At 49.3% G+C, this 69,676-nt stretch overlaps 3 protein-coding genes across 7 annotated transcripts in view; 2 read left to right on the top strand and 1 right to left on the bottom strand.

Moving 5' to 3' along the window:
- The first annotated feature begins 7,229 nt into the window (after window positions 1-7,229).
- On the top strand, window positions 7,230-44,938 carry Chid1 (chitinase domain containing 1). Of its 2 annotated transcripts, none has more exons than XM_027408927.2 (13): window positions 7,230-7,373; window positions 13,853-14,006; window positions 16,157-16,306; window positions 17,100-17,232; window positions 18,379-18,423; window positions 19,233-19,339; window positions 21,265-21,326; window positions 25,430-25,522; window positions 30,902-31,003; window positions 32,372-32,527; window positions 44,066-44,146; window positions 44,329-44,371; window positions 44,614-44,938. In XM_027408927.2, exons 2-13 carry the CDS (start codon window positions 13,896-13,898, stop codon window positions 44,710-44,712), a joined length of 1,182 nt encoding a protein of 393 aa, XP_027264728.1. In that variant the 5' UTR covers window positions 7,230-7,373; window positions 13,853-13,895; the 3' UTR covers window positions 44,713-44,938. The 2 variants fall into 2 exon arrangements, with proteins under 2 accessions (XP_027264728.1, XP_027264729.1); XM_027408928.2 differs by lacking the exon at window positions 7,230-7,373 and adding an exon at window positions 7,389-7,518.
- A 2,295-nt stretch (window positions 44,939-47,233) lies between these two features.
- Window positions 47,234-68,843, bottom strand: Tspan4 (tetraspanin 4). 4 transcript variants are annotated; one of them, XM_027408934.2, is made up of 8 exons: window positions 68,618-68,843; window positions 58,271-58,350; window positions 50,792-50,983; window positions 49,618-49,692; window positions 48,794-48,895; window positions 48,562-48,693; window positions 48,405-48,488; window positions 47,234-47,773 (listed from the first exon to the last, which is right to left on the bottom strand). In XM_027408934.2, exons 2-8 carry the CDS (start codon window positions 58,331-58,333, stop codon window positions 47,705-47,707), a joined length of 717 nt encoding a protein of 238 aa, XP_027264735.1. In that variant the 5' UTR covers window positions 58,334-58,350; window positions 68,618-68,843; the 3' UTR covers window positions 47,234-47,704. The 4 variants fall into 4 exon arrangements, with proteins under 4 accessions (XP_027264735.1, XP_027264734.1, XP_035297990.1 ...); XM_027408933.2 differs by lacking the exon at window positions 68,618-68,843 and adding an exon at window positions 67,683-67,837; XM_035442099.1 differs by lacking the exon at window positions 68,618-68,843 and having other exon boundaries at window positions 58,271-58,633.
- Window positions 68,844-68,929: 86 nt separating this feature from the next.
- The window catches only part of Polr2l (RNA polymerase II, I and III subunit L), a 2,792-nt gene continuing 2,045 nt past the window's right edge, over window positions 68,930-69,676 (top strand). The window contains exon 1 of the mRNA XM_027408935.2: window positions 68,930-69,087. Coding sequence (XP_027264736.1) covers window positions 68,993-69,087 — 95 coding nt within the window. The 5' untranslated portion in view covers window positions 68,930-68,992. The remainder of the gene's footprint in view (window positions 69,088-69,676) is intronic.

The raw sequence follows: 69,676 nt of genomic DNA on the forward strand, positions 1-69,676 counted from the left end.
CTGCAAACTGCATGAGGCTTTATTGTTGTTTAACGAGCTAACCCCATGTTAGCTAGCAAAGACAGCTCAAAGGGGCTACATAGAGATCTTGTAGGGCAGCGTAAGGGGAGTGTCTAGGGGTACACACAGGCTCAGGATTGGTGTGCCTCCAGGCTTGGAGGGTTTGCCCTGTGTTGATTGGCCAATTGGTTGTTATGGCCCATAGGCCCTCCCAGGGTGGTTGCTATGCTCTGCGCGTCATTGCTGTTCACTTGTCTGTAAAGCACACCCAGAGCCGTAAAGCATAGTGCCGCCAGCTAACTTCTGATTGGTTCCTTGCCACGAGGCAGGCATCTGACTTCTAGTGACTAGGACAAGGTCATGGTAAGCACATGTTACTGTCATGGCTGCCGAAATGGGGAGCTGGTCCCTTCACTGAGTGCTGTGTAAACTGTGGAGGACCAGCTGGAGAGGTTTCAGACAAGAGACATTCTTTTTTTTTTTTTTAGACCAGGCTGGTCTCGAACTCACAGAGATCCACCTCCCTCTGCTTCCCGAGTGCTGGGATTAAATTCATGCACCACCAACGCCCGGCTGCAAGAGACATTCATGTCATATTTTGGCCAAAAATGTGGCTGCCTTTTTGCATTGTTCTAATAACTTGCCTGAATCTAAATTAAAAGGCAATGGACTAATTTCTTTGGAGGGAATTTCAAGAGAGTCTAGTATTGACTCTGTTGCATGATTACTAGTAATCCCTCCTATGCAATTCTACCATGAAAAGAGTAAGTGGGGTAAAAAGAAATACAAAATGTATAATTGGAAGAGAAAAAATTAGCTCCAGGAAGTGTAATATTGAAACCAGAGATAAAGAGATCAAAGAGCAGCCTGACCCATATTGGAATAGAGAGTGGTGTTCTCAGGGCAAGACCCCACCCAGATAATTCTGTAGCTTGTGAAAGGAAAAGGACCTAAGGAAATTTATGTTCCTAAAGATCAACAACAAATCAAAGCTGTTGCAAATGTGATTTAAAGGGTGCAGAGTTCACTCCAGGTTGGTCATCAAACTTGGCAGTGTCTTCTAAGTGGTTTAGAGTCATGAAGGATACATGAGTAAAGGGGTTGTGGGATCCTCCTTTGTGGTTAAGGAGAGCCACTGAGGCCAGGCAGATGGCAGGGGAGTGAGTCCTACATGGAGGCCCTGAAAGGCCACTGTGTGAATCTGAGAAAGTGAAGCTTAAATTATGTTGTAAATCCCACTTGGGATATCTGCCAAGTAGAGACACACAGGGAATAGAACCAGCTAGATAGAGGGGGGTATCTTTCAGAGAGCAAAGCTAGAAAGGTGGAGCCATCTAGCCTTTGACATTGAGCATGGAGCTACAGCTATGGTAATAGAATTTGCCTTGCTAGGTTTGGTCTCAGGCCCAGGATTTTCTCATTAGATCTCAATTCCTCCCTTTTGGAATGGTAATGTATATTCTGTGCCACTGTTAGTTGGAAGTACATAGTTTGCATTTTGGCTTTATATATTTCCTTCAAAGTCAAAAGAGACTTGGACTTTGGACATTAAAATGGTGTTGAGACTGTGGAAGACTATGGAGACAGGGTGTGGACTGTGATAGTTTGAAGGAGAGCACTCCCCTTAGGCATATACATTTGCATACTTGGTCCCCAGTTTTTGGACACTGTAAAGATATGTCTCTGCCTAAGGCACCTTCTGATTGATTTACTAAAGAGCTGAATGGCCAATAACTAGGCAGGAGAGAATAGGCAAGACTTCTGGAGATAGAGAGGATTCTGGGAAAAAGAAAGGTGGAGATGCCAGTAAGATATGGAGTTGGAGCTGGGAGTTGGTGGCCCACGCCTTTAATCCCAGCACTCGGGAGGCAGAGGCAAGTGGATCTCTGTGAGTTTGAGGCCAGCCTGGTTTCCAGAGAAGAGTGCCAGGATAGGCTCCAAAACTACACAGAGAACCCTTTCTCGAAAAACCAAAAAAAAAAAAAAAAAAAAAAAGACATGGAGTTGGACATTCAGACTTAAGGAGAGGTACAAAGCCACATAACAGAATGTAGAAGTTATTGTTAGACCCCGAAAACTCAAGTATTCGGGGTCTCAGGCCAGGTTCGCGGTCACCCCAATCACCAGGCGGATTCGAGAGCTTGCTGCAAACTGCACGAGGCTTTATTGTAATTTAACGAGCTAACCCTATGTTAGCTCAGGTCTTTCACCCACCTGCCATGGCGGACGGCTAGAAAAGACGGCTCCTAGGGTCTCCCAAAAGATCTTATAGGGCAGCGTAAGGGGAGTGTCTAGGGGTACCACAGGCTCACGATTGGTGTGCCTCCAGGCTTGGAGGGCTTGCCCTGTGTTGATTGGTCAACTGGTTGTTATGGCCCATAGGCCCTCCCAGGGTGGTTGCTATGCTCTCTACGTCATTGCTGTGCGCTTGTCCGTAAAGCACACCCAGGGTCGTAAAGCATAGCGCCACCAGCTAGCCTGATTGGCTCCTTGTCACGAGACAGGCATCTGACTTTAGTGACTAGGTCAAGGTCATAGAAGCACATGTTCGTCCATTATGGCTGCCAAAAGGGAAGCCGGTTCCTTCAGTTATAAGAGCTAGTGGGACAGCCTAAGCTAAAGGCCAAGCTTTCATAATTAATAATAAGTCTCAGTATTGTTATTTGTGAGCTGGCAGCCCAAAGGAAACTCCGACTACATGAACTGTTTGGAAAGGATTAGGTGTGGTCTTGTGGGAGGAGGTATGTCACTGGAGGAAGGCTTTGAGGTTTCAGAAACCTTATATGAGTCCCAGTGCTCAATCTTTCTCTGCCTTGTGGTTGTGGACCAAGATGTAAGCTCTCAGCTGCTCCTTCACTCTGCTGTTATGGACTCCACACGCTGAAACTGTAATACACATTAAACTCTTTTTGTGTTATCAAATTAAACACTTTATAATTTGTCTTGGTCATAATGTTTTATCACAGCAATAAAAATGTAACTAAGATAAGATGCTTACAAAAAAACAGTTTATTTCTTCACAGTTCTGGAGGCCAGACATCCAAAATGAAGCTAGCATCCTGGTGGGGTTCTTCAAGAGGCCTTGAGGCAGCTGCAGGTGGCTGCTGGATGTTCCTAGCTTTGGAGCTGTGTTACTACCTTCTGTCCTCACCCTCACCCTCACACTCTTTCCTACCTGAGTCTGTCGCAAATCTCTCTCTCATCCTCTTATAAGGACACCCTCTCCTCACATCACTGGATTTAGGGTCTACCCTAATCCTTAATCCAAGAGTCTTAATTTAATTATATGGGCATAATTCTTGTTGACAAATAAGGTCACATTGAGAAGTAGTAGAAGAGCCAGGCGTTGGTGGTGCACGCCTTTAATCCCAGCACTTGGGAGGCAGAGGCAGGTGGATCTCTGTGAGTTCGAGACCAGCCTGGTCTACAAGAGCTAGTTACAGGACAGCCTCCAAAGCCACAGAGAAACCCTGTCTCAAAAAAAAAAAAAAGTAGTAGAAGTTAAGACTTGCACAGTGTTTCGAGGAGGGGGCACCATTCAACACAATCATCCAATAAGAAGTAGTGCCTCTTTGCCTATCATTGCCACCTACCCAGCCACTTCCCTTTAGTTTTGGGTTTTAGGTTAGTTTCAGAATACTAAGAAGTATACAAAAAAAAATTCCCTGCAGATGCCTTGAGGCACCAGCTCTTTGCAAAGTCCAAATGCTGTAGGTATAGGGCCACATGCCATCACAGATGGCTGCCCAGCTGCTGACCAGAAACCTATACACAGCCATCATCATGGCCAAGGTCAGCCAGGCCAGACTTGTGGGACACAAACAATTTGCTGTGCTGGCCTTGGAACTCTTTCCAGAAGCTTCCTCCTTCCTTCTTTCCTGGAATTGCTTATTCCAGCACTGGAAGAGGATGTCTCTATGCACAATGGGGGAGGGATCTGCAGCAGGGACTACTGGGAAGCCTCCATCCTTCTAGACTTCTACCCTTCACACTGGGGTGACTCTAATCCAGGAGTGGCATGAAACAGACAGCTCCAGATGACCCAGGCCAAAGCTTTGGTTAAAACAGAGTAGGGTTTTATTGTCAGTCACAGCCTTGTTGGTGCTGACTTGGCAAATGAAGCCTGGCACAGAGCCACCTTCAAGACTAGGACTGTACCTTCACCCCACCTCGGGGCACTGTTGAGGTGACAATGGCATGCTAGACTTCCTGTAGTAGTAATTCAGAGACAACTCTTAGGTTGTTCCCATGAAATAGCATGAGGGTGGTGTGTTCCCAGAACAAAAGCAGGGATCCCACTGGCAGCTGAAAGGCCACTGGATAACAGCAACTGCCCCTGGTCTTGTCTGCTTTCCAGTGCCAACTGCAAACAGATGGTGGTACAAGCCAAACAGCCTCAGAACACCAGCCAGGGGCCCATAGCTCAGAGTCAGAACTTGAACCTTGGCCGGGACATTCCAACATTGCTGTGGTAGCAAAGGCTGAGAAACTGCTTGAGGTCTAGTTTAGTGCTCTATCCAAGGGAGTTATATTTACATTAAAGTTAAAGAATTAAGATTTAGTTTTTTAAATTATTATTAATAGACAGGGTCTCATTTAACCCAGACTGGCTTTGAACTCATTGCATATCAGATTTCAGTTATGAGCCACTGTGCCTGCCTTTTTATAGTCACTGTTTAGATGCCTTTGCATAATATTTTGTTCCAGTTAAATATAAATAAACATTTTCACCAGACGGTGATGTTGCACACCTTTAATCCTATCACTCTGGAGGCAGAGGCAGGTGGATCTGTGAATTCGAAGGCCATCCTGGTCTACAGAGTGAGTCCCAGGACAGCCAAGGCTACACAGAGAAACCTTGCCTCGAAAAACACAAATAAATAAATAGCTAAATAAATATAAAAATAAATAAACAAGCATTTTCAACATTTTAAAATGAAAATGAACATTTTGTGTGTACACATTATGTGTATACATAACCCAGGCTTGCTTTGTACTTGTAACTATCCTCCTATATCTGCCTCCTAAGTGCTGATATTACAGAGGCATGTACCACCACATCTGGCCTAAATTTTGAAAATAAACATTCTTTTTTTTTTCTGTACTTTGTTTAAATGAGCAATAAGATCTCAGGAATTTCAAGAACTTGAATTTTAAAAAAAAAAAGTCAATTCCTTTGGCCAAGGAGCTGGTTTAAGTGGGTAAAGGCACTTGATTAAAAACCTGACAACCTTAGCTTGATCCCCAGAAACCACATGGGGGAAGGAGAAAGTCGATTCTCAAAAGTCCTTTGATGTCCTCATACCTCCTGCTGTTGCATACTGCACACACACATACACACACACACACACACACACACACACACACACACACACACCAGGGATCTTGCACCTTGGTCCAGCTGTGTATGTGGGGAGATAGGGAGACAGATTTTTTTGTGTGTGTGCTGGCATCTCAACAGGCTCCTGAGCATTTATCCAATGGAGCCCTGCAGAGGGGATGGTCTTGGGCTCTTTGCTTTCTGTTCTTAGCAAAACAGACTAGGAACAGAGAACAGAATTCTTTTTTTTTTTTTTTTTTTTTTTTGTTTTTTGAGACAGGGTTTCTCTGTGGCTTTGGAGACTGTCCTGGAACTAGCTCTTGTAGACCAGGCTGGTCTCGAACTCACAGAGATCCGCCTGCCTCTGCCTCCCCAGTGCTGGGTTTAAAGGCATGCACCACCAATGCCAGGCTCAGGAACAGAATTCTTAGTGGATTTTGTAAGTTTATAGCTCAGAGACCTCTGACCTCAATGGATCCTCCAGTGGCCAAATGCCTTTGCTGGCTTAACACAAAGTTGGTCTCAGCTGGGCAGTATTGCCTTTAAACCTAGCACTCCGAAAGCAGATGCAGGCAGATCTCTGTGAATTTGAGGCCAGTCTGGTGTGAGTTCCAGGACAGCCAGGGCTACACAGAGAAACCCTGTCTCTTGAAAAGCAAACAAACAAATAAAAAAGAACGTTGGGGGTCTCATTAGCATTGTTAGAACCGCACAATTCTCAGGGCATCCAATGTAGCTTATTGGAACCGTCTCCAGAGCTTTGCCCCACTTGGGAGTCACCATTCTGGGCATTTTTTCGCAGTAGGGTGCTGAGCTGGATGCCAGGAAAGCAGATGGTGATGCACAGCATGCCTTAGCACACACACCCAGCCCCACTTCTGTAGAAAGACTTGGGGGACAGCTGGCAGAAAATATGGGGAAGAGAAAGGAGGAAACGTGATTAGGAAGGAAGAACACAAAGCTCAATTCAGTGAGAAAACTCTACAGCAGCAGGAATAGAGAAGCAGCCGCACTGCGAATTCTGGAACAGGCCTTAGTGGAGTGGGGCGGAGGGTTTAACTGGGTGTGTACAGGCCAAATGTGGTTTTCTGCAGGAAACTGCTGGGAACAGCAAGGGATGGGGGTGGGGACCAGTCAGCTTGTTGAAAAAATAAAAATGCTGGTCACGTGTGCATTCAACCCACTCAAAGAAGTGTCTGGGCTCCTCTTGCTAAGCCTGAGATGGGAGTGGGAGAGTGTTGTCTGCCTCTGTGGGTTCTAGCTCCTACAATTTGCAAGACCAAAACGAAGCTCTAGGATTTGGACAGGTAGAATGTTTGCTGTTCAAGGGCATCGGAAAAGGATGTTAGGTCGCCTGACGCACAGTGTCTCTGCTGGAGATCGTGTAGTGGGCACTGCAGATTTGTGGATGGTTACAGAAATGTGGCATCAGAGGTAATGCAAAAAGAGAAAGGTCCAAGGAAAGTCTGGTGCACAGAGTGCATGGAATAGGGTCGGTCCTGACACACCTGGGAGGCTATGGAACTGACCATGCACGTAGTCACCCGCGCTACCCAGACTTGGCAGGGATGGGTTCCCAAGACCCTCAGGCTGGACGCCACAGTGGTCGCATATGTGGACGTGATGTAGACTTCAGTGCGGGCACTAAGCCAGCCAGCCAGTAAGCCCGGAGCAGGCGACGCTCAGCAACACCACCAGGAGCCTTCGAGGATCTGACTCCACGATCCTGCAGCAGGCCAGACCCTGAGCAATCAGGAGACTGGCTGCACGAGCGGAAACAGACCCACGGCCACGCAGTACCGGGTCCGCGATCCCAGCACTGTCCCTACCCGCTCTCCTCCCTTCGCCACCTAGCCCACATCTACGAGGCTCCACCTCTAACCCCGCCCCCAACCATCTTGGTCCCGCCTCATCCCAGCATGCCGTGCGCATGGCATATAGGAAGCTGGCGTGGCGCAGCGATAGCTTGTAGCGGCCTGTGGGCGGGACTTCCGGCCCGATGGATCGTTTTCCGGCCGTGCTTGATGGGTCTGGCCGGTCTTCTGACATGAAGGTGAGCCCGGCGGCGACGCGTGCTACTTGGACTGCTTCTGCTTCCGCGTCATGATGCGGGAACGGCGGGCAGCGAGGCTGTCCCCGGACAGAGCGGGCAGAGTGTGAGCGGGAAGGACAGTGCGTGGATGAGCGCGGATGTGAGGGTGAGGGAGTAGGAGAAGAAGCGGGTTTGAGGGTGAGAACGATGTGTCAGTGTGAGAGTAAGCGAGTATGTGAGGAAGTGAGCCGATGGCGAGAACGAGAGGTAGTGTGAGGGCCGGAATGTGTGTGTCTGAGGGTATGTGTGAGGTGAGAACAGGTGTGAAGATGAATGAACTTACTAGGGTGAGAAAGAGTGTGAGGATAGGAGCGACTGTGTTCGTGTGAGCAAGGGTGAAGGAGTAAGTGCTAGGATGAGAGAAAGCGTGGCAGAGAATGCGACAATTGTTCTTGTGTAGAAGAAGGGTGAGGGCAAGTGCGTTAACGTGAGGGAACTGCAGAGCAAATAGTAATTTGAGAATATAAGACAGCACCAGTCATTGTACAGGAGCGAGAGCCAGAGGTGACGGTACATGACTCTAATCCTAGCACTTGGGAGGCAAAGGCAGACCGATGGATTTGTGAGTTCTAAGCCAGCCTGGTCTGCATAGTGAGTTTCATGACAACAGGGATACATAATGAAATCTTGTCTCAAAAAAGGGGGGTGGGAGGAGAACCAGCAGGAAGTGTGAGTGTAAATGTATGTGCCAGTGTGGCTGGGTATAGAGAAGCATGATGGATTAGTGATGTATAAAGGAGTGTAAACAAGAGCCAGTAAGTAAGGCAACGAAGTCAGAGATTTTAAGACATGTGAGTTAACGTGCATAACTTGTGGAGTAAGTAGTGGAAGATGATACGAGTGTGCAAACAAGTTAGTGTGGCCATAGTGGAGGCATGAGCTCAGTATGGTAGAATGGTAGCTGGTAGGCCCAGCCTGGGTTAGGAGGTTGTGTGGGTTCCTTCAAGTTTGCTGGGTGCATGAGATGCCTTACCCTCAGCACAGCCTCAAGTGTTAAATACACTGTGCTGGAAAATTTCCAAAAGACTTTCCACAGGTCACTAGACTGGAGCCCAGGGAGGCCAAGAGACAGTGTGCTTGTGACAGAGCTAAAACTGGAGACATCTTATAGCAGTCATGCTTGCATTGCCTTGTGCAGTTGGTCATGGTTTGGTAGCCACATGCCCCAAGTCTTGGTGGGCTGCCCCCTGCGTTGTTCTCTTCATCTGTGAATGGGAATAACATTGATGTCTGGGTCCTGAGCTGTGGAGAGAACTTGTGGGAAACTCACCAGGTTTGGCATGTAACATATGGTCAATAAATGTCACCTGGGGTTGTGATCATCTTGCTTCTTATGTCACCTTCATTTCCAATCATACACTCACCTACCTCCTCATATGAACAGTTTGCTCCAAAACTTTTCTTAGAAGTACAAATCTAGGATAACCATCGTACTTGTTGTAGAGCAGTGAATCTATTAAGAGTACTCAGAGGGCTGAAATGTGTTTGCTTAGTATTTGTGGAGCCCTGGGTTCAAACCTGGTACTAAGAAACTAATAATAGGTGGTGGCAGTAGCAGATACTCGGGGCACATCAGTCAGCATCCCCTAAGTCCCTCAGTACCAAAGCAGATCAATCTGAGGACCAAGGCCATTTTTTTGTTGTTATTGTTGTTTTGAGATAGGGTCTCATTGGCCAACCTGGCCTTGAACTCAGCTACATAGATACAACTCACCTTGTATTGTTTTGGTTTGGTTTTTGAGACCTTATTTCTGCTTCTATCTTCCGAATGCTGGCATCGCAGATGTAACCCACTCTGCCCAGTCTAAAGCTAATTCTTTCCTTATTTATTTATTTATTTATTGGTTTTCGAGACAGGATTTGGAGGCTATCCTGAAACTAGCTCTTGTAGACCAGGCTGTTCTCGAACTCACAGAGATCCGCCTGCCTCTGACTGCCTCTGCCTCCCGAGTACTGGGATTAAAGGCATGCACCACCAACGCCCTGCCCTTTTTTATTTTAAAAAATACTTCATTTTAATTTTATGTGTATTAGTGTTTTGCTGGTATATATATCTGTGTGAGGGTGTCAGATCCCCTGGAACTGGAGTTACAGTTATATGAACTGCCACGTGGGTGCTGGGAATTGAATTTTTTTTTTTTTTTTTTTTTTTTTGCTGCTTCTTAAAAGAGAACTGAAGTTGACAATGTATCACAAAGTAGGGTTGACTCTGATTAGCTTCTTTAACTCTGCACACCCACAACAGATATATACACACGCTATGCATATGTTAATGCATTTTTTTTTTTTTTGTAGGAAGCATCTAACACTTCTTGCTTTGAATCTACTTAAGGAAGATTTGAAAGCCTCTTTGTCAGCCTCACTGAGACAGTCCTTCCAGTGAAATTTGTAGCCCCACAGTTTCAGGCAGAAACAGGTGGATCTCTGTGAGTTCGAGACCAGCCTGGTCTACAAGAGCTAGTTCCAGGACAGTCTCTAAAGCCACAGAGAAACCCTTTCTTGAAACTTCTCCCCCAAAAAAAGTTTGGTTTTTTTTTTTGTTTTGTTTTTTGTTTTTCTTTAGTACACATAGATGCTTGTGTCTGTGTGTGAGCCTGTGAGTGCAGGTGTTTGTAGAAATCATAATGGGGTGTCAGATCCCCTGGAGTTGGGATTATAGATGGTTGTACACACCCAGTGTGGATGCTGGGAACACAGTATGTGCTTTGCGTTGCTGAGCCATCTCCTCAGCACATCCCATCTCCCTTATTTTTGGCAATGGGTATTTGGGGTTGAATGCAGGGCCTCTTGCTTCCTCAGAAAGTGCTGAATTACTGAACTACATTCCCAGACGTTTTTTTCCTCCTCTTTTTATTTTGAGAAAGAGTCTTGATAAATAATCTAGGCTGGCTTAGAAGTCTATATATAGTACAGACAGACCTTAAACTTCAGATTCTTGAACTTTAAGTCCCAAGTAGTGGGGTTATAGGCCTGGCCCAGCAGGCTAGGTTCATTTCACCCTTTCTTCCTATAGCTATAAAGTCACAGGTCAGAGGATGAAGTGGTAGGCAGAGGAGCTTTTGACTGGGTGAACAGTGGTCCAACTGTAAGTCTAGGCAATAGGTGTTAGTAGAGACAAGATCACAGGGAACCTGCAACATACTCTCAGTCCTGGACTACTTTCCTCCGGCTTCTTCTTTCTTTCTGTGACCCAGTTCTTCACCCAAGGGAGAAGCCTTGCTTATGTAGGTTCAGAGGCTAAACACATCTCTGAGAACTAGGGTAGTCACAGCCTCAAACTGGCCAAGCAAGCTGTGGGTTTTTCTGGGCCACTGGTCCCAAGCCTATACTGTAGTCAGGATTTTCCATTCCCTAGAGCTATGGACCACAGCAATTAAGCTTCACAGTTGTGAAGTCAGGGTGGTGAGTTGGGGGAAAGTGAGACATAGAAAATTATCTCCTCCTAATTATTTTGTCATGGAGGAGAAACTGGTAGGAAGGGAGACCAAGGTGAGATTCATGGATCTTATCCCTCTAAACAGCCAGTTTTTAGAGCAGTCAGTGCCTTTGCTGGAGGTGTCAAGCAACCAGCATTATTTTATATACTCTACAGTTTTCTCCTAAGTCTTCAGAGCCTTGGGTCTAGGTTTTCTTGTGTTCTGCCAGTCTTCGAGTTATGGAATCTTCCTGTTTGCCTTACTCAAAGACCACATGTTAATCATAGTTGGTTGGTGTCCTGGGGGTGCCAAAGCTTGGAGGCTTTACTGCCACAATCCTAACTCTCTTCATGTCACACCAGGAGCAGTCTCAGGTAAGTGACAGCAGAGGGAAGCAGAAGGGAAACAAGCAGCCAGCCTAGGAGGTCCTAGGGATAGGTGGGCAGGTACTGGCATGGGCCTGACTCTAAGATGTTGTTATTGGCTTGAACCTTGCCTGGCTGCCTTTCCTAGAGCCTTTCAGCCTAGGTTCTGGCATGCTTAGGTGCTCTTGACCACAGGGGAAAACTGTATGCTCACCTGTTGGGCAGTGGGCTGGGTCAGTCTCCATAGAACCCTCCCTTTCTCTTGGTCTAGTAGACTGTGTGTTGTCAGAGACATGCAACTAGATGGGTACCCTTCTGCACACATTGCCTTGAAGTCCACGAGGGACTGACAGCCCACATGGGTCATGTTTAGCCAGAATTTCCTAGGACCTAAAAGTGAATTGTACCACTGATGAAAATTCAGTGCAGAAAATAAAGGTGAAAGGAAATGGCCAGCAGTTCCCTATCAGCTCCTGGTTTTGCTCCCCACATGCTTTCTTATGTGAGCACATGCACATAAAAACAAGACTGTTGGGCTAGGATGATGGTATATGCCTGTAGTCCTGTCACTTGGGAGGCTGAAGCAGGATGATCTTGAGTTGGAGACCAGCTGGGATGTTCCTACTACAAGATCCTGTCTCAAGCAAATGACGACAGACTGTGCTGCATAGATGCCTTTTTGTGGTGTTTTTGCAGTGATCACCATCATAGGCACCTCCATGTTTGTTTGTGTTCCTGTATCAGAAGTGCTGGGTCCCTAAGCTTGGTTCCTGAGTGTGGTACATCCTTGGAGTGGAACTTGTAAAAGGAAGGAAGTGTATGGTGGACAGTGTAGTATTTATGGCCACATTGTCATTCCAAGGGCTTTCCCAGCTGAAATTCCCACTTAACCCAAGAATTAGTTGTTTTCCCAGGAAGCATTCTTTGTAACCATTCTTTGTAACTGAGTGGAGACACCATCTTATGTTTTATCTGTGTTTGTTTCTTTCATTTTCTGGGGTTCTGGGTATCTCTATATTTGAAACCTGTATTTATAATGGGGCATTGGAATAATGGAATGTCTTTTGGAGTTATTTGTTTGCTTGCTTATTTTATCTATCTATCTATCTATCTATCTATCTATTTATTTTTGGTTTTTCGAGACAGGGTTTCTCTGTATAGCTTTGGAGCCTATCCTGGCACTCGCTCTGGAGACCAGGCTGGCCTCAAACTCAGAGAGGTCCGCCTGCCTCTGCCTCCCGAGTGCTGGGATTAAAGGCATGCGCCACCAACGCCCAGCCTGCTTGTTTATTTTGAGACAGAGTTTCATTTAGCAAACTGGCTTCCACATCCATCCCTGGCCTTGGAACTCCTAATCCTCCTGCCTCTACCCTCCAAGTTCTGGGTTACAGACATGTGCCACCGCACCTGGCTTTTTTGTTTGTAATATTTCTTTGATTGGTGGTAGTGGTGAATGCCTTTGATCCCAACACTCAGGAGGCAGAGGCAGGTGGATCTCTAATTCAAAGCCAGCCTGGTCTACAGAGTGAGTTCCAGGCCAGCCATGGCTATACAAAGAAACCCTGGCTAGTAAAACCAAAAAAAATTTTTTTCTTTGATTATTATGGATAGTTATGGGTAGAATTTGTCAAATGTGTCCCAAATAAGTTTTTTTTTCCTGACTAACTTGTCTTTAAATTTGCTTTTTATTTTCTAAATGCAAGTTTTACTTTGTTAAAATTTTGAGGCAGGGGCTTGCTATGTTGCCCAAGCTAGCCATAAACTCGTTGGGCTCGAGCAAGCTTTTTATTTCAGCCTCCCCAGTAGCTAAAACTGTAATAGACATCTAACATGGTGCCCTGCTTGGAAAGTTACACATTTTTAAAACTTTATTTTTATTTCATGTGCATTGGTGTTTTCGCCTGCATGTACATCTGTGTAAGGCTGTCAGATCCCCTGAAACTAGAGTTATAGACAATTGTGAGCTGCCATATAGGAGCTAGGAATTGAACCTGGGTCCTCTAGATAAGAAGTCAGAGCTAGCCAGGTAGAGGTGATGCACACCTTTAATCCCAGCACTCAGGAGGCAGAGGCAGGTGGATCTCTGAGTTGGAGGCCAACCTGGTCTACAGAGCAAGTTCCAGGACAGCCAGGGTTATACAGAGAAACCCTGTCTTGAAAAACAAACAAACAAATAAGAAAAGAAGTCAGGGCCCTTAACTGCTGAGTCATCTCTCCAGTCCTGAAAGTTACACATTTTAAAATATTAAACTCAGATGATATTTTCTCTTGCATTCTTTCTCCTTATTGGTGTACTTGGAAAAGGCTTCTCTACCCTGGGATTACATAAGTAGTTGTCCATAGTTTGTTCTAGCACCTTCTATGGCTTCATTATTTCACACTGAGGTTTCTTTGCTGCTGAGGTTTCTTTAGATTTGAGGGGAATGTGGGAGTCAGTTTTCCTAGTTGGTTGTTTGTGGTTGGGAAGACATCTTTTGAACAGCTTGAGGTTGTCCAATGGGACCTGGTGATCCAGGCAGGGAAATCTAGAAGTTCTAGAGATCAGGGCTGGCCTAATGGCCCTGAGGACATAAGCCCTATTAGAATAACTTTAGTTGTCTAGTTCATGCCATATCGCTGTGCTGGTCATCTGCCTTCATGTACTCCTTTCTTTCTGCAGCCCCCTGGACCTAGAGGTTGGTGCCTGCTGTGACACGCCCACCATGTGGCCACTTCTTCATGTCCTCTGGCTTGCTCTGGCCTGTGGCTCTGTTCACACCACCCTGTCAAAGTCAGATGCCAAAAAAGCTGCCTCAAAGTTGCTGCTGGAAAAGGTAGGGAACTTGAGGTGAACACAGCAGCTAAGAGCTAATCTGTCCTACCTGTCTGGGACCTTTGCGAATCAGGACACAGGAAGATCTTGACTCCTGGCTGCTTACTCAGCTTTCTGACAAACTAGTAGTGTGCCAGTAGGCAGCCTGTGTGATTCTGGGGATGAATCTTGCTGAGGCTGTTAGTTTACAGCCTCTGGAACTGGAGGCAACAGGCTCTTTGGTATCATTACCTTCCCTACTCAGACTCTGTATCCTGTGACAATTTCCATCTCCTGTCTGCTTTCACTATCCCATGGTTGTTGAATTTTCCCATCTTTATAGACCCAAACGGTGTTTCCATCATGGCCCCTTGTACTGTTCTTTTGGGACATTCCTAGGGATTGCAAACCCAAGTGTGGTCCCCCATCCAGCTCACTCCTTAGCATCAATAGTCCCTGTGCTGCTGGCCAGGCTACTGACACAGGACCACACCTATGACCCAGGCCTGGACTGATAGATGCTCTGTACTTTGGGGGCAGAGAACCCATACAGTGGGCATCTCTATCTGTGCTGGATGGTTGACATAAGCTAAAGTCATCTGAGAGGAGGGAACCTCAATTAAGAGAATGCTTCCAAAGGATCTGGTTATAAGCAAACCTGTAAGGCATTTTCTTAATTAGTAATTGATGGGGGAGGGCCCAGGTCATTGTGGGTGGTGCCATCCCTAGGATTGTGGTCCTGGGTTCTTTAAGAAAGCTGGCTGAACCATGATGAACAAACCAGTAAGCAGCACTCCTCCATGTCTTCTGCATCAGCTCCTGTCTAGTGGATGTTGCAGTGCAGGTGTGGGTTCACATAGGTCTGTGGAAAGAAAACTCAGAGACACTTTAAGAATGAATTTAGCCGGGCTGGAGAGATGGCTCAGAGGTTAAGAGCATTGACTGTTCTTCCAGAAGACCCGGGTTCAATTCCCAGCAACCACATGGTGGCTCATAACCACCTTGAAATGAGATCTGTTGCCCTCTTCTGGTGTGCAGATACACATGGAAGCAGAATGTTGTATACATAATAAATAAAATCTTAAAAAAAAAAAAAAAAAAAGAATGAATTTAGCCATTGTGGCTACTGGGGACCTCATCTTCGGGGAACTGAAGTACATTCCCTATGCCCAGGGCATTTTTATTTTTCTCAATATTTATACTTTAGACAGTTGATTACCATATGCTCAGAACAACTTGAATGAGGCTTCCAAAAAGACAATGCCATGTGCAAAGACTTGATTCATCAGGTACTACAGTTTTCCAGGTTTCCTGAACCAAGTTTTACATAGACTTTGTATCCTTGGGAAACTCCCAAACAGGGTTCACACTGGGTGACAGAAGATATCCAGTCGGTCCGAGAATGGATTAGGCTATGTGCTAGCTCTCTGGAGCTAGGCCAGGTGTGTGACTAAGGCTAGTAGCTGCTATCACTGCAGCACCAGGCCAGCTGGATACTGCTACACTACTGCCTCCAGGTTCCTGCCCTGTTTGAGTTCCTGTTCTGACTTCCTTCAGTGATGAACTGTGATATGAAAGTGCAAGCCAAATAAACCCTTTCCTCCCCAAGTATCTTGGTTCATGGTGTTTCATCACAGCAATAGAAGCCCTAAGACACTGTGTCTCACAGGAAGTCAAACCAGGGAGTCAAACACTATCAGGGAAGGCTGCCATGGGTTTCCAAAGTGTGGACAGAACTTTCAAGGTGAGAACCTGATGGAGCAGAGGTGGGGTACTGATATCCATGTTGAGAGACTCAGATAGGACTTGGCCCATGGGATAGCATGTGCTTGACACACCTTCAGTGTATGGACATAGGGTGCCTAGATGCCCAGTGGTCTGAGGAGTCACTATAGCCTCCTGCCAAATCTCCAGCTCAAATTAAAAGTTGAATAGCCCCTGACAAATGGCTGCTGTGCTCACTGAGTGCCAGAGTCCTTCTGAAATAAGTCATCTACTGTGACCCTAATCCTCTACCCACAAGGTCATCAGATGAGCAATGCCATGTTAATCCAGAGACATGGCCTGTGGCTGAATGGAACAGACTGGCTGAATGGCCACTGCTGCTTCTGATGCCACATTCCATGCTGAGAACAGATGTCAGACAGCTCTCTTCTCTCCCTTTTGTTTCAGACTCAGTTTTCAGATAAACCTGTCCAAGATCGGGGTCTGGTGGTGACGGACGTCAAAGCTGAGGATGTGGTCCTTGAACATCGTAGCTACTGTTCAGCTAGGGCTCGGGAGAGAAACTTTGCTGGAGAGGTCCTAGGCTACGTCACTCCAGTAAGTCAGGGTTCTGTGGTGCTGAACAGGGCTGTCCTCCTGGCTGGTGTTTTCTCCCCAGCTGCTGCTACTGTGATACTGTAGGAGAGATGCTGGCATGAAGATGTCAAAGGGAAGGAGCTGGAGAGATAGCTGAGTGGTTAAGAGCACTGGTTGCTCTTCCAGAGGACCCAGGTTCAATCCCCAGCACCCACATGGCAGTTCAAAACTTATCTCCAGTCCCAGGGGATCTGATATCATCCTGTGACCTCTCTGGGCCCTGCACACATGTCACAAGCACAGACAAAACACTCCTACACATAATTTTTAGCTGGGCAATGATGGTACATGCCTTTAATCCCAGCACTTGGGAGTCAGAGGCAGGAGGATCTTCTACAGAGCTAGTTCCAGGACAGCCATGGCTATACAAGAAACCCTGTCACAAACAAACAAAAAGATGCCAGAGGGAAGGGTACCAGGGTTTTCTTGGGGCTTGCTTCTTGTGGCTTCAGGTGACCCCTATCAATCCCTCCTGAGTGTAAAGGGGGACTCTAGGGCTGTCTAGCTCAGGGTGGGGGCTTGTAGAGTCCTGGTGAAGGGACATTGGTACAGAGCCCAGGAGGTGGGTTACATACAGTCCCAGTAGCTTTGCAGAGTGGGAGAGGGAACCCCAGGCAGGGATTGATGGCAGCTCAAGTCCAGCACTGTTGATACTGATGGCTGTCCTGGGCACGTCCAAAGCAGCATGTGACAGCCGCATGGCAATGCGGGATACATTTACCTGTGCTTTGTCTCCGCTGTCTTCCTCTGCCAGTGGAACAGCCACGGCTATGATGTTGCCAAGGTCTTTGGGAGCAAGTTCACACAGATCTCACCAGTCTGGCTGCAGCTGAAGAGACGTGGTCGTGAGATGTTCGAAATCACAGGCCTCCATGATGTGGACCAAGGTTTTCCCACTTCTTTTTATCTGTGCTGCCCTGAGGGCTAGAAGAGTGTGCTAGTGTGCAGATGTGTCTGTGTGAGTATAAAAGTGCAGTGGGTGTGGGTGTCTGAGAGTGACTCTGGTTGTGTACTTTCTTTGTTTTGTTGTGAGACAGGGTTTCACTATGTAGCTCTGGCTGCCCTGGAACTCCAGGCTGGCCTTGAAATCACAAAGATCCACCTACCTCTGCCTCCCAAATGCTGGGTTATGTATTATGACTAGTGAATATTAGTATAAATATATATGAATATATTGGTTTTGACTCTGCTATTATAGGCCTATAATCCCTGCTACTCAGGAGGTTGAAGCAGGAGAATTACAAGTTCAAGGCCTATCTGTGTGTGACTCAAGATGTGATTATAGGAGTGTGACCATGAGAGATGTCAAGTGTGACTAGGTATGTAAGTGGGTATGAGTGTGATAGACATGTAGACTCTCACACCACATGGCTGGGCCCAGAGTGAAGCCTGGTGTGCAATGTGTGAAATATGGTCTGCCAGGTACAGATAGTCCCTTAGGTGGTCGCCACTGTGAGGTCCTCTGTGTGGTCAGCTATAGGAGATGAGAGGCTGTCCAGGAGATGACAGATTGAAGAGCACTGGGAATTTGTGCCCTCTCCTTATCTGACTCTAGTCCCAGGAGCTGTTCGTTGTTCCTTCTCTTGAATGTCAGGGCTGCATGTGAGTATAAAGAACGTAGTCTCTGAGGTGACTTGTGCAGCTGGGTGGTGAAGTGGTTGGCGCCCCTTTTTCTGTCTCTTCCTTAGTACTCTGAGTTTGGTGTTCCAAAAAGAAAGAGACTAGAGAAGGACAGTTCACTGATGACATGCTTTGGAGGGGGCCTGATCTACACATCTGAACCACATTTGGCTTCTGACAGAATTACAGGAGAGGGTTAGCTGGAATTCTGAGACCAGGAGTGGTTTTCCCCAGTGCTGTGAAGGTCCAAGAAAGATGATGGGAGGAAGGGACTGGGGGCAGGGAGAGGGAGTGGAGTAGAGTAGAGGAGGTAGAGAGTAGGCGTGCCTGTCAGGTTGCCCCTGGGCTAGGAGGGGAGTGAGTAATGGACTGGACGTATGATGTATACCGACTGTCCCTTTTATCTCTAACAGGGTGGATGCGAGCTGTCAAAAAGCATGCCAAAAGCCTGCGCATAGGTGAGTCCAGCAGGCCTGGGCATGGTCAGGAAAGCAGCCTCAGCCATACCATGTATATGGCACAACCTCCCTGAGGGTAGACCTAGGGTCCTTTTGTGTTCCTTCTAGTCTAGGCTATGCTACTTTAGGGTAAATCTCTCCTCTGAATGCTCTGAGCAGTCAGCTGAGCTTGGTCACCAACACAAGCACCTTCATACTTGGCTGGTGATTTTCCTGCATAGTTCTCTCTCTTCCTTCTCTCTTCCTGTCTAGTAAGCATTACTGAGTTTCCTGGAGCCAGACCCTAGGTTGGGCCTGCCTGGGGGTGACATTATCCCTACCTTTCCTATGCCTCTGAAGCTCACAGCCAGTATGGGAAGGAAATTTTTCCCAAAGAACAGCATGAACCTGAGGGCAACAGAGGAAGCTTATGGGACTCAGGCTCAGGGGAAACTACTGGAAGCTCAGAGCAATGGCAGGAGGGAACCTGTAGTTCAGGAGTGGAAACCATAGGTTAGAATGAGATGGACAGTGTAGCAACAGCAAGGATCCAGATGAACTGGGGTGTGGCCCAGCCAGTTTCCTGAAAGGTGGAGCTCTAGGGGTATTTGATATGTTAGCATCTCCTTGTCCCCTCCTTCCTCCTGCAAGGCTGTGTGGGTATAGGATAGCTGCACTGGATTCATGATTGCTTTGAATGGCCTCCCTGCTTGTTACTGCTCTGACTGGTCTGGGAGCCAAGGGGACACTTTTTTGCAGAAAACAAGCAACAGAGGATAATTCAGTGTTTCCTGGGCACAATCTTTCTGTGTGTTCTCTCCTGCTGCCAGTGCCTCGGCTTCTCTTTGAAGACTGGACTTACGATGATTTCCGGAATGTCTTAGACAGTGAGGATGAAATAGAAGAACTCAGCAAGACTGTGATACAGGTGGCAAAGGTGAGACCCGTGTGTTCCGCAGGGCCTCCAAGCTCAGATAAGGCTTAGAGCACAGGCCACCAGGTCCAACTTCCCCACAGGCTGCCAACTTTCCTACTTGTCTTGCTTTCCTCTCTGACTGAGGCTCCCAAAGGGCCCCACCTGGCTCCTCTTTCTTTTTTTCTTTTTCTTTTTCTTTTTTTTTTTTAACAGGGTTTCTCTAGGTAGCAGCCCTAGCTGTCTTGTAACTCCCTCTGTAGATCAGGCTGGCCTCAAACTCACAGAGATCCACCTGCCTCTGCTTCCTGAATGCTGGGGTTAAAGGTCTGTGCCACCATGCCCAGCTCCTCTTTTTTTTTTTTTTGTTTAACACATTTTTTTATTTTTGTGGGCATGTATGTAGAGAGTAAAATGGCACAACACATTTATAGAGGGCAGAGGACCACTTTCTGGAGTTATCCTTTCCTACCATGTGAATTCCAGGGATCAAACTCAGGTTTTCAGGCCTGGCAGAAAGTGCCCTTACCTGCTAAACTAACTTAGTGGTCTTTCTTTATTTAAATTTTTTGGGACAGTATCTCACATAGTCCAGACTTATGTTTTAATTTACTATGTAGCTGAGGCTGTGCCACAGACCACCCCAGCCAGGTATGGGTGTCCCTGGGATGAGAGTTCTCAAAGACTAGGTGAGTAAGGATTTGGCAGTGACAAACAGAAACAAACACAGAGGCAGTTTGAATCTGAGTGTATTTGCAGCTTTCAAGCAAGGCTTTTTATCCAGGATAAAACATAGCTTCTCAGAATTTGTGTTCATTGAAGCAAATCCAGATAGAACAAATGACATCATTGTTACTAGGCACAGTAACATACAACTTATCCAAGGCTAACAATAAATCAGGAAATCATTCAAGGCTAACCACAGCTAACTGCCTATTTTCTAAGATCAGGTTAGTAAATTTTTAAAGTCAGTTATTGTTTAACATTTGTTGCCTAGCTCTTGTGAATCTTTGAAATATTGAGCTATTTTGACTTTTTCTTATCAAAAAACTTTCTTTACCAAATATTTAAACCTATTCTCAATTATACATGTACAGCCATATGAAATTTTATTGTTGGGAAAGTTTTTATCAATACTATTTGTACTTCTATGAATGACATAAGCTCTGGTTTTCCTGGAGACAAGGTCATGGTCAGTGATCATGTCTAAGGGGATGGTTTCTCATTTATATTTTGTTTAAAATATCAGCATAGACTTTTAGGAACATTTCGTTAATCTGAGAAAAGAATAGAAGAACAGAGATTGCCATGAGAACTACAGCTCAATATTTTTCTCTAGCCGAGAGTTCCACAACCGTTTCCAGGAGATCTCCTTCTTTTGAAGTTACCACCTCAGTCTGTGGAGCTTGTCACACAGAATCTACTGGATTTAGTGTGGCAAGGCTGGCCTTGAACTTCTGATCCACCAGCCTCTACCTCCAGGGCTGAAATTACAGATAGAATGACTTGGCTCTTCTTGTTTCATGGATATCTTCTTGTGCAACCTGTGTCTTCCAGGGTGGATAGCATAAGCCTCACTCAGGCTGTACCACCTCTTGCTCATAGCTTTGGGAGTCCCAAAGGTGAGATAGTTTTTGTCTCTAGGGCCAGAAAGCTTCCTTTGGCTAAAACCCCGTAACTCTCCCTGGTGTGGGCCCATCCCTGCCTGGGCTACTGCAAGGGTGGAGAAGTATGGGCAGCTGAGCACCTCTGCCCTTGTGTCTGCTGTGGGGTACCTCCTCCCCATGCTGCCTGCTTGAGAGGAACTAACAAATGTGTAGTGCAGACTTAGGTCTTGCCTCATGAGTGATTGGGCTACTTTGTCAGGTGGGCAGAGCCTGTGGCATCTTTTCTGTCTTCCCTTAATCCTCCTAGATTCCCATTTCTCCTCACCTGCCTGTTTCTTTCAGAACCAGCATTTTGACGGTTTTGTGGTGGAAGTCTGGAGCCAGTTGCTGAGCCAGAAACATGTGTGAGTGGGAATGTGTATAGCTGCTTAGTTCTCTTTCTGGCCCTTATGTTTAGAGGAGCCAGAGGAAGGACCAAGGGAGAGGGACTCTGCCTGGGAGTGCTTTCCTTCCTCAGCATCTGGTCTCTGGGTTGGGGGATGAGACCCTGCAAAAGGTGGAGGCCTACTCAAAGAAGCCAGGAATAGCCATGGGGCAGGCAGCTTGTCCTGATCACATCACTGTGCTAGTCTGGAGGCTCCTCCTGAATGGCTAAAGGAAATGGGGGATCCTCACCCAAGAGGACTCAGTGAAAGAAGGATGGTCAGGTCTTTGCTGTAGATGTTCAGCTTGGACCAAGTAGAGATTTCCTCACTGAACACAAAGGAAACTCCCAGGGACATTGAAAATAGGCTGATCAAGTGTGGCCAAGACCTGGGGTATGATGGTTACAGTGTCTACTGGGGAAAGAATGTCCAAGAGCATGGGAATTGTCCACTGTGGGGAGGCTGCAGAAGGCCCTCATGTCTCCTTGCTACCATAGTACCAGCCAGCAGATAACACATCTTAAATTCACAGGATCCTACCACCCTTTGTTAGTTAGACCAGGAAGAGAGAGAATCGTGGGAAAGTGCCAGCAGCTCCAACATAGCTGGAGGCTGATCATAGCAGTGAGGTCAGCCCTCCTTGATCCCCTCCTTGATCCTTAGCTCAGGCTCTTTGGCTAACCTGAAGCAGTTACCTTTTCTAGCTCTGCCAGATTGGGAGTTCTGCCCTATAGAAGATGACACAAGAACATTTTGACCTGCAAAGGGCTGGTGCTGTCTATGAGCACCCTCAGGAGAGGTTTGTGCTGCCCATAGCAGGTGTTTGGGCAGTAGAGGAGTCAGCTCCACTTCCTCTTCCTGCATAGGAGAGTTCCACTTATGCTTTCTAAGCCACGTCTCAGAAGTGGCTGAGCAGTTGTCTTCACCTTTACTGTCTCACAAGGTTCTGGGCTCCCTCCTCTGTGTTGCTCTTAGAGGCTTTGCAGAAGACTGTAGGTCTCAACTCTGCCCACTTGGAGGCAGCATCCCCACACAACTTTCCTATGGTCTTCAAGGGAGGTTCTGGTTCAGATGTAGGGGTGGGAATGAAGAGGTTATTTGATGAAGGGATGTCCAGATCCTCCATTCTGAGAGCCCAGAGGAAGGTATGCCTAGAGCCAGGTGTGCCTGGGCTTTGCCCTTGATGAAAGACCCCATCCAGGGGACACCGCAGCAGGAGAAGTGTGTTCCTGAGTTAGTGGGGAACCTTCTGCTGGTGGTGCCCCAGACTATCAGCCATGTGACATCTCCAGGCCCAGCTTTGTGTCCTTGCTGGTGGGCAAAGGGCCCCACCAAAGCTGGCTGTGCTGCCAGCCATCCCTTCTTTTAATTCTGGAGACTACAGATCTATTAGTCAGAGTTTCGCTATAATTTATTTGTGTTTCAGCACATTAAGTAGACAGCAAGACACAGCTGCATTGTGTCTGGGCTCCCAATGGCTCTTTAATATCAGACAGAGAGGTCTAGGGGTGGGAGTTTTAGCGTCTGCAGTAGGAGAGGAGGTGGAGGTAGGAGCAACCTACATGGGTCTTTGTGCTCAGGAGACAGTGGAGAGCTGTTTGCAGAGCAGTAATGGGCCTGCGGCATAGGTAGTGGCCAGGCTCCTCAGCAGAAAAAGCTGTGATTCCTTTGAACACTGCTCCAAGGATGAACCCGGTTGTGGTAAGACACAATGGGAATATTTAAGGAAACTACTGCTTTGGTTGCCATTTCCTACCTCTCACTATTATAGGTGTCTATCTTGGGTTTGAAGAGCTAAGTCAGCGTGTTTGGTACATATGTGTTTGCCCTTCATCCAAAGGACCCATGACTCTCTGTCTCAGGAGACAGCCCGTTGCCCAGCTTTCCTAGAGCATAGTGGATATGTCAAGGAACTGTGTGACTCATCTCTGAAAACTTTTCTTCAGATTGCCATCTGTCACAATTATCTGCTCATAGGCAGAAGCTGCTAGATGTGGCAGGCGAGGCTATGCAGGTAGCCTTCGGGGCCATCTAGTTTCAAGTACCTATGAGAACAGGGCCTGCCTTAGGCAGCTGCTCTTCTTAGGTTCCCCACCAAAGGGTCTTCAGGGACAGAGCCAAACTCCTGATCCCCATGAAGTACCAGTTAATTTGAACCCCTAAACTAGGTAGCACTATGGGCAGTAGTCTGGCTTTAGCCAGCCCTAATCAGGAATTAAATCCATTTCCAGGGCTCATCTCAGTAAACACCACAGGTCTTATAGTAGTAATGTCCCCCAAAGTATGGATAGCAACAGTGACATAGGAAGTGGTGGTCATTGGAGGCAGCAGTAGATTTTTGGGTATGTCAACTCTGTGGTCACCTTGTCTCTGGAAGATGCTGGTCCTTCAGTAAGGTGGAAGAGAGACTGCTAACCAAGTTCCTATTTTCTGTGCCCCACCCCAAACTGGTCTCATCGAAGTGTACCATCCCTAAAGCTGGGCTCAGTGGCTTCTGATCACATGCATTAGCCATTACTAGTTCCAGGCTCAGAGACAGGCAAGTCCTTTATGAGGACACTACTGCTGCCAGTTCCACTAGAACTCTGTGGGGTACTCTTATAGAGTCCCTGCATCCAGAGTGACCGTAGTGTGGGCCCTTGAGAGGTAGGCTCATACTTGTCTTCTGAAAGCAGTCTTCTGAAAGCTCCTGGAGCAGTCTTAGGCACCTCGTAGTCCTTAGGTCTTATATGTCCTTGAAAAAGATTATCCTGCTATTTGTCCTCAGTCAGGGAGCAGGGTCCTCTTTGGTGGAGTTGGCTTTCCATATTCCTGGGTTTCTGGCACTTCCAAAACAGACAGCATTCTCCTGGTCCACCTGCATAAGTGATGTATAGGTAGGCAACAAGCCACTGAAGTGTGAGAATGGGCTGCCCCAAAACTCTGTATCATACTTGTATTGCCACCTGCAACCTGCAAAGTGTATACCAGCCCAAAGAAGGACAGACAATTGGGGCTTAAGTGCCCTTAGCCCCTCATGGCTAGAGTTGCACTAGAATCACTGATACTCAGATTGAAAAACTATACATTGGGCTGGAGAGATGGCTCAGGGGTTAAGAGCACTGCCCATTCTTCCAGAGGTCCTGAGTTCAATTACTAGCAACCACATGGTGGCTCCCAACCATCTGTAATGTAGTCTGGTGCCCTCTCCTGGCCTGCAGGGACACATGCAGGCAGAACATTGTATACATAATAAATAAATAAATCTTTAAAAAAATTTTTTTAAAAAGAAAAATTATGCATCAATTTGAGCCACATCAGAGAGACCAAAGCCATTGCTGTCCAGTAGTTGGCCACTGAGAGGACTCTAGACTGTTTGTAGAGATATACAAGGGACAGGTATAGTGGCCAATAGGGCACTCAGCTTTAGCCCTGCAAGTGTAGAACTTGTCAACCTGTCTGCCAATGGAGCTGTTCCCAAGGGTCCAGCTGTATGAGAAGAAGGCCTCCTTTACACAACAACAGTAGAATCTCCCTGAGTTGCGTTGGGCCAACTCCTTTAAGATGGCCACATTCAGGGAAGCAGCTAGTGTTAAACATGTCATGAACAATCCATTAGAGGGGTAAGGAGTGGGCTCCCAGGCCATGTGCAGAGAGAAGGGAATTATACCATCAGCTGTCTCCTTCACCTTTTTGTTTTGTTCCCTCATCTCTTGCCTCCTGTTCTGCTGGTATCTACTCCTGGTGTCCTACCAGGGCCCCTACCTGGTATTTTGTTCAAAGTGTTTTGTGGTGTTGCTTAGCCTGAAGGTGTCTAGGATTCCTCTGGGTCAGTGTTCTAGGCCCTTAAGTGACCCAAAAACACTCATTCTCTAGGGATACCCAAGTACGAAGAAAGGCAGGCTCATCTTGGATGCAGAGTCTCCTTTTCTTCAGTCCCTATATGGGTTATCACTGAAGGGTGGTGTGGGAAACCCTGTGAAAGGACTTATAGTTCTGCAACAGGGCCTAAGGCTGGGACTTAAGCTGTTATGTTCTTAAAGCAGTGGGTGCCAGGGAGCCCCACAGTGCCCTAGGCTAACCTTGATTCTTGGTTCTTTCAGAGGCCTCATCCACATGCTTACTCACTTGGCTGAGGCGCTGCACCAGGCCAGGCTGCTAGCCATTCTGGTCATCCCACCTGCTGTCACCCCTGGGTAAGTGCACTCTAAGGTTGGAAAACAATTACTCAAGGGCCCACCTCTCTCATCAGCATGAGCTCCCTTCTCAAAAAAAAAAAAAATCTTTGGATGCTAATTACCTTACCTTCTGCTTGGGTTGTGGGGTGGGAGAAGCTGACTGGTTATCTGTCTCTGGGGTTCCCAGGCACTAAGTTCAGTGCTTAGGCTGTCAATACTTGCTATGCCTATGGCATATTACACTATAGCTAGGCAAGCTGCTGCCAACTGGGGCTACTGAATGGACCTGGGCCTTTGTTCCAGACTCTAGCTCTTTACCATTCCCAGCCCTGGGAGGCATCTCTTTTAGAACCTTTGGGGCAAGATGTAGTGACCTGGGTGGAGCCCAGCTTGATAGATTCCCATGTCCACCCAGCCTAGAACATCTTATAGAAATCACCAGTGTTGGCTTAGAAATAACAATACTGGGCCATAGGAGACTTAGAATCACCTGAGGGTAGACCTGGGGCACAGCAGACGGAAGCAGGTATGGGACAGGAAGAAGAGGTAGAACTATTGGGTACAAGTTCTGGGAATCTTTCTGGTATCCACTAGCTTCCATGGGCAGCCCTATCTATTTGGCCTTTAACCCCACAGATGGATGCTGAGCTCCCTGACCCATACATTAAAAGAAAGCATCCTTCTCTTTGGTTATCTGTAAGCCTTCAGCTATCTGAAATAACAGTAGCTGGATGTGGTTAGATATGCCTCCAGGGCCTGTGGTATATCACTGGCAGGCTAATGGATGCTTATAAAAGAAATGACTTGTGCCTTGCATGTTGGTGCATCCCTTTAATCCAAGCACTTGGGTAGTGAAAACGGACAGATCTCTGTGAGTTCAAAGTGAATCTTGTCTACATAGCAAGTTCTAGACTAGCCAGGGCTACACAGTGAGATGTTGTCTCAAAAAAAAAAAAAAAAAAAAAAAAGACGAGTTAATGTAGCATCTGCAAGGTGCTTAAGCAGCAGATACAGACACTAGTCGTTGGAGAACCATTGTTCACCTAGTGCTACCTGTCCCTATTAATGATGCTACTCAAGAAGTTCAACACTTAAGACCCACCTGCTCAAGGTGGTTTTCCCATCCCAACCTTGAGGGTTCCAAGGCCATTTGTATGGCCTGGATATCTGCCTGACTTTTCTTCCTAAAATTCTCTCAGCTCTCAGTCCATTAGTAAGGACTGTTGAGCACAGCTGCAGGCTCTCCACATTGATTTCAAGCCCATCCCAGGAGTCCTGATCCAGGGTGCCATGGGCTCTGGTACATCTAGGTAGGTACCTAGAAAGTAGAAAGCATCAGGACTGTCTGACACTGCCCAGGATTGAGCTCTAGTGATTGAGCACTAGGTGACATGGGGTAAGTCTTCAGCAGTTAGTGTTCATGTCAATTGCCCAAGCATGTAGCAGGTGCTACATTAACTCATCACTTTTTTAAAATTTGAGACAGCATCTCACTGTGTAGCCCTGGCTGGCCTGGAGCTCACCATACATAGAAGGCTATGTTTTTATGTGTGTGGTGGAGCTCTGTTTTATTCGTCCTAAGTCTTTTGCTTGGTGTTGCGCAGAGATGCTCCTCATTCCTGCCTGGGACTCAGCTCTGAGGACCCCTCCCTACTAGCACCTCTCTTTACTGTGTCTGCTGAGCTGACCACAGGATGCTAGGTGAGGAGGTATCCATCTTTGCCTTGGTCCATCCCAGGCCTGATCTGCACCCACCTATAGCTCAGTGACCCTACCCTTGCCAGTGAGAGAAACCCAAGTCAGGGGTTTGTCTGGGGATTGGGGCCTGTGTTATTCTCCAAGCTGCATCTTTGTGTAAAGCACTCAGACTATCTGACGACCTGGTCCCTGAGCTTGCCTAGGGCTGGTGAGAGTGTAGGAGAATGGATATTTTCTTCCTCAGCTGAACACGCAATCTTGCAGACCCAGGGGAGAAGAGGCAGCCGGGGGGGGCCAAAGTCTCTCAGAAGGGTCTCCAGAGCTGTGGTCTCAGCTGCTTCCAGGTGCTTGTTTCTAGATCTCTGGGTATAATGTTGTGTGGGATGCCATAGCTGTGTGGAAACTTAGAGTGGATATTTCAGAAGCCTGGGGCAGTTGATGAGGCTGTGGAAGCTGTCCTCGGATTCTGGTCAGGGTTAGGGTGCCACCCAAACCCCCAGTCCTTTGCTGGAAGTGGGCTATGGAAGCCGAGACCAGCTCCACCACTGGCTTTGCAGTGACTAAGGCACACAGTTCACCTTATGTGGCCATGGAGAGAGGGATTCTGGAGGGTACCCAGAGGGAGAAGGACATCTGAAATGACTGGAAAAAGGACCAAGAGGCAGTAAGAGTCCGAGGGGAAGCAGGGCCCTGAGCTGGTTGAGGAGCTACGGGTTTGGGGGTGAACTCTTCTGCCTTGAGTGCAGTGGGGTACTAGACCCCTCGGTTTCTGTGGAGGCTGTTGGTAGTACTCCAGGGCATAGGGGTGGGTTTTTTTGCCCTCTTTGTTTGTACTTCTCCCACCCTTTGCTAGAAAGCCACCTCTGCAAGAGAGCCCAGTCAGCAACTGCCCTGCATCTTCAGCAGGACACAGTTATGTTATAATTCACCTCACAAAGGCTGCTCTGGGAAGATACAGCTCTGGTGTGTGGGCAGGGCGGGGGGGATGGCTTCTAGTCATCAAATGAAATTCACTTATATCCTTTGTCATCAAAGTCAGGTTAAGTCAGAGCTGCTAGGGCTGGCCTCCAGCTGGGCTACCACAACACTGGAGAGTATTGGGGTCTTGCCCTAGAATTGGGCAGGTATTCAGCCATGCTGACCTTGAACACATCTTCCAAAATAACCTGGGTGCACTCAGGAATATAAAAACCAGGGCAGAGTGGCAGCCTTGAAGACCTAGTTCAGTTAGATTCCCCAGACCTGCAGGGGCCAGCAAGACACCATCCTTGGGACATAGGAGATAGTAGATCTGCTTCTAGCTAGCTTCTTGTGTTTCTCAGGGGCCAGTAACATACTGTCCAGAGTGGTGGTGAGAGGTGTGGCAAGGTAAATGTCGGGCCAACCTCCAACTGACCCTTCACATTTCCCTTGCTTCTTTACCTACTGGGACCTCTTAGGTTGATTACAGAGACCATAGGAAGAACAAGGCCAGGCAAGATGGGCAATAAACCTGCAATAAACATCCATTCAGTTGTCCTAGAAGAAGTTGGATAGGGAGTTGGCTAACCTCCAAGGGCATGGAGAAACAGGAGTCAGAGGAGGCTGGGGTCACAGGGGCAAGGGCAGGAGGGTTCAGAGGAAAGCTGTGGGTCAGCTCCAGGAGGGGTTGTCCTTAAGTCTGCACCTTCTGTCTGTCTGTAACTCCAATGTGGAGCTGCCAACTATAGATGTTATCAATGGGGCACTGAAGGAGGGAGGCACACACCCTGTTAGCTGAAGCACAAGGGACAAAGGTTTGTGTATTGGACTCTGCAGAGTAGGAAAGGGTGCTGCATTGCTCAGATAAGGTGGCCCTGGGGCGTGATTAAGAGCCCTTCTGACTCCCCTGAGGTTGCAGGTAATAGTTGAATGAGGCTGGTGGTTCCATAGCTGCATGCCCTCATTATCTCTCACAGTGTTCACGAGCAACTTCTTTTATTTATTTGTTTGGTTTTTGAGGTAGGGTTTCTTTGTGTGCCTTGGCTGTCCTAGAACTAGCTCTGTAAACCAGGCTGTCCTTGAACTCACAGATCTGCCTGTCTCTACCTCCTGAGCGCTGGTATTAAAGGTGTGCACCACCACACCTGGTTTATCATGAGTAATTTCTGCAGGCTGCAGCTGCACTGTGTACCCCAGCACCCATTTGGACTTTTTCCCTAGTTGCAGGGTGTCTGAATAAAGGGGCACATGACTGGAAGGTCCTAGCTCAATGCCATTACAATCCTGTTCTCTGGAGAAGAGAGGCAGTAATCACTGAAAAGAAAGAGTGGCCTGAGGATTACCCCATCTTAAGCCCTTAGTGGGCACTTAAAAGTGTCTCATTGCTGGCACTGGATTCCTTCCTTCTTTGCTATCACCTGCATAGGTCCTGTCCAGGCCCCAGGCACTGACTGTGATGTGTTTTGTTATATTGTGTCCCTTAGAAATCAATTCAGAACATGAGGTTTTTAGTATGCGTAGTAATTTCTGTTTATTGGAAGTCATGCCTGTTGACAAGCTGTTCTTATGTCTCTCAAGCGTGTATGTCTCTCTTTTGTCCTGGTGCTGTGATCAAAGAGAAATAGCTAGTGGCTAGGCTTCCCAGGGTTCTGAGGCAGGACAGGCTGGGAAAAGATGGCTCTAGCAACAGCTTCTGCATAGCCTTTCTTCCTCAAAGGCTATGCAGTACAGCTAGAGGTAGGCTCAGAAAGGTGTGGCTGAAGTCTGCAGGATGTTGAGGCCTAGAAAGCTCTAAGCAGAGCAGCTACACCTGGAAAAGTCCCACACAAGGATCTGTAGTCTCACTGAATGCTGGGAAAGAACACTTATCCCTGAAGTCTTTCAGCAGTATCAGCCAACCCCCAGACACTCACCATGAAGAAAAGCAGGCCTCTAGCAAAGGAAGGCTACTACATAGACATTTGTGTCTTGCACAGGGAGGTGGCATGGATCCTCTCTGAAGGTTTCCAGAAGAACCTCTTCCCTGCTAAATGACACTGGCTGGCTGCCAGTGCACTCTGACCCCAGGCCAGAAGCTCAGAGCGAACTGTAGACAAGGACTAGTCAAAGTAGACAGTATCGGCTGTCTGCTGTGGCATGGGGTTTTGAAGCCTTAAAGCCCATTCTCAGTGTTGAACCTCCTCCAACAAGACCACCGGCTAATCCTTCCCAAACAGTTCAACTAACTGGTGACTAAATCTTCAAATATATGAGCCTGTATATGAAGGGGTCCTTCTCATTTTAGCGACTACAGAGCCCTTATCATGTTTCTAGATTGGATGTTTGGGCCCCATTTGATTGGGAGCAGGAGTAAGAGCAACTGCTTATCCATGTCTAGGCAACAAGGACCTTCATGAATCTGTCCTGTTTCATATATTCCCCACTATGGAATGATTCTACACAGGGCTGGGTCCCAGGTACGTTATATAGCTCTTGCCCCCCTTTCTCTCAGAGCCTTCTAAGGGCAAGGAAATAGGGACATCTCTGACTTCAGCCCTTATCCTAGCACCTGGGGACCTGGAGTGTGTAGCCCCAGCCAAATAGCATACTGCCTCTATTCCTGAGGGAAAGTAGCTCAGGCTCCTCTTAGAGGGAAGAGAAGGGTTACAGGCTGGGATCCTAGATAGCATGCTTGATCTGACTCTGACTGGGGAAGGCCATACATAGTAACCCAATGTAGGTGTGCTTGTCTTGTGACAGGACTGACCAGCTGGGAATGTTCACACACAAGGAGTTTGAACAACTGGCCCCTGTACTAGATGGCTTCAGCCTCATGACATATGACTACTCCACATCACAGCAGTGAGTATGGGCTGGTAGGGTACTGTAGGTATAGTGAGTCTTCAGGAAGACATAGACCCGCACCTTGGTCTCTCAAGCCGACATCTGCCTATGGTCTCTGTAGCTCAGCATAGATAGACAGTCACTTTCTCTGCACCTGAAAGATGCCAGATAGAAGCTGATGGTGTTGTACCTGTCCCATTCTCGGGAGAGGTGATTCTTTGGGAAGTCTCTCCCTGGGTGGAGCTTTGTTACCAGTGACAGAGGCAGAGTATGTCTGCTACTTACGTTTTCCTTGGGCCTTGGCCCCAGCTGCATGTCCACTGACCCTTCTTTGCCCAGTATTTTAGACCTGTTCCTACTGCTCTAGGGCTGGGCAGGTTATACATTCGTACTGTGTACCATTCAAGGCACCTGTGGGTCCCATCAAAAAGTTTTTGGGCCACTTTGCCTATGATACTTCAATGATATGTCTATGGTTTTGCCCCATTAAAAAAAATTGTAACATGGGTCGGGTGGTGGAGGTGCACGCCTTTAATCCCAGCACTTAGGAGACAGAGACAGGCTGATCTCTGTGAGTTTAAGGCCGCCCCGGTCTACAGAGTGAGTTCCAGGACAGCCAGGGCTCTTAACAGAGAAACCCTCTTTCAAAAAACAACAACAAAAATGTAATGTGTTTAGTGTCTCATTTTTCTAAGATTTATTTTGTTATTTTTAATTATACATACATGTATCTCTGTGTGAATAAGCATGTGTGTGGATTCTCAAGGAGCCCAGAGGTGTTGGATATGCTGGAGTTGGAGTTTTGGGTACTTGTAAGCCTCTGGATGTGGCTGCTGGGAACTGAACTCACGTCCTCTGCAAGAGCAGTGTAAGCTCTTAACTGCTGAGCTACCTCTCCAGCCCTGTTTTTGTTTGTTTGTTTGTTTTGTTTTGTTTTGTTTGTTTGTTTTTGTTTTTTTGTTTTTTTTTTTGCATTGGGTCTCATTTTATATTACCAGACTGGTCTTGAACTCACTTTATGCTGAGGCTGGCCTTATACTTGTAGCAGATGTGTGCCACCATGTCCAACTTCTTCCCAACTCTTTTGTTTTGTTTTGTTTTGTTTTGTTTTTAAAGATAGTGTTTCTCTGTGTAGCCCTGGCTGTCCTGACGCTCACCATGTAGACTGGGCTGGCCTTGAGCTCACAGAGATCTCCCTGCCTCTGCCTCCTGTGCTGGGATTAGAGGTGTGTGCCATTACACCTGGCTCCTCAGTTCTTGAGAGGCATTTGCCATAACACAGAAGGAATTGGGCCCAAGTTGATAACCTAGAGGACCAGACTGGAGTCAGACACAGGGCTTCCTGCCAGCTGCTAAGAGTAACCACATTCTCCATTGAACTTGCAGTCCTGGCCCTAATGCTCCATTGTCATGGATTAGAGCCTGTGTCCAGGTCCTAGACCCCAAGTCACAGTGGCGAAGCAAGATCCTCCTGGGACTGAACTTCTATGGCATGGATTATGCAGCCTCCAAGGATGCCCGTGAAATTGTCATTGGGCCCAGGTAAGCCCAGGGCCCTCCAGGTCACATTCCAGGTGTGGCCAGTCATAGAGGTGTAGATTTCAATCCCTGGGAAAAGGGAAAAAGCTGGGACTGAGAAGGTCAGGGGGTAGGTCCTTTTGGACTTTGCAGACTATGAGGTCTGAGATAGGGTTGAATAGAAAGCCCCAGTTCTCTGTTGGACACACACCCCGGGCCCATGAGGCTAGCACCTCCCCCACAGTGTTGGTGCTATAACCAAGGTCTGCATCCATGGTGCAGTTGTCCTGCTATTGGGGAGAGGGTTGGACATGACTGGCTGGGCTCAACATGGTTTCTTAGTGCATGGTTTCTCTGGGCGGCCCCTGTGTCGTCATGTGGGCCTGGCCAGGACTGGTTCCTCCTTTTCTGGTCCCATCATTTCCTCCCCTGAGAGTCTCCTCCAACATCTTGGCTCTGTGGTTTCAATAGTGTGAGCCCAAGCATCGCTGTGTTTTAAAGTATTGCTTCCACTTTCTCCCTCTGCTTTTCCTGTGTACTCATCTCCCTACTCCCACCAAGCTTCAGAACTAGCTGTTGGGTTTCAGCTCTTTGATCACCTCAGTCTGTGTCACCTGTGCTGTGTTCATTGAGCTCTCCATGGACTGTACACTCACACTTTTTTTTTCCTCTTTTGAGACAGGGTTTCTCTGTGTAGCCCTGGCTGCCCTGGAACTTTCTCTGTAGACCAGGCTGGCCTCAAACTCAGAGATCCACCTGCCTCTGCCTCCCAAATGCTGTGATTGAAGTCCTATGCCACCATCACCTAGCCACACACACACTTTTTGCCAGGTTTGGAAAGCATTTGGTAGTTTTCTCTTCTTTCTTCCTCCCTCTCCGCTCCCTCAGACAAGAATGTGTGTGGCGTGTACTGGCCTGGTTAGATTGCCCCTTGGCTCCTGAGATGTGTTAGACTTTAGATGTTTTTCTTTTGATCTTGGTTGCTTTCTCTTGCTGTCTCTGAAGCTGGTTTCTTGTGTCATTCCCTCTGCACCCCAGTTCTTTTTGTCTCACATCTGAGTTTTCTAGTTCTGTGTTTTAAAGTATTGCTTCCACTTTCTCCCTCTGCTTTTCCTGTGTACTCATCTCCCCACTCCCACCAAACTTCAGAACTAGCTGTTGGGTTTCAGCTCTTTGATCACCTCAGTCTGTGTCACCTGTGACAGCGTGATCTATGTAGCAAGTTCCAGACCAGCCAGGGATACTTACTGAGATCCTATTTCAAACAAAGAGAAGCCATTTAAACTATTCATTTTGCTAGTGGTTTTCCATGGAGAATGCTGTCCAGAAACTGAGATTTGGTTGTCATCGCCCACTGGGTGCAGCTTTCCTGGGGGTTTCTTGCAGTTAAGAGGGAAAGCTGGAATACCTCTCTGCCACCCCTGGTTGTTTGTATTTTGTGGAGGTATACTCATCAAAGCTGAGACTGCCTCTCATCCAACTCCTCTTCAGTTGGTCTCTCCATGGTGAGGCATTAGGGTGGGCCATGCTCCAAAGCAATGGATGGGAGTCCTGTCTTCCCTATACTCTTGTATATCCATACAACTGGTCACAGCATTGGGGGTTCATCACAGACTTGAGTTCTCCTGGCCCACAGTGCTGCTGGCCTTGCTTCGTGTCCTGAGCTGAGGTCTAATAGCAGACAAGGTAGGGCAAGGGTGCTGACTAAGAAGGACCCTGCACATGGCAAACGGGGCAGAGAAAGTGGGAAGCTGGTCAGGGCCTTGGTGGCTGGCTACTTGCTGTTTTCCAGTAGATTGTTTGGAAGTCAGCCCCTCACAGCTATGTCCGATGCCTGAAGATATGTGTGACAGGAACTAGACATGGGTTGCCACACAGGTGACGACTACTGCTGCTCCACTTAGGAGCACACATATTTACACAGTCTGTTCTTAGCCTCCTGGCCCATCAGGATTTGCCCAGCTAGGAAGGAAGGCACTACCTCTAATTCCTCATCTTGCTAATGGCTCCTGTGAGGCTAGATGAGGGCATGTATGCTCCAGCCTGGACATGGGCCTACCCAAGGGAGACAATTAGGCAAAGAAAGTGCTTTCCTGAGGCTAGGCCTGGCCAGCTGATTGCTTTTCCAGCCTGCTCGTGCAGAAAGATGCTGCCTTCCCAGCCTCACCTTGCCAGGGCTGCAATAATGTAGATGCCCACTCAGCAGGGCCACTTTCCCCAAGGCTGGAATAAATAACCAGCCAGACTTACCTCACACAGCCATCCTCATGGCTACAGAGTAGCCAGAGCACTGTCCCTCCACAGCTGACTCCTGCCTTAAGGTTCTTATCAAGGAGCATGTGCTCCTCACCTTGGTTCTGGTCTATGGGGCTGACTTGCAAGAAGAGAGACCTAGGACACAGCAAGAATGCCCCACAGGCCCTGCTGCCCATGGGTAGTTTTATGCTTAGTGACTGCTAGAGCCTTTGCTTGGGAAATCTCTGGTTCAGGACTCCACAGCTCTGGCTACTCACTTGTTTCCAGGCTTTCAGATCCACAGAATGCCCTTCCGGATCTTGCCTCACCCCCAATAACATCTGACCCCTTCCTGTGACAAGCTTCCTATGCTTACGCCTTACCCCACCTCCTAGAACCTCCCCCTTTATACCCCCATGGTCATGCTTCAGCTGTGTGGTGTCCACTCCTGACTCAGAATTCAGCTTTCTAGGGGCACAGGGCAGTGCCTGAATCTGGGGTCAATCATCCTTATTTCTGGAAGTGCTATGCTTTCAGCTCAGAGCCTTTCCTCACACTCTGCCTTCCCCTTCTGATGTTGGCACCAAGTTTTTGTTTCTTACTGATGTCACTATCAACTGCAGTTGGACCTAAGCTTAGGGTAAAGCAAATTGCTGCTCCCAGCCCATACACACTGTTTGATGTCTGGTGAAATTGTTTGTAGGGTCCCCTCCCAGGCTATGTCATTCCAAAATGAAAAGCTCTCATCCTTTCATCCTGTGTGTCTCCTCCCACTGGGGTGTGTGTAAGCAAGGTGGAAAGACAGTATGAATCTAATACTGTGGCTCTTCTTTGTCCCTGATGCTAAAATTCACAGAAACTCCATGTTCTCTTGTTATCTCATTATTCTTGTTCTTGTTTCCTTTTGTTTTAGAGATAGTCATACTCTGTAGCCCAGGCTGGCCCAGAACTTAATCTGTAGCTCACGACAATCGTCATGCCTTAAGCCTTTGAGCTAGCTCCAGTTCCCAGATCTTATGCATTCTATTTAGTTTGTTCTCCCAAACTCTAAGCATCACCTGACAACCAGTGTTGGGGTGAAGGATTCCTTCTTCTTGAGGTCCCAAGGCCCGGGATGTGGGCACCCTGGCTTTTTAAGTGGCTTTCACTGGCCAAGTTTAGACCTCAGGCATGAGCCCCTCTGCCAGGGCAGGTAGCAGATCAGGCTAGTCACTGGTTCTTGTTTGAGCAGAATGGACAGTATTCCATGGGGCCCTATACCACAAACATGAGAAGCCCCCAGAAGAGGCTGTGTATATGCCGAGAAGCCAGTGAAGATCTGCCTTGAGGTGTAAGAGACCTTTAAACCTGCGAAACCATGAATGTCTGTCTCAAGGTTTTGCTGCTCACAAGGCAAGTTTAGGGGTGGCTCTGCCATCAGCCATCTCCTCCCAAGAGATCTGGGTACTGGGAAGGGGAGGGTCTCACCGGTGCTCTACCTGTGGCAGGGCTGGGGCTGGCTTCAGAGCCCTGTGGGAAACCAGGGAGTTCCAAGGAAGAGCCTCTTTATATACAGCCTGAGCCCAGAATTGGTCCTGGGTAGGGGTAGCCAGGTCTACTGTGTGCAAGGCATCTTGATGCCTGGGTCCCAGAGAGTACACCCAGTCCACAGGCCTGCACATGTCCTGTTCTCAATGATGGGTCTCATGAGGGAACACTAATTCTAGCTCTAGCACTTTCTCATGTCAGAGCCACCTTTGGTTAGACTTTGGTCATAGGTGGACACAGTCAGAGGTAGAAGCATAGCAGGTTAGGTAAGTCTATCATCTACACCTGTTGGCTTTGCTTGGCATTAGTCTTCACACTCTGAATGCTATAACCCACTGAGCATCTCAGCTTTGCTTCTGAGACTGCCAAACCTGCCCTTGCCTGGTACCCCACCAATGACAGCAACCATTTGACACTGAGTGTCAACCTCATTCTTCCTTCTGTCTAGGACCCAACCCTGCCTGCTCTTAGACTTGTGTGTGGGGTCAAGGGGCCTGTCATAGACAGGGCCTCTACAAGGATTTTCATTGACTTCTTCCCAAAGCAGAATTTGTTTCAGGTTGATGGCACAGGGAATCATGGGACCATGGGTCACAGTCTCTTCCCTGTTGTGGTCCAACCCCTCTGGTAGAGTTGAATCCAGATAAGGCCCAGCTGCAGTACCCTAGGCCCTAGATTCTAGGGGAAGGTGTTAGGGGACATACTGACTAGGGTCTAGCTGCTCCTCAAGAACACAGCTTAGCAGGATGCAGCCCCTTCATGTCAGTCACCATGAGTACCTCTACCAGTGGCCCCATCAGGAAAGATCATGACCTGGTGTGAGATGCAGGGGAGCTTCTTCAGTTCTTTAGGAGTTAGTTGCCCTTTTTGTGAGAATCCAAGCAGGGTCTCAGGATGATCTGCCAGCCTTCCTTAACCTCCAGCACAGAGCCCTAGTCCTCTCCATGGGAGACATGGTTCAGCCACCTAACCATCTGCTCAGCTGTGATGAAGCCAAGGCCCTGAGGTAGAGGTGATTAGCCACCTCACTCAAGCCAGTGGCTGTGGTATGTTTGCCTCTACCAGCCAGGCAGACCATCTGTGCCCTAAGGTGGGATCCATAGAGTAGTGTCCCTTTTTGGTGTGACTAGGGCTCCTAGTGAAACTCTGGAATGGCCTGCTCACTGCCTGTCTTTAGAGTTATGGCACCCCTCACAATAGCAGAAACTGAGGTTCAGAGTGCCTGTCTTGGTCCCCTCACTTGGTTGGCTGAGCATAGTTAAGCAGATAAGCATCACAGCCACTGCACATTCATGAGCTCTTAATGCACTTAATGGACAATTATTTCCTCCCTTCTATCCCAAGAAAGCTGAACTCACGTGGGCTGTGTCCCCTGGCTCCACCCTGCTTCTGGGCCGTAGAATCATCCTAGTGATGAGCCATAGTTTACTTGGTGATGTGATGAATCAAGGCCAGCTGGCCAGGAAGTGTGTGGGATCCTCCCAGCATGGGCTGTTGATGCTCTCAACATGGTGATGCTGTAATTATCCTGTGATGCATTTGGAAGCCATCATGGTCCAGGCAGCCTGTCAAATGGGGGCCAGCCTTGTTGCTAATGATCATCTCTACCCCGTGATGCCAATGCGAGTTCCATTATCAGCATATCTGATAACTTTGTGTCCTGTGGTGAGAAGCTACTAACTATGGCAAAGATAGAAACCAGACAAAGATGAGGCCTGGCAGCATGGTCCTCGTTCCTACCCATCCTGCCTATGCATCTCTCACCCTACATGGCCCAAGAGAGAGATCATGGCGCACCTCCCTGAATCCCTCCTTGCTCAGCCCCCACTGGCTTTGTGCATGTCAACATGTGTGCATGTCAACATGTCCAGAACATCCTGACCAAACCCGCTTATACAGCCCTGCTTTTTGTTGTGTTTAACTTTATGAATTCATTTTTGGGATGGGAAAGCACACATAAGCCATGGCACTTAATGTGGAGGTCAGAGAACAACATGCAGAAGTTGGTTCTCTCCTTCCACTGTATGGGTTCTGGGATGGGTTCTAGGGATCAAGCTTGAGTCAAGTACCTTTACCCACAAGCCATCTCACTGGCCCTGTTTTGTTTCTTTTTTCTTTTTTTGGTTTTTTGAGACAGGGTTTCTCTGTATTGCTTTGGAGGCTGTCCTGGAACTCGCTCTGTAGACCAGCCTGGCCTCGAACTCACAAAGATCCACCTGCCTCTGCCTCCCGAGTGCTGAGATTAAAGGCATGCGTCCTGTTTTGTTTCTTAAATTAATTTTTTAAATTTATTTTTATTTTATGTGAATTGGTGTTTTGCCTACTTATATGTCAGTGTGAGGGTATTAGATCTTGGAATTACAGACAGTTGTGAGCTGCCCATGTAGATGCTGAGAATTGAACCCACTTGAGTACTGGGATTAAAGGAGTGTGCTACAACCATCTGCTTCCAGCCCCTAGTTTTTTGGGTTTTGTTTTGTTTTGTTTTTTGGTTTTTTGTTTGTTTGTTTGTTTATCAAGACAGGGTTTCTTTGTATTGTTTTGGAGGCCGTCCTGGAACTCTGTAGACCATGCTGGCCTCGAACTCACAGAGATCCTCCTACCTCTGCCTCCCGAGTGCTGAGATTAAAGTCGTGCACCACCAACACCTAGCCGCCCAGCCCGTTGTTTTTTTTTTTAGTGAATTTTAAAATGTTTTCTTAAATGTATATATTGTATATTGAGCATTTTCTCCTTCTTGTCCTCATCCTCCTTTTCCTCACCCCTTCTGCCTACTTTTCATCTCTCGTGACCCCTAGACAGTTTGACTTCTGTTTTCGTGTGTGTGTGTATGTGTGTGTGTGTGTGTGTAAACATATACTTCTCTAAGATTGACTTAATTCACTAAAATTATTATCTCTAATAGTATCCATTTTCCTGCAAATAATGTGACTTCATTCTTCTGTTTGATAGCTCTGGTTTTTAGGAGACCTCTTGAGCAGATCAAGAAAAAGGCTTTCTGTCACCTGCCAGCTCTGTGTGGTCAGTCTATGACACAAGGCCTTTCTAGAGTTGACCCTCAGCTCAGGTGTCATGTGAGGGATACCCTAGGGAAATGATGGGGCTCCTTCTGGCCTGAGCTTACAGAATTGGGCCTGAGCAGATCAGGGTAGTGGAAATGCCAGACCTCCTGTCCTGTAGGGGTAACTCCAGCCTAGCTTTAAAAAATTTGCTTTTGGGTTAAGAGTACTCACTGTTTTTCCAGAGGACTCTGGTTCAATTCCCAGCACCTATATGACAGCTCACAACTGTCTGTAACTCCAGTTCCAGGAGATCCAACACCCACACACAGACATGCATGCTGGCAAAACACCAATGAACATAAAATAAAAATACATAAATTATAAGAAAAGGCCAGACAGTGAGCAGGTGGATCTCTGTAAGTTTGAGGTAGCCTAGTCTACAGAGCTAGTTCCAGGACAGCCAAGGCTACACAAAGAAACCCTGTCTTGAAAAAACAAAATAAAAAGATTTACTTATTTATATTTTTATTTTTTGGTTTTTCGAGACAGTTTCTTTGTGGCTTTGGAGGATGTCCTGGAACTAGCTCATGTAGACCAGGCTGGTCTCGAACTCACAGAGATCTGCCTGCCTCTGCCTCCCAAGTGCTGGGATTAAAGGCGTGCGCCACCACCTCCCGGCTATATTTTAATTTTTTAAAAAATTATTTTGTGTGTGTGGATGTTTTGCCTGCTTGTATGTCTGGTACCACATGCACACCTGATGCTCACAGAGGCCAGAGACAGCACTAGACAGCACTAACTGGAACCAGAGTTAAAGACAGTTGTGAATCGCCATGTGGGTGCTAAGAGTTAAACACTGGTTCTCTGGAAGAGCAGCCAGTGCTCATAACTGCTCAGCCATATCTCTAGCCCCTATGTATGAGTGTTCTGTGTGTGTGTGTGTGTGTGTGTGTGTGTGTGTGTGTGTGTGTGTGTGTGTGTGTGTGTGTGTGTGTGTGTGTGTGTCTGCTCACAGATGTAATAAGAAAAGAGATCCAAAACTCCTGGAACTAGAATTATGAACAGTTATGAGCTACTATGTGGGTACCAGGAACCAATCTTGGGTCCACTGTAAGAGTAGTAAGTGCTCTTAACTGCTGAGCCATCTCTCTAGCCTGCCCCCAACATAGCTTTTGTTGGTACTGACCTGACAGTGTGTCTAGCTGTAGTCAGTTCCTCGTTGAACTTTGGGTTTAGTGGGATGTCAGAGATCCATATACATCTGAGCTAGAAAGGACCAGTGCCACAGTGTCAGCTGTGTGGGGTTGAACCTTGTTCTGAGTTATCACTCTAGGCACTAACATGGAGACTGAGGGTCCCACTGTAGATTTGATCTGAGACTGGGAGTTCCTTCCCAATCTCTGAGCAGTTGGTCCTCTGGCCCTGTCCATTAATCACAGTATCACAGTGGACTCATTAGGCTCTGGGCCAGGAAGGCCTGAGAACCTTCTTATTACTGGAAACATGTAGGGCATCCTCTGTCCCTGGTAGGTAGGTTTTCACACAAGGTTCCATCAGCATCCCTGACCCGTTCATCTGAGGCCTTGTGTTATATACTGTACCCCTCCATTTCAAAATGTGTAAATAATATATTCACAAAATTGTATGACTCCCTCTAATTCCAAAACATCTCATTACTCCCCAAAGAAGCCTTCTACTCCTTACTGGTCATGCCTCAATCTCCCCAGTTCCTGTTGACCTCTACTCTGGGTCATGTCCATGAAGATTTGCCTGTTGTGTTACATGAACATGGAATAATTCACTATGTGTCTGAGGCTTTTCTTAGCTTAGGGAAATGCCTAGTCCTTAATTCTCCTTCCTTGAAGTGGGTGTTGTGTCTCTGAGCTGGCCCCAACCCCTGGACTCAGGTGATCTCCCTGACTATAGGCATTCTAGATTCTTCTATCTTAAATATTTACTGTACCTTGCTGTAGACTTCAAGTGATGCCCATGACCAGCTCTCCATGCCATCCTCTCACAAAGGTCCTTTTACCCTGTCACTGCATGTTTCCTGTCATCCTCTTGCTTATGCCTGATCTCAGAAAGGTGTGTGTAATCCTTGCTGTTCTGTTGTGCCTCGAAGCCTGGCCCTCAGATGGAGCTTGTCCTTTACATGATGTTCCTCAGGAGTCACATAAGCCCTAGAGGGCTCCAAGCCCAGGCCTTAGTTTCTGCTGTGCTTGGGGATTGAAGTTTCAGTCTGAGTGTCTGTCCTGCACCCCACTCACGCCATTTGCAGATTGACTTCTTTTTTTGTTTGTTTTTTTGAGACAGGGTTTCTCTGTGCAACAGTCCTGGTTGTTCTGGAACTCTCTCTGTAGACCAGGCTGGCCTCGAACTCACAGAGGTCTGCCTCTCAAGTGCTGGGATTAAAGGCATGCGGCACCACCTCCTGGCACAGACTGACTTCTGTGACAAATTTATCATGGGTGAGCCTACAGAGGAGGCATGCACAGGAGGGATGCCCTTGGCTATTGCTCCCTTCCTTGACAAGCTGGCAGCTACACCTGGTTCCCAGAGAAGTCACACTTGACTTTTCCTCACACCTTCACCTGACTCTCAATTCTTTGTCCTCAGAGGCTGCTTAGAGGAGCAGTTCCTGGGGTTCATGCTGAAAGGAGGCATAGGTCCTTCTGTTCTAGTCACATCTGCTTCTGTGGGGACCAGCACCCACATACATACATACACACATACACTAGCTGAGAAGGAGGGACACAGCTTTCTAAGTATACTTGCTGAGACTCAGGAGGCTGCAGGTCTTGTGAGGGTGACCACAAACGTCTCCATGAGTAGCAGTGTATGTGGCCACAGACCCAAAGGACCCCCATCCCTATGGGCCTCTGCCCCATGCCCTGCACATCTCAGGTTCTTCCAGAGAGTATCTCAGCTGACATTGGGTGGAAAGCCACAAACCATGTTAAGTGCCTTCATTGGCATTTGAGTCAGATGACCAAGTACTATTTGGTGATCCTCTTCAGGGAGCTGATCTCCACAAACCCCTTACTATTTCCTGGGCGCTGTCCCTCCTGAATAGTCACCTGCCTTTGATAAGTTTCAGAAGGGACCAGTGAAGACCAGAAAGACGTGGTGCTGCATAGAGAACAACCTAAGCAGAGTGTGTTAACAAAGCTAGTGTGGGAATGCAGGCCTGTGATCTTAGCACTCAGCAGGAGGGCTGTGAGGTGGACTCTAGCCTGGGCAACAGAATGAGACTATCTCCAGCAATAAGTGCAGAACCATAGAGCCATAATGCAGGGTGGCTCTTGCCACACTGTGTAGGGAAGATTGGAGCCACTCAGGTTACTGCCATGGACATGAAGGGGTTTCCTCAGTATCCCGCAGCAGCTGAGCGATGGGTGCCATTGCCCCGCCTTTCTCAGGACTACCCTTGCCTTCATTAACTGTGGTTTTATACCCCTGAAGAACCAGCTCAGCTCAAAGTTGGGGTGTTGTCTGAGGGGAAGAGAGAACAACAGTGTGCTGGGGAGGTGGAACTGTGACCACAAGCTTGCAAGGCTGAGAGGTGGCTGTGAGCCAGGCTGTCTAGTTAGGGCTATTTGTTCCCTCTTCACCCTACCTCGTTCCTTATGTCTTATTCGGTGTCTAGGAGGCCCTAATACCTGCGCAGTAGCTCCCATTCAATGTGCCATGAGGCCAAGGCCATTCTCCAGGGATACTTTCTGGAGCACTGCTGGGCAAGATGACAGCTGTTCAAGTCTCCATGATACCTTGGTGCTGCTGGGGCTCTGTCCTGCCCAGCACTTTAGCCTCCTTTTGTCAGGAGCCTAAGACCACTATAAGCTCAGATCTAGAAGGCAGCTTCTCTGCTACTCCATCACCCTCTTAACCCCCACATACTAGAGGCTTCCATGCCTCAGAGACCAGTATGCTGGAGCCTCTGCTGCTCACTTTGCCTTCTCTCAGAGTGCAGGCCCTCCCACTTCAGGCTACAACTGCATGTACACTGTGACCACTCTCACCGACAGGTCTTAATTGTGCCTGCTGAACCAGGGAGAACTCTACCTACAAACTCCCAACTGCAGACAGAGGAGAATCTCCTAACATGCTTGTGGCCATGGCTTGTAGGGTAGGGACATCTATTAACATGCTTGTGGCCATGGCCTATAGGGTAGGGACATCTATTAACATGCTTGTGGCCATGGCCTATAGGGTAGAGACACTGCTCTGGTCTCAGGTGTACAGCATGTGATGGATGGACTGTGTGCCCTCCTTGCATTGTTGGTCCTCCTGGCCACAGCAGTTAAGAGCAAGCCCTTCGGGAAGGGCAGCAGTACTGCAGCTCTGGAAATGAGGCAGCAGTGTCCACCCAGGAAAGTAAAGCCTGGGAGACTTAACTTATGAAAGCCAGTGTTTCCACCCACTGTCCTGGAGAAAGCCCTGTTCTGTAATCCTTAACCCATAGCCTGGTGAAGCACTTGAAGTCTAGACACTGGATAGCTTATTATCTGGGCCCTGACAGAACAGAGCAGAGCATTAGGTGGTCAGTGCTGACTTCTAGGAGGCTCACAAAAAGTGCTGTTTTGTAGTGCAGGATGTGTGTGCGGTGGGACTTTGAGGCTTGAGCACCCAAGCTTACTGGCTGAAAATAAAACTGAGTGCTGCTGGCTATCTGTGAACCTTTTTAGGGATAATGTATCCCTGTCCCTTTCTGTGTTAGCCACAGCCACATAGAAGCAGGGGGTTGGGGGTGGACTAGGGCATGTGTCTAGTTCTCACACCTGTAACCTGATCTCTCCAGGTATATACAGACGCTGAAGGACCACAGGCCCCGAGTGGTGTGGGACAGCCAGGCTGCGGAGCACTTCTTGGAGTACAAGAAGTGAGTGACTTGTGGCCCACCATTTGTAGGCAGGAAGCCTTGTGGGGAGGACATTGATGAGGGAGCAGTTGGGGGTGGGGAACAGTGAGGGCCAGGACTGGTGGACCTTAACCCTGGTGGTAGGATAGTGTAGCCCTTAGGCCTAGCCAGAGGCAAGATACATGGTCCCATTTCTCCTGCAGGAATCGCGGAGGGAGGCATGTTGTCTTCTACCCTACTCTGAAGGTATGTGCCATGTGCTTTGTCTGTCAACCATAATGCTATGGTGGGGGTGACAGTTCGGGCCAGATGATACCAATGGTACCATTATTCCATAATTTGCTATCTGCATTGGAGGTCTGTCCTGTGGTCTTGAGTCCAGGCCACACACTGTTTAGGATCCCCCATGTTTAGGCTAATTCTCAGTACATTGTGGGGGTAATGAGAAAGTGGGTGGAACAGGTGCCTACACCTCTGTCTGCCCACAGTCTCTGCAGGTGCGGCTGGAGCTAGCCAGGGAGCTGGGCGTCGGGGTCTCCATCTGGGAGCTGGGCCAAGGCCTGGATTACTTCTATGACCTGCTGTAGGCTGGACAGCAACGCCCAAGTGACTATGGACTTTTCTAAGCCATTGGAGTGACTGGTGAAATATAGGCCTCTTTTCTGTTTTCTGTGAGACATCTGCTATGGTCCTCAGCAGGGCCCACATACATGGGTGTTTCCTGGCCTGGGCTAAGAATTGGGGCCCCTCCTACTCACTACTCATTGCTGCTACCTGTGGGCCATGTGAAAACACAGTTCCCGTCCCCTAGGACAGTCTGGCTCAGGGCTCTTGAGTGCTTTTCAAGACCTGAGTTAGGTGTGGGTTTGGAAGATGTAAACAGTCAGACTCTTCTAGTCCTAGCAAAAGCAGCCTTTCCTAGTGTCACCCTAAAACCTGACAAGGGAAGTACAGAGGGCTCTGCCCTCACACTACAGTCACCTGCCTGCCGCAGACACAGGTGTGTGTTCAAGCTGCTTGATAACTGCAGCGGGTTTTACAACTATCCCCACGGAGCTTCATGTGACCAGGATGTGGGACCATGTTGGAAACTGGACCATAACCTAGACTGTGTTCACCAGATGACAGAGAGATAGGGCATGCCTATGGGGCAACAGCAGGACTGTGGACTGAGTAGGACAGGTATCATGAGACCAGAGAAGTCTGTCTACCCTGATGAACAGCAACAGGCTGGGGAAAATGTCTACGAATTCTGAGGCACCAACAGGTAAAGAGTAGCTGACCCTTATTATCTCACTCCTTCATTCCAAGTTCCTTCATCCCTCACTTGTGCCTGGGCTTCTGCCCACTCCTCATCCCCTGCTGGGTATGATCTTAAGATGGTGTGATTCCTGGTCTTACAGACCCTTGGGTGGAGCCTTCTAATCCATTAGCGAAGGCCCAAGCCATAGAGGCCAGAAACCCTGATCAGGACTCTGCCCTGTCAATTTCTGATATGTAGCTCAAGATCCTGAGGGTTAGGATTGGAAGATGTTAAGGCAACAGGCCCAGTCCCAACTCATAAAAGACATGGCTGGTAGGGATGGTAGGAGTTTGGATACTGGCTGGCACTGTGGAGCCATGGTCCTGTACTGGCTGGCCAGTGACTGAGCCTGGGTCTCTCCAGCCTTGACTCTGAGTGTCTAGTGGATGGGAGTACTCTGAATATAAGGAGTGAGTGACAGCCGGGCATGGTGGTGCACACCTTTAATCCCACTACTCGGGAAGCAGACACAGGCAGATCTCTGTGAGTTTGAGGATAGCCTGGGCTGTTACAGAGAAACCCTGTCTTGAAAAAAAAAAAAAAAAAAAAAAAAGTGAATGACATGGAACTTACCTGCTTGTGGGCCAACCACTGGAGAAGTAACAGCGGGTAGGCTGGGGAACAGCCTGCTGTGAGCAGGTGGAGTGGCCAAGGTGGTATGGGGACAAGACAATATAGGTCAGATTGCCACAGCAAGGGTCTTGGTGGGGGTGTCAAATGGTGGCAGTAGATGGGAACTTGGGTGACTTCTCTGGGGCCACAGAAAAATGAGCAACCAGTTCACCTCTCAACTTCTTTTTCCTCATTGGTGCTAGAGATTGACCCATGCAGGGGCAACCCCACTGAAAGTAACCCCTTCAGGTTCTGGGTTTGCATCAGTGAAGTTGGGGTGTACAGAGGTGCTACCCAAGAACTGAAAGACTGGTAGATAGAAATTCTGTCAGTAGGGCAAGGCACTGTGGGTTGTCTGTGGCTATGGTAGACTGGTGACCATGAACAGAGAGCTGCTTAGCTTGGGGGTGGGAAGGGCATCCTGGGACCTTAATGAAGCTCAAAAGGGCCAAAGCTTTGAGCAGAGGAAGAGTCAGCATCCCGTGTACCCTGAATGCAGCTTCCTCTCAGTTTGGCCACCTACAACTGAGAGGGCTTTTCGCTAATTAGCAACTTGTCTGGAGCAGCTGACTGCATAGTAATTCTTAGTAATTCTCAGAGATTCTTCAGGTCCTATGGCTTCCAGTAGAGGGAGGACACAAGGACTCAGCCTAGAGCCAAAGAACAGGAAGGGTAGCAGCTTCCCCACAGACAGCTGGGTCAGATTCTCTCCAGTGTATGCTACATGCGGTGTGACGGTCACAAGGATGACCCCTAATGAGAGAACTGTGTTGCTGTCTCGGGCAGCAGGATGTAGGTCCTGGGAGTCTGGCACTGCACAGCTCCTGAAGGTCCTGGAAGGAGCTCACCTTAACCTAAACACCCAGAGGTTAGGGCCCTACAGCCAGAGGCCCTCACCTGGGGCTCTTCTTCACCCCCTAGTTAAGAAGACCCTGCCTTTGATGTCCTGTTAGTGGCTTGGTGCTTTAACTCTGGCCAGTGGCAAAGGCTCTGTGTCTCCAAGTGCTGCTGTTTGCAGTCTATCCATACTAATGCAAAGGCATAGTTCCTAGGACAGACAAACAAGTGTCTGAGACATCCCAGGAGAAACAGGAGTAAACAGAGGCCATGTCTTCCCCCAACCTGCAACAAGTCAGCAGTGCTCCCAACTCTGCTGACCCTTGGCTAATGAAAGAACTTCCTCAGCTGAAGGCTGTGGCTGTATAACTTTTGTGTGTCCAGCTAGTCACAGGGGCTGCTCACACGCTTTATTAAGATGCACCCGGGACCACGACACCATCATGGAATGTGAATCATGGGACCTGGTCTGGCCTGGAGCACCAGGACCATCGTGGGCCTTGAGCAGACTGGGCCTGCCTCCAACCTGGCATCCATGCAGGGTTGGGGACCCTATCCTGTGTGAATACTGGAAGATATATGGATATAAAAACTGTCAAAGTTCCCTGGGCCTTTAGCCCTGGGTGCCATGCTTGGTTGGCACCAACCCTATAATCTGGTGACTGCAGCCACCCAAGCAGAGGCCTTAGGTACAGGGGTGGATCCTGGGTGCTCTGGCCTCAAGCTCTTCCCCTGCATTCAGCAGAGCACCAAGTCCTGCATGGGAAGTGGGTGTGGATGTCTCCCCATGGGCGGGTCCTTTGGCAGAGAAGCAGAAGCTGAGAGACCTATGCGCAGTAAGTGTCCGCCTTTACCACCTGGCAGTACATGGTCATGGCGAAGGTGAGGCCCAGAATCTGTGGAGACAAGAGGTCACAGGCCTTTGCCCATAGGCAGAAGAGCCTGGTCTTCAGCAGGCCTGGCTGGGCTCAGACTGGGCTTCAGGGGGCAGCCGGCTATTACCCAACTCTTGCAACTTATCCCCAGGGTAAGTTGTGTTCTGTACCTTAGGTCACACCTCTCTCGTACCTGGTCTAAGCCAGGCTGCTTACCCTGTTGTACCCACTGTCCTAGCTGTAGCCAAATGGATTATGGCTGCCCTGTAGGTCTGTCCCACTTAGCCTAGAGTGTCACACAGCCAACTCTCAGCACTACTATGGATGGCTATGAACCTAGGAGGAGAGAGCAGGGCCTGGAGGCATTGGGGTCTCAAGTGCCATCCTCATCCTGCACTGGGAAGTCCTGTCACTGCCAACCAGGGTAGCTGCTTGGCAGCATTGACTCACTAAGTAACAGGGAGCACCGGTAGCACTTGGTCCTTGAGATACCAAAGGTCACCTCCCCTAGTGAACTTCCTCTGAGACAATGGCTTCTTATAATCTGCATTGTTACCTGCCTGCCCAGGTCACAGGCTCCTGAGGGTAAATCCTCTGCCATTGTGTTCCCTGGTCAAGAGTACCAGGCCCAGCCCTGCCCAGCTCTGCTCACCTGCACCAGCGCCGTGCACAGTCCAAAGATGCCCACAGCTAGCAGGTTCTCCTGGAGCCAGGCCTTCACTGTCTCATAACAGGGCTGCAGGAGAACCAGGATCAGCTGGGGGACCCCACCTCTGCAGCCACCCACCAGAGGAGGGAAAAGCCCTTACCGATTTCCACCAGGTACCAGGTGCGTGTAACCCACAGCTGTCACTGAACTCCAGGCAGCAGGAGTCAGGCACACGAGTGGCGTTGTATACCTCAAACCAATCAGTATAATTGGAGACTCCACAGCAACGGAACTAGGAGCAGGAGGAAAGCAAAGGACTGGTGGAGAGGCAGCCACAACACCCACCCCCGCCTGCCAGTTCTGCCATACCAAGAAGGCTGCCCAAGCCTCACATCAGTCTGGATGATGCTCCAGGCGTTGGTGAGGCCCACATTGCCCTGTGTGCCATACAGATGCAGGCCCTTCTTCAGGTCTTGCTGGGCATAACTGTCAATCTGTTAACAGGCCACCAGTGAATACCCTCTACTTCAGTCCAAGACAGACACCATCCCTCATCAATACCACATGCCCCTCCCACCTGAATTTCTTGCCTGTTCCCCTTACCCTACCACCCAGTCATACCCAGGACACAGGCCCAGGCTTATATCCTCCCAGAATTCCAAGGACCCTGCTGCAGGCCTTTGCCCTCTCATCTCTAGGCTTCCTCTTGTTGGCTAAGGGAGGGCTGCAGTCTACTTGCATACAAGCAGACATGTCTGCTCTACAGCTGAGGGCATGGGCATCATTCCTAGATCTCCACTAAAGGAACCAGGGCACTGAAGAAGGCAATTCCAGCCTGTACAGAGTACCTCCTGTAGTCCTGAGGTACTTTTTCAGAAAAGAGGTCCTATGAGGAAGTCAGGGACACAGCTAGGAACATAGCACTAGCTATAACTCAAGATCCTCAAATCCGTCAGTAAACCTAACCAACTGTGTGACCAGACAGATAGGTATGGGAAACAACATATGACACGCAGTATGTACAGCAGTGCAGGTTGGGATGGCTGGGACGGAGTATGCTTAGCAACCTGCACTCACTGGAGGACCCTGGCCTGGTATCCTAGGAATTAAGACCACTGTGCCATCCATGCAACAGAACCACTACACAGATCCCTGGGTACTGTGTCTGCACTAAGTCTCCCAGCATCCTATGCACTGCCCATTTGCAGCAACATACCTTGTCACTGTAGGCAAAGAAGAGCACAGCAATGGTGGCTTCCAGCAGGAATACCAGCAGCAGCAGCACAAAGAACTGTAGAGAAGATGCCCCTTAGTCACAACTTGCTCCTGGAGAGTCCCAGAGCTTCCACTACACCATGGAACTCAGAGCCAGGCCAGACCATCCCCCTGAGCCTAAGTGGCCTGCTGGCCTGGATTCTACCCCTACACCTGATCTAAACATCCCCATGTGGGTATATGTCCCTGTTCCCCAGGCTCCTGCCCTGACATCTCTATTTGTGACTTCCACTACCCCCCCCCCATACCAGGGTATATGTTAGGCAAGTACTCTGCTGCTAAGCTCCATTCCCAGCCATAATTTGGACATTTCAAAGAGATCCCAAATATCACCTATTAGAGGCCTATAAACATTCTGCCATACACCCCTAGAGAGATGGGGGAGGGAACAGTTTGTTTCTACAAGAGTTTGAGGCCCTGAGCAAAACCCTACCCCAGGTAGTGGAAAGGAACCATTCAAAGCATCTTGACATGAAGCTTCAGTCCACCTGCCATGCCACTTGAGGCCTCTGCCAGGCACATTAATTTGTAAGTGCCTCCAGGAAACCTTTCCTAATTACCTGTGATTAACTTTATAAACTGTGGAGGAAGAAATAGCTTCCTTCCCATAAATATATTCCCGAGGCCAAATGGTGCTGTGAGATTTCCACAGAGGGTAGGAGCAGGGGCAGGTCCAGGACAGGAAGCTGGGGTAGAGCCACCACAAGGATGAGCCTCAGAACAGCCCGGTAAAGGCCACACATGTGGGCATATCTAAATTCTTGGGTCTGTGCCTCATCAAGAAAAGTCTCTCCAAACTGGTATGCTTTTTTTGTATGTGTGGTGCTGGGACTCAAACCCAGAGCCTCGTGCATATCATGCAAGCATTCTTCTAGATCTATAGCTCTAGTGCCCTCCCCCTTTTAAACTTTATTTTGAGATGGAGTCTTAATCTGTATCCCAGACTAGCCTGAATCTCATGATTGTCCTGCCCCAGCCCCAGCTATAATGTATTCTCTTGAGCGACCCCTCCAGCCCCACCTGGCCTGGAAACCCCGTAGAACCCTGGTGCTGAACAGGCTCCAGAGGTGGAGTTGGTGGCATAGTGAGCCGCACAGAGCAGCCCAACAACTCACGGTGAGCAGTAGGCACTTGTTCTCCTTGAGGGCCCCAATGCAGCCCACGAAGCCGATGGCCATAACGAAGGTGCCAGTGACGATGAGTAGATTGGCAGCCGACAAAGATGGAAATGAGGATGACAGGGTGGCAAAGTTTCCCTGTGTGGCAGCCAACCAGATGCCAACACCCAGGACACCACAGCCACCCAGCTAGGACCAAGGCAATGGAGAAAAAGAGAAAAAGGGTAAGGTGACTGGCAGGGTTCTACCCACAAGTTCAGGCCAATGCTGTCAGCCTGGGAACCACTGGAGACAGCTTGATTCCTGTGGCAGGGCACCACTCCTCAAATCCCTCCCCTTCCTCCCACTGACAGTTGTCTGTGGCAGAGTACACAGACAACTCCATATACAACCCCAATGAAACTATGCCTTCAGATTCCCTGCAGGAAGCATCCACCAACCCAATGCCTGGTCAGAAGGGACTGAATCTCCTCTGGCCCTCTGACCCTACAACCTTCCTTTCCCAACACCTTATGGAGGCCAGAGTGGTTGAGTGGCCCACTCAGCCATGTGGCCTCCTTGCCCTGGGTTTCTGGTGTCCTGGGCTACCCATAACCCTGAGCAGGGAAAGCCCTGGCTCAGCACACTTCTGCTCATAATCAAGTTACAGTAGCTCTTTGGTACCAACCAGAGGATCTCACCAGAGCACCTGCAACTACTCAGCCACCCACCCACTCTGAGTCTCATAACTTTTTCTTCAATTTGTTTTGTTTTTTAATACAGGATTTCTCTGTGTAATCCTGGCTGTCCTGGAACTCACTTTATAGGCTAGGCTGGCCTTGAACTCAGAGATCCACTTGCCTCCGACTCCCGAGTGCTGGCTCTCATCACTCATTTTTATAAAAACCCAAATAAGAGAAAGCAGAGAAGAAAAACATCTGGTGGTGGTTGACTCTAGAGAGGGCTCATCATAGCAATGGTGACAGGGAAATCTCATCTGTCTCAGGATACAGGGCTGCCATGGTGGTGGGGGAGCTAGAATAGCTCCACCCACACCTGAGGCCTTGTGTTCTGTGTCATTTGGGGAGGAGGGGTAATGCATTCCAGGAGGACCAACAGCTGATGAGCTATGGGAAAAGGCCTGGCAATCCAACAGAAAACTGGATAGGACATGGCACAGGAGCCCATGATGTGGGCTCTGATCCAAGGTTCTGAGTTCCAGGTAGCTCCTGGAGACACTGTGGAGTCATCAGGAAGCAAGGGAACCTGGAAAGGCTGGCGATATGGGAAGCTCTGGATCCTGGAGAGGGATCAGGGAATCTGCCTGGGGAAGGTGTGCATATGCTCTGGTTGACTTCACAGCCACAAGGTAGTTCTGGTAAGCCAGTCTACAGAGATGCCTCTTTATGATTTGAGGGAGCTCTGCAGGGCTGCCAGTGGCTGAGAGGTAGTGCTGTCTATGGTGTTAACCAAATAAAGCAGCTGGATGGGCCTGGGCACTCCCATTCAACCTGTGAGGAGAAGTCCCCCTACTGGAGATCTGGCCAGGTGATGTTCACTGAGTCACTCAACCACAAGGCACAGTATCATTCCACAAACAGAAAACTGCTGGATCTGGGAGGCTTCTCCAGGGCCATAGCAAGCAGGGCCTCACCTGTCTTGTGGGCTGTTCCCATGGCCTCCAACAGTTCCCAAGCATCAAGAGGCCTTCCAGGACCCAGTAGTGTGACTCACAGGTTATGGAAGGATCTCCAGGGCCCCCATACTGCTAAGCAGAAATTAATACTCTGCCTGCAACCTTGGACTGGAGCAGAACTACCGAGACTATGAACTGGAAAGAGCAGGACACCCCACCCTCATTCCACACTGTACTTGCCCTAGAAGAGCTGTAAGTCAAAAGTAGCAAGAGGCCTCAAGAGACAACAACCCATAGGTCTGACCACAGACATAACACTGTCCCAGAGGAGTCACATCTGGGAGGGTCACATCCAGGCTGAGCACTCACGCTTATGATGGCAGGTCCTTGAACAGGGGGGGGGGAGGTGCTGGTACAACAGCAATAAATGTCACTAAGACCCAAGCTGTCTGCATATCCGCCTCTGCCTTCCAAGGACAGCAGTCGGCTCGTGTCAGCAGGAAAGTGAGCTGTTGGAGTGCCCCTGGCCCCATGGGACCCAGAAGGGCATAGGGAGGACATTGCTGTGCAAAGCAGCTGACACCACTGGGGGTGGGAGAAGATGCCCCATTCCAGGAGGGGACAATCTCCAAGACCGGAATGACAGAGAGAGACCCCACACCCAGAAGAAAACGGGTCTCCTTCAATGACATGGTAAGACATGCTTCCCTCCACCCAGAGACATCAGGAAGGACATCCACTCACTACCAAATAGCCTCACTGTGACAAACACCAGCCCGGGTGCTTACCCCGCCACCCAGCGGTATTACATGCATTGTCACACATGAGCAGCACACCTGGAGCCACCACCATCCTAAGGGGCCACCCCTTTCACAGCCTGAGCCATTGCCAAACGCATGGGTGCACTAATGAAACCATGCATGTGGTTAAGAGTACTATACCTGCAATTTTGAAAATGTTTCAGTGCATGCAGCTTTTAAAACATTTTGGCAGGAAAATTACAGCTTCAAAGAGCAAGAGAAAATGGGTCCATTAGACTCAAGATGAGAAAGGCAGGACTCAGGGCTGAGCCCTGAGGGACTGAAACAAGGCCTCTCCTGAATCAAAACTGGGGATGGAGCTCAGACTCCCATCCCAAATCTACAGTGTAACCCCAGCATCCTGAGCCCCAAGACAGACCACTTCCCATTGCTAGCTCACTTCTCTGCAGCTGTTACCCCCAGGCTAGAGAGAAGCCTTGGAGGGAGGCAGAGGCCACTCCCCATAGCAGTCTAGTGAAGCTAGGGTCCTAAGAGACAGTAGCTGGGAACATCACCCAGGGGCAAGACCTCCTGCCACCATGGTCCTCCATCCTAACCTGGCTGATCTTCATGCAGCCTGCCTGGCCCCAAGCACAGCCTACCTCAGCCTCCTGCCAGGCACTCTGCTATGATACCCATGGCAGTCCCTGAGAGGTGTAATGAGCTGTTACCGAAGTACCACCCAGACCTGTGCACAGCAGGTGCCTTAGCCTCCAGCCCCTTGGATCAGCCTTAGGCTGAGTGCCACATGGTACTAGGTGCCCACTAAATGTGCCTGTCCAGATCGACAGAGGTGGGTGCCAAAAGGTCTCTGCCCACCTCCCCTCTAGCCATACAGCTCAATGTGGCAGATGGATGGGCAGCTAGCCACATCGTTGGTAGAGGTGGAGCAGCTAGACCCCCTGTATAAGCCAAAGCTATGTTCAGAAGCCTTTCTTTTGTTAGACTGGCAGGAATCTTCCCCATCTTTGCTAGGATGTTGGTTATCCCAGTGGGGTAAATTTGTGCACTTAAAATTGAATGAACACATGGGGATGTAGCTGAGTTAGTAGAGTGCCAAACATGCACTGAGTTAGTTACCCAGCGCCACATAAACCATGTGTGGTAGTGCACACATCAGTAGTCCTGGCACTTGAAAGATGGAAGCAGCAGGGTTAGGAGTTCAATGTCATCATAAGTGAGGAAAGATTGGGATAAGTGAAATTCTCTCTCTCTCTCTCTCTCTCTCTCTCTCTCTCTCTCTCTCTCTCTCTCTCTCTCTGTGTGTGTGTGTGTGTGTGTGTGTGTGTGTGTGTGTGTGCGCGTGTGTGTGTTTCAAGACAGGGTTTCTCTGTGTAGCTTTGGATCCTGTCCTGGCACTCTTGCTCTGTAGACTCACTTGAACTCAAGAGATCACCTGCTTCTGCCTCCCAAGTGTTGGGATTAAAGGCAGGCAACACCACTGCCCGGCTTGTCTCTGCTCTTCCAGAGGTCCTGAGTTCAATTCCCGGTACCTACATGGTGGCTCACAACCATCTATAGTGGGATCTGATGCCTTCTTCTGCCATAAAGGTGTGCATGCAGATAGACCACTCATATACATTAAATAAATCTTAAAAAATATAATTTGTTGTCTTCCAGCTCAGGACACCATCAGAGCCCCCAACATACCAAAGAACAGACAAGACTGTGACTTCTTGTAGGGAGCAGTTCCCTGCCACACACACACACACATCACAAATATAAGCTGTACCGGAAGCAAGGAGGTCTCCCAGTCCCTGAGTGTCCTGGTTCTTCCAAGGAGCTGGACAGAGCCCTTTGCCATTTCCTGGTCCCCTCATCCACCAGACTGAAAGTGTCAGAGGCCAACAATAGGACCACTGTCCATCAGATACCAACCATCTCAGCTCATTAAAAGCAATAGACAACCAAGGGCCTAGCAAGGTGTATGCCCTGCATCTTGCTGCCAGTGTAAATGGTGTGCCTTCCTCTGGGATAGTATAATGCAAGTACTGAGGCTGCAATGGCGACAGCCCAGGCAGAGCAGGGCCAGGCTGGGGCCTAAGTAAAGTACCCCTCTTAAGGAAAGACAAGTGGAACTTGTCTTCTGTGCCTCCTCCAGTTCAGGGCCTCTGCCCAGCTGGTTATCCATCTAGGGTCATCACAGGCCACCTAGGTAGGAGCTAAGGGGCCCTGATCCACACACCTTTCCTTTGGATCACCTTGCATGATCCAGTGTGGTCAAGATAGAGAATCTGAGACACCAAGAATACAGGACTTTCTCAGGTCACACAGTGTCTGGGTAGCAGGCATGACTCTGACCTCCATCTTGTCCATCTAAACAGACACTGACCATACTATGCAGGGAACAGCTGTACTTTGTGCTAGTCTGAAGACAGGAGAGGGACACCTGCCTGGAAGCACTAAAGGAAGGGCCTCAGACTGGCCAGTGCATGTATGGGAAGGGCCAACTAGCATCTCTAGCATCTGGACACAGAAGAGCCATGAGAAGGTCCTCGCCTTGCTGAAGAGCTCAGCCCCATTCAGACTAGCCCTAGCCCTTAACACCACAGTAGCTGCTCAGGAAGGTGGATGGGTCCCTGAGCCCAGAGCAGGGAAGGGGAGGGCAAAGGAGAGAAGAGACAGGAAGAAGCAAGCTTCACTGACTCCCCTCCATCCCAGGGGACCTCAACTTCCATTACAGGAAGAGCTTTGCTGGCAGAGGCCCAGCTGACAATGCAGCCTCAGAGGCTTGAGACGGGGGTCCCAGGAGCTGTTCAGCCCCCACTCCCTTACTGCCAGTGGCCAGCACCCAACACCACCTATCCACTCAACTGTGTTCCAAGGGCCATGTACTCAGCCCACTTCCCTGAGGCACCCACAGCCCCCACCAGCTAGTTCTTACCCTGTGCACACCTCAATACCAGGTTGGCCAACTGCCCAGTAGAGTTGAGCATCACTGCTTACTGACAGCCTATTTGCTGAAGGAAGGAAAGGGCCCCTCAGATCCCCACACAGGTCTAGGGGTCAGTGCAGCTCTCACTCTGGTTGTAGGGTTAACTCTAATAGGGAAACTGAGGCAGGACACATAGCAGAGGCTGGGGTCCTGTCTGTAATCTTGCCTTGTAAGTGGCAAAGGAGTCAGGGTCTCAGGTAGGGGTTGCTCTGGTACTCCCACCCACAGCCTGTCACCAGCAGGAGGGGGATTTAGTTCACAGATACCAGGGACAATGTGGACTGACATCATACTGACCAGACCAGATGGATGGACTCTCACATTTGCTAGTCCAGACGGACTCTGCCAAACCCAGCACAGGCACTTCCAGGCAAAGCCATGCTGTTCACAGCACCCTTCACATGGTTGCCTCCAACCCCTCACTGGGAAGCAAGCTGGAGGGAAAAGCCATGATGGTGTTGAGGCATGCGCTCCTGTTTGCAAGGCTGGAGGTCCATGTGGATAAGAAAAGGGAACTGGGCTTTTCAGCACAGTTGTCCAGGAGGGTGCTGATTGTTTCTTTCTCTGGTAGAGGATGTTATCCACTGCTCAGTGGAATGTACCTGCTCTAGAACAGGTGGGCCCTTCTCCCTGTGTCCAGATCAGGAAGAGGGCAATGAATGGGGGGACAAGGGCTGCAAGAGCAGCCTCAGACTCCCCAAACCAAACACTACCCAGCTGCTGCCCAGCCCCCACACTCCTTCTTCCTAACCCCCTTCTGAGGCTACACTGCCTGCTACCATCATAGTGACCTAGAGCTGTCAGGTCTGGTCACTGCTACACTGTCACATTGTCATTTGAAGTTCCTGGGCCTTTTCCACCTGTCATACTGTTGCCTACAGTCATCCTCCTCCCCGTTGTCACAATGTCAGAAACACCCTGACCCTGTGAGCCATTTGCTACTGACCACACACCGGCCCACTTGAGTCCCTCAAAGCAGAAGCATTCACCTTGCATGGACTGGTTACAGCTTCAGCTCACACTATCGCTGATGCCCACCTGGTATGTGAGTATTCCCAGACCTGGCCCATCCCTTAGGAGCCTCTGGCAGAGAACTCTTGATGGGGTAGGAGGAGATGGGACAGGTAGGGCAGCAGCCTCCTTAGGCCATTGCCCACAGGCAGCCCAGGGTCCCAGCAAATCCTAGCTCCTGTCCTGGGCCTGGGCTATAAAAATAGGGAGGTCAGGAAGGTGGACCTAGGTTTCTGCACATTTGACTTGAACTGAACTGCATGCAAATGAGCAGCAAGTGGGGATCCCAGTGATGCCCCTCATTCTCTCACTCCCAAACTCCCTCACTCCCAGCCACACCCCTCATCCTCAGTCACACACACCCACTCCCAGAAAGTTGGCTCAGGAACCAAGGTAGAGTATGGAATGACCTTGGGCACCATTCTCCAAGCTTTCCAGCTGGTAAATGTAGCTTCAGGCCATGCCCAGGTAATAAAGGGTCACCTCTAATCAAATCCAGCATCCTCTGCTCAGACTCCAGGCTCAGTCAAGCTCCAACACCAGGTGGCAATCAGATGTGACACTCGAGTGGGGGTGAGGGTGTGTGCAAACTGTCCTCCATCTAGACTGGAGAGGGCTATCTTCTGCTCTACCATCATGCAAGCCCCATGTCTGAGCAACCTCAACATACCCCAGCAAAAGTTGGAGTCTCTGCTGAGGTGGCAGGGAGTCAGATGCCACCTATGCCCGTGGAGAGTCCGTGGCCAGTGTCTGTGATACCTCCCTAGGCTCTACTGGTCAGGCAGTACACATACCCTTGATCTTCTGGATCCTGGGGGTCCAGGACCTGGTGGAGCAATCTCTCAGAGGGGCAGAGTGGGAAGGGGGGTGAGGCAAGGACGTAGGCTGAAGGGGAAGGGCGGGGGGGGGGGGGGAGTTGAGGAAGAGGCACCGGTGGCTCAGTGCACAGAGGCGGTGATCAGTTCTACGCCTGGAGCCCAGGAGAGAGGCAAGGCTCGGTAGCGACCGGTCCTGTGAGCACGTGCACACACACCCTGTCTCCACAGCAGAGAAGAGGGCTCTTGGCAGCCACTGGCAGAGCAGCGAACCCCAGTCCTTCAGGCCCCCACACTCACCCAGAAGAGCAGGTTGAAGGCGAACATAAGGTACTTGACACCCTGGAGGCAGCCGCGCGCCATGCTGCAGCGCTTCAGCTCTAGAAGGAAGATGAAGGAGAGGTCTAGGTAGAAGACCACATACTTGTTGCCCTTGGGAGTCGTATAGCGCGCCTGGGCCGCCTTGGGGCCAGGGTTCGTGTGCAGGCCGAAGAAGCCGCCGCCCGCATCCCCGGCGTCGCCAGCGCCCGCTTGCCCATACAAACTGCTGCAGCGCCGAAAGGGGCCTCCGCGCGCGAAGCCCGGCTCTTTGCTCTCCGGAGAAGGGCTGCGCCGGTATGTGGACTCGTCCGTGCTGGAGCGGCGCATCGCGCTGGGGAGGCTGGGCTCCCGCAGCCAGGCTCACTGGCTGCGGCCGTCTTCAGCGATCCGCGCCCGCTGCCGCCGGACGCCCCATCCGCACCACACCAGCAGGCTCCCGCCCCTCCCGGGCCCGCGGTAGCAGCGGGCGCGCAGCTTGACTCCCACCCCTCGGCCAGACACCTGCGGGCCGGCCCGCTGCGCCCCGAGCGCGCCCGGCCAATCCAGCACGGCCCCGCCCCTCGAGGACCCCGCCCCACCGGCCAATCGCTGCGACCCCGAGCCCCCGCCTCCTCGACATCCTCCCGGGGTCTCCGAGGAAGATACAGCTGAAGGACAGGGGGAGCGTTTGGGGGGGCTGGGCAGCGAATGAGACCGCAGTAGTTCTCGGCCCCAAACCTACACCCCAGACCACCCCCAACAGGCCCGCCGGCCATTCTGCAGCAGATCTCCAACCGCACGAAGGATCTGCAAAGCTCCAAGCAAATGAAGCGGTGACCCAATTACTGTTGGTGGCAACTTGGGCTGCTCTGGCTTTCAAGCGCCTTAGGGAGCCTGTGGTGCCTGGGAGGGTGCGGTGTCCATGAGATTTTCTAACTTAAAAAAGAGAATTCAAGAACCAAAGTAGCTGAGGAAAGACGCCAAAGAACCCCAGACGGCCCCCTGCTGGTCCAGAGTGCTCACTGAATCAACTCAGCCTCAGGTCCAGTCCATTCTCCTAGGGGTAGTGGGAGCAAACCCAGATTCCATCAGAGCCATGGGCCATTTTGAGAGTCCCACTGGTGCCATTCTATAACTGCATAACCAGGGGCCTGGAATTTCACTTTGACCAGCTCAGTGAGAAATCAGCCTATGACTAATGAACACCATCCCAGGCAGACAAGTACATGGTAAGTGGCACCAATGCCCCTTGCGGGTGTGCCCAGATACATACTAGCCCATCAAAGATGGGGGATGATGGCCCCTTGACGGGCCACATCCACCAATCTCTGAGCCCCAACACACCAAAGAATGCAGATCATAAGAACCACAAAGTGTGGGCCAGGTACTAAACATGGGGCCACGGTTTCCCATCTGATCTGCAGCCCACAGGACAGGAAGGAAGGCAGAACAAGGAGAGCTTTAGCTGAAGGTCTCTGAATGAGGCAGCAGAAGAGGTCGCGGGAGGAATGAGGAAAAGAGAAAAGTGAAGCATGCCCATGGACAGCTCTTAAAGGGGCTGTGTCTTAGCGGAAACCCCATGCCTAAATGAGGTCTGCAGCTCCCAGCCAAGCACCTAGGTTCACTGCACCAGCCTACTGCTGCCCCCCAGAGGCACAATGGGAAACTGCAACCCCAGCCCGCAAGGCTGAGTGCTGAGGGTTCCAGTTTTTGGGGTGAGTACATGGGGGTCCCCAGAGTGCAAGATGTGTGCCTGGAAGTACCTGCTCAACCTGGAGTTTACCTCAGCCCCCTACCTCTCCACTCCCCTTAAGTTTTCTTTGATGTTTCTGGACCCCAAGAAAGGGACAGAACTGGGTGGGACCACATCCCTAACCCAGCAGAAACCACAGCCTGCAGGCTCTGCCTAGAGAGCAGCAAGCAGCTGATGACTCCAAAAAAACCTTGTGACCCATCGTCTCTGGTCTTCTTCCCTTGGCTTGACTGAGTCAGATACACACCACTCAGGGCTGAGGTGGAGTGGTGCCTATATAATGTATTATGCATGTAGGCCATGCAATACAGTGTCTAGGCACCAGTCGGGAGAGGAGAGCCACAGGGCCCAGGAAAGATCCAGAACTGACCAGAAAAGCTGTACCACCACCACCAAACCATCACCCATACTGACATCACCCCAATGAGATTAGGTATCAGACCACTCCTCCAGAGGTGAGCCTGAAGCCCTGGGTCAAAAACATATGGCTGACCTCTCAGCAGTATATAAATAAACCTAGTCTACTTGGTCACCTTTGTCACCTTTATCCCCTGGACCTGGGGCTGGGGTTGCAATTCCCCATGATGTACTCTAGAGGCATTATCTGGAGCTGTGAGGAGACCAAGAGTCAGAATTACAGGCTAAGAGATTACAGGCAAGAGAATCCAGGAGCAGCCATCCTGAACCCCAATTCTCTCCCCCCAGGGGTGGCTGTGCTAGTTATTTTTTTGTCAGCTTGACACAAGATAAAGTTACCCAAGAAGAGGGAACCTCAAGCAGGGTGGTGGTGGCGCACACCTTTAATCCCACCACTAGGGAGGCAGAGGCAGGTGGATCTCTGTGAGTTCGAGACCAGCCTGGTCTACAAGAGCTAGTTCCAGGACAGCCTTCAAAGGGGGGGACCTCAACTGAGAAAAATGACTCCATCAAATTGGCCTTTAAACTGGGTGTGGTGGCTCACACCTTTAATCCCAACACTCAGGAAGCAGAGGCAGGGGGAATATCCAGGAGTTCAAGGCCAATCTGGTCCACACAAGTTCCAGGACAGTCAGGGCTACATAGAAAGATCTTAGCTCAAAATTTAAAAAAAAAAAAAAAAAAAAGCTGGGTATGCCTTAATCCAAACACTCTGGAAGCAGAGGCAGGTTGATCTCTGTGAGTTTGAGGCCTGCCTGTTTTACATAGTGAGTTCTAGGACAGCCAGAGCTACATAGTAAGACCCTGTCTCAAAAAAAAAAAAAAAAAAAAAAAGGCTTGTAGGGGATTGGAGATGACTCAACAGTTAAGAACACTGACTGTTCTGGCAGTGGTGGCGCACACCTTTCATCCCAGCACTCAGGAGGCAGAGGCCGGCAGATCTCTGTGAGTTGGAGGCCAGCCTGGTCTAAGAAGCAAGTTCCAGGACAGCTAGAGCTGTTACACAGAGAAATAACATAGGATGTCCTTCTGTATGCTGTGAACGTGTGGCCTGGGGACCAGGTGGGTGGAGAGAAACCAATCAAGTGGGACCAGGCTCGACAGAAACGTCTCCATCTACATCTGGCACCCAATCTGGGGCTCTTGAGTTCCCACATAAAACCTAAAACAGCGTTTTGGAAAAAAAAAAAGGGTGGGTAGGGGGTCCTATAATGCATAGATGAAGCTGAAGACAGCTTCCTGGTTCTCTCATACAGGCCATATTAGGGCTTGAGCATAGCATGGCAGATTCACACAGAGACATTTCCAGGTTGTGCAGCACACTGCATGGCAGATTTAGCTTTTACTCAGACAAAAAAGGTTTATGGGCAGCATGTTGCACAGTGCTCTCCAGAATTAACTCCCAGTGGTCCCAGAGCTGCCAATGAACATACCTCTGCCATGTTGGAAGGACAAGAGAAAGGAACCAGAATCCAGTGCCCCCACAACCATGCTGCCTAGCACTTTAAACTCTTCTGGTCAAAAAAAAAAAAAAAAAAAAAAAAGATTACAGATATACAATAGGACAGATTCAGACATAAAAAGGCCTCTTAAACTGGTCACAGGTCACAGTGTGTTTAATAAATGTATATAGGCTTGGGAAAGAGAGGATATAAGATAGACAGAGTCATAAAAGATGGCCTTTGGTTATTTGGTAGGCTATGGATGAGATAGATATATAGGATTTTTGGAGACAGGGTTTCTCTGTGTAGCTTTGGAGCCTATCCTGGCACTCACTCTGTAGACCAGGCTGGCCTCGAATTCACAGAGATCCACCTGCCTCTGCCTCCTGAGTGCTAGGATTAAAGGTGTGCGCCACCAATGCCTGGCTATATATTTTTAAAAATATAAAAATAAAGGATTAAAAGACAACTATTAATCTCATATTTTACATTGACATGGATTTTTGTATAATGATACAAATTTAAAGTTAATTTTGTTACAGTATATATACATATATTTCTACTCTTGTTTAAGGTATTATGTTTATACACTTCATTTAAAAATGTAGGGCATTGGTGGTGCATGCCTTTAATCCCAGCACTCAGGAGGCAGAGGCAGGTGGATCTCTGTGAGTTTGAGGCCAGCCTGGTCTACAGAGTGAGTGCCAGGATAGGCTCCAATGCTTCACAGAGAAACCCTGTCTCGAAAAACAACAACAACAACAAAAATGTAATGTATAGGGCTGGAGAGATAGCTCAGTGGTTAAAAGCACTGCTTGCTCTTCCAAAGGTTCCGAGTTCAATTCCCAGCAACCACATGGTGACTCACAACCATCTGTAATGAGATCTAGTGCCCTCCTCTGACCTGCAGGCATACATGCAGGCAGAACACTGTATACATAATAAATAAATAAATAAATCTTAAAATTTTAAAACTGTAATGTATAATTAAGATAGTTGTGTCAGGTTTTCTAGAAATACAGAGATTATTCTTCAAACTTTTCAAAGACCTACAGATTATGGCATTTAAAATGGTTTATTAACTTAGGGCTTTTCATGTCAATGAGACACATCTACTCCTGGCAGCACCAATTACTTCAAAGAGAATGATGGGAAAAAAAAAAAAAAAACATTAAAAACTCACCCTTCTTTTCCCTTCCACCTCTGTTCCCGGCTGGCCAACACCTACCCCTCCCTTTACTCCGTTTCCCCAGTAAACTCCATGTGGGTTTTGCTGGGGGAAAAAAAAAAAAAAAAGCAGCAAAAACCTCCTTATGGAGTTTGCCTTCAATGTGACAAGACTAGCCATTTGGGCAAGAAACTGCTCTTGCCTAGACTGCTTGACTGTGTACTGTATAAAAATGGACATATAGAACCCACAAGAGAGTGACTGTTAAACTTGCCAAAATAAGGCAGGATGGTTCTTCAGGGTTCTTGCTTCACAGAAGATATTGCCAGACATTCTAATTCTACAGGATACACAAAAAGGCAACTGACAAAACTTTGCCAGTATAAGGCAGAACTGATCTTCAAATTTCCTGCTTCATTAAAAAGTCTTCCAGATACTATGGGACTGTAGGCTGAAAATGGATACCCAAATGTTACAAAAGAATTTTGAGTGACTGTCCAAGCAACAAGATGTCTTTATCAATTGTAGAGTTTTGGAAGTTGCTTACAATGTACTTCCTGCTTACTTAGGTAATATTATACTCCTTCTGGGATCTTTGATGGAGTTGAAGACAGATGGTTATAGTTTTTCTTAGTTATGATAAAAGATAAACAACTTTAGACTCACAAAGATAGGATAGATGATAGGAGTATTTTCTTTAAATTTTGCCAAATGTAAATGGACTACATATTATAACTATAATTCTTGCTTGATAACTGTTTTGTTATATAATTTTTCTATGTTAAAGTTAAAACCTTCCTTTTTTTATTTAGACAGAAAAGGAGAGATGATGTAGTATGTCCTTCTGTATGGTACAAATACATGTTGCTTTTATTGGTTGATGAATAAAGTTGTTTTGGCAAATGGCTGAGCAAAGTAAAGCCAGGTGGGAAATCCAAATATAAACAGAGAGAGAGACAGAGAGAGGGCAGAGTCGAAGAGATGCCATATACCCACTGGGGAGGCAGGATGCCAGGGTATCACTGGTAAGCAACAGCCACGTGGTGATCCACAGATTTGTGGAAATGGGTTAATTTATAAGAGCGAGAGGTACCCTGTAATAAGCCTAAGCCATTGGCCAAACTATTATATATATATATATATATATATATATATATATATATATATATAGTATCTGAGTGGTTATCTTTTAAAGCTGCTGCAGGGACCCAGGGGGCAGAGAGAAATTAACCAAGTGGGACAGGGCTAGACGGAAAAAAGTCTCCATCTACAGACAAACCCTGTCTCGAAAAGCAAAAACAAAACAAAAAGCAAGCTAAGTAAGCCATGAAGAACAAGGCAATAAACATTGTTCCTCCTTGATCTCTTCAGTTCCTTCCTCTAGGTTCCTGCCTCAATTTTCTGTTCTGACTTCCCTTCATATTGTACTGTAAGATTAAATCTCTCCAAATTGCTTTGGTCAGGCTGGAGAGATGAGTCAGAGGTTAAGAGTGCTGGCTGTTCTTCCAGAGAACCCAGGTTCAATTCCCAGCACCAACATAGCCGCTCACAACTGTCTGTAACTTCAGTTGGGGGGGGGGGGATCAAACACCTTTACACAGACATATATGCAGGCAAAACAATTTACAGAAAAGATAAAATAAATCATTTTTTAAAAATTGCTTTGGTCATGTTCATCACAGCAATACAAATTAATTACTGCTGGGCAGTGGTGGCACACACCTTTAATCCCAGCATTTGGGAAGCAGAGGCAAGCGGATCTCCTTGAGTTTGAGGCCAGCATAATCTACAAAGTGAGTTCCAGGACAACCAAGGATACATAGAGAAACCCTGTCCCAAAAAACAAAACAGAGGAGGAGAGGAAGGAGTAGAAAGTAACTAACACAGCCAAAACTCAAAGGGGATAGGAAAGGCTCCTCCCCAAGAGGTGCCGAAAGTTCTTGAGGCAATGAAGAGCCAGTTTGGTTTCTGCACTGAGCCCACCCAGCATTTGGATGCTGGCCTCTAAACCATGTGCCACTCTCCTGCTTAGAAGGCCCTTTCTATAAAACCTACATGAATATGAAGTTTGCTGGTTTAGCAGACTTCAGGACAGTCATGTGAGGACCAGGTCCATTTCTGCTGCCAACTACAGAATTCACAGGGTGTGTTTTGCAAGCTGATCAATAACAGTAAAGGGCCAAGGCAAGGCCACCCATCTGAGCCAGGAGGGGGTGCCTTCCTCAATACCCTGGCCTAGTGCCCAACCACCATAGTCTGAACATGGGGGCCATCTACCAGCAGGGCTCCTGGCTAAGGCCATCCTCAGTTGTGAGTAGTTACAGATGGGAAGTCTGGGGACGGGCCAAGGAAACCATGAATACCCACCTGGCCAGAAGAGATTCCCAATCAAAAAGAGACCTGCCCAAACTCTAGACAAAGTTTGACCATGGCTGCCTGGGGCAAATAGTTGCCAGCAAGCAAAGCAAGCCACCTTTGGACCTCTCAGTGGGGTGGCAGCATGAATTGGGCCAGAAGCTTGTTTGGACCCGAGTAAGCAACCACTCCGAAGCACTGCCAGCTCAGGAGGGAAAGGAGAAAGCAGAGCACACACACACACACACACACACACACACACACACACACACACACACACACACACACACACTCTCACACACACACACACACACTCTCTCTCTCTCTCTCTCTCTCTCTCTCTCTCTCTCTCACACACACACACACACACACACATACACACACTCACACACTCACTCACTCACTCACTCACTCACTCCACCTCCCACCCTGGCCCTAGGCTGAGAGGCTCCACAGCTTCTTTGAGGAGGCAGGGAGACTTGTGCCAATCCAAACAGGCTGTGGTGTCTGCCTTCCTGTTGTGGCTTTAGCCCCTGCAGGGCCTCAGTGCCCGCCCTAGACCCCCACCCTGGGCAGGAGCACCACAAATTCCTGGTCCAGTAGGCTGACACCTCCCACCAAGAAGCAGGGACTGAGGGCCACACACAGCCTAACAGGAGCTCCTGGACACTGAAGACACACCTCTAGCCTCCCACCACTTCAGGGACAGAGCTAGAGCTTGGGTGCAGGTCTCAATGGGTGAAGACAGCAAAGGGACCCAGTCTTTCTCCCTGGGCTCTGGCCACCCCAAACAACACCTTCCCTATATTTCCTGCCTTGCCCCTTTAGGTATTTCTGTTAGAGCTCCTGGGGCAGTGGAAACAGAAGGGACCTAATTGAGACCCAGGGAATGCTTACGGTGTGAACAAAGCACACCCACCCCAAAATGCTAGGAACCTCCAAGCACTGAGATGGTCCCAAGAACCCCAGCCTCAACAGCCGAAGAGCTTCTTGAGTTAGTCACTTCGGTTTCAGCCAGAGGCTCCAGGAGCTATTTAGACAGCATGTACTGGACACATGCCACATGTATGACCTGGGAGTTAACTATAGGCGTGTGTATATTCACACACCATACCCTAAGGGTGACAGACTGTCCTACATGAGCTAGCCAGAGGGCATAAGGCTGGAGTTCCTGGGGAGAAGTCACTTTCACCCCCTTCCCTTGGTTTATGGCCAGCCTTAAGTGGAGGAATTGAGACCCTCCCAGGGCACCCTTCTGGTCCTATCAGAGGTTTACAAATGGGGAAACTAAGGCTGTCATCTTAGTGCAGGCGGTAAAGCCAGCTGAAACCCAGCTCAGTGCTCCAGACCACACAGTACAGCACCCTCTTTTGGCTGGCTGTTTTCAGGGCAACACCCAAGGTAGGAGGGGCTGGGCGGCTATAACTTCAATCATGGGTTTCCTCCTTGTCCCCTGCCCTGAAGTGACCCCTCCTCTGGCAGGAACTGTGGCAAATGGGTTAGAAACTGCGTATGGGCACATCTCCTTCAATATGCTCTCCATCCTCCACCAGAGGCTGAGCACCCATTCTCATAAAGACATTGCCAGTCCAGAGACCAGTCGGTTTGTACTGGGTGAACACTAGCCCAGCCGGCAGGTACAAGTCACCCACATCTGTCTCCCACCACAGTACCACAACAGTTAGGGAAAGGTAGGGGCAGAAGCTGAGCCTGGGATCCTGGCCAGGGCTCTGGAGGGAAGTGAAGCACAGCATCCACCCGCCACACAAATACACAAATACACACACACACACACACACACACACACACACACACACACAGAGAGAGAGAGAGAGAGAGAGAGAGAGAGAGAGAGAGAGAGAGAGAGTCCCACACACCCCTCTGTGGTAATAAGCAAAGCAAAGGCTGGGCAGATAAGCAACAGCCTGAAGTTCTCTAGCCTGGGCCATTTCTGGGAATCCAGGGAGCTGGAGCAGGAACTAGGGGAGGAGAGGATGCCACCACCCACAATAGGCACTGGAAGCTGGTGGGCTTTGGAAAGACACACACACCACAATACACTACACTACATACACACACACACACACACACACTCTCACAGGAATTCTAGGAATGTCAACTTGGCACAGCCTTCACTCCCCAACTCTCCCTAAGTAAACAAGTCTTCCAGAGGCAGGACCGAACTGAGCCCCTCCTCCAAGAAGCCTTTGGCCTCCACCCCATCCTTGGGGCCCACCCTACCGACCAAGTCCTAACCCACTCCCCTGCCACCCTCACCTCTGACCACCAGCAGTCTTGATCTGTCCTGATCTGGAGTCTGATCCCAGGCCACAGTGACTCACAGGCCCCCACTGCCCCTCTGGCCAGGGCAGGATGTTGGGGGAGGGGACAGGACCGGGAAGTGCCTAGCTCGTGGCTCTGCACGTGGCTCCTTGGGGGACGTCAAATATTGCTAGAGAGGCTGTGCAGGGTGACAGCGGGGGCATAACCACCAAGTTGGGCAGTGGCTCGGGCCAGCCACACGCAAGATCCAGAGGGCCCTTCTTGACCTCTTCTGCAACGAAGGAGAGTACAGCTTTTGTACTCTCCACAGAGGAGAGGCTTCACTCTAACCAGACTTCAAACTTCCCAAGCTCTACGGATCTTTCCAGCTTCTCACTGCATGCTGCCTCGTCCTCCCAAGGACGTCCTCCCTCCACCCCCGGCCCCGCACAGCAAGAAGGCGCTGCGGTGAGGGTGATATAGTCCCCAAGACTCTTCCCTTAAGTCCTTAGGTCAACTCCAGGTGAGGCAGTCCTGTGGCCCCCAGCGGTCCCGCAGGCAATCTCCGCGTCTGAGCCAAGTCTCTCAGGAGAAAAAAGTTAGAAGGCCTGTTCATAGGGTGCCTCCTACAGGACGCCTTCCCGGACCACCACCCTGCTCTCTCCTCGGGGAAGACTTTCCTAGTTCCTTCTCAAGAAAGGAGAGGACTGCAGGACGCGGGAGGACGCTGTCGGGACCCGGGGCACAGTACGGCCGACGGTTCCGCAGCGGCGGAAGGGAAGGGACGTCCCAAACTCCGACTCTAGCTGGGCACCTCGGGTAAGGGCTCCAGACCGAGACCCCTTGGAGTCCGGGCCAGGAGGCGGGAAGACCGCAAGGCCCCGGCCGCGCCACCACCACTTGTTGCCATCATCGAGCCGGCGGGACCCCAGCCCGCAGACCCGCCGTACCTGCGCGCGCCGCCGCTCCGCGGAGCAGCTGTCAGTCAAGCAGACACGAGAAACGCGAACCGCCGGCGGAGCGGCCCTTTCGGCCTTGCTCGGACGCCGTAGCGCCGGGATGTACCACCACGGAGGGAGGGGGCTCCCGGGACGCTGCTGCAGGCACGCAGGCTCTAGGAGTCCCGGGTGGGCACGAGCAGAGATCACCGCAGCTGCAGGGTGCTCGCGGGAGTGGGGGCGGGGCCGCGGCGGGGTTCGGGGAGATGCGGGGAGGAGCTCAGGAGAGCGCGGGGCGGAGCCCGGACGCAATGGGCCCCGCGCTATGGACGCGCCTGGGCGGGCCTTGAAATACCGCTGCCGGCGGCCTGCGCGCCAGACGCCGCCATGATCATCCCGGTGCGCTGCTTCACCTGCGGGAAGATCGTCGGCAACAAATGGGAAGCCTACCTGGGGCTGCTGCAGGCCGAGTACACCGAGGGGTGAGGCGGCGGGCCTGCGGGGGAGGCGCGGGAAGGGGCCGGGGTGAGAGCTCTGCGGCGGACCCGGGGGTAAGACTGAGGTTCCCCGGGCCGGGGGATAGATGAAACTTTTGGATGGAGAATTGGCTGGGATCCGGCCCACGGAAGCAGGTCGGGTTGAGGGATCAAGTGAGGAAGAGGGTCTCCGGCCCCGAGAGTAGGGAACTATGCGTTCGTTAGGAATTTCAGACTCTGGTTATGCTCCAGCCCAGCCCTGTGATGTATTCCCGGGAAGACTGAGTCTCTCTTTAGTATGTTTTCGAGGCAGGGTCTCTGTGAAACCCTAAGTGGCCTGCAACTATGTAAATCAGGCTGGTCCTGAACTCAGATAACCTCCGCCACCCTCCTGAGTTATTGGGGTTAAGGCGTGCACTGCGGCGCCCAACCTCTCTGAAAATTGGAAGGTGGGTTTCAAGCTGCTGTCCTTCCTAATCCTAACCCTAACTTCTGAGTATCCTTCCCATAGGTGACAGGCACCTCTTCATCCGCAACAGAACACTCGCGTGTTCTCTGTCTACCTACTCCTAACCCGTGTCTGCTTTCAGGCTTA

This window comes from Cricetulus griseus, chromosome 3 (genome assembly GCF_003668045.3).
Source record: "Cricetulus griseus strain 17A/GY chromosome 3, alternate assembly CriGri-PICRH-1.0, whole genome shotgun sequence".
Classification (NCBI taxonomy): domain Eukaryota; kingdom Metazoa; phylum Chordata; class Mammalia; order Rodentia; family Cricetidae; genus Cricetulus; species Cricetulus griseus.

Bases quoted from the DNA above. Each gene is read 5' to 3' on its own strand.
- Chid1 (XM_027408927.2), top strand. From the start codon at position 13,896: ATGTGGCCACTTCTTCATGTCCTCTGGCTTGCTCTGGCCTGTGGCTCT. The intron at 18,424-19,232 runs GTGAGTCCAGCA...TCCTGCTGCCAG, and splicing joins TGCCAAAAGCCTGCGCATAG to TGCCTCGGCTTCTCTTTGAA. The intron at 31,004-32,371 runs GTGAGTATGGGC...TTGAACTTGCAG, and splicing joins GACTACTCCACATCACAGCA to TCCTGGCCCTAATGCTCCAT.
- Tspan4 (XM_035442099.1), bottom strand. From the start codon at position 58,618: ATGCGCCGCTCCAGCACGGACGAGTCCACATACCGGCGCAGCCCTTCT. The intron at 49,693-50,791 runs GTGAGTTGTTGG...TCTTCTCTACAG, and splicing joins ACAAGTGCCTACTGCTCACC to TTCTTTGTGCTGCTGCTGCT. The intron at 48,489-48,561 runs GTAAGGGCTTTT...GTTCTCCTGCAG, and splicing joins CTGGTACCTGGTGGAAATCG to CCCTGTTATGAGACAGTGAA.